The sequence below is a fragment of the Ixodes scapularis genome, unplaced genomic scaffold, assembly GCF_016920785.2.
Source record: "Ixodes scapularis isolate PalLabHiFi unplaced genomic scaffold, ASM1692078v2 PGA_scaffold11__112_contigs__length_91849675, whole genome shotgun sequence".
Taxonomy (NCBI): domain Eukaryota; kingdom Metazoa; phylum Arthropoda; class Arachnida; order Ixodida; family Ixodidae; genus Ixodes; species Ixodes scapularis.
Window position 1 is genome coordinate 41,307,657 of NW_024609837.1, and position 72,089 is coordinate 41,379,745.

General features: G+C 45.1%; 2 protein-coding genes and 1 pseudogene across 2 annotated transcripts; 2 read left to right on the forward strand and 1 right to left on the reverse strand.

Moving 5' to 3' along the window:
* The first annotated feature begins 5,584 nt into the window (after positions 1-5,584).
* Positions 5,585-40,389, forward strand: LOC8038457 (lachesin). Its single transcript, XM_040221432.1, has 4 exons — positions 5,585-5,782; positions 33,134-33,344; positions 36,494-36,796; positions 40,259-40,389. Exons 1-4 carry the CDS (start codon positions 5,585-5,587, stop codon positions 40,387-40,389), a joined length of 843 nt encoding a protein of 280 aa, XP_040077366.1.
* Positions 40,390-51,530: 11,141 nt separating this feature from the next.
* On the reverse strand, positions 51,531-52,172 carry LOC115319888 (annotated as a pseudogene).
* Positions 52,173-69,363: 17,191 nt separating this feature from the next.
* LOC120849251 lies at positions 69,364-71,356 on the forward strand. Its single transcript, XM_040221443.3, has 2 exons — positions 69,364-69,522; positions 70,634-71,356. Exons 1-2 carry the CDS (start codon positions 69,364-69,366, stop codon positions 71,354-71,356), a joined length of 882 nt encoding a protein of 293 aa, XP_040077377.1.
* The last annotated feature ends 733 nt before the right edge of the window (positions 71,357-72,089 follow it).

Genomic DNA, 72,089 nt, shown 5'->3' on the forward strand with positions numbered 1-72,089 from the left:
CAGGGTGTGGGTTTGGACGCCCATCCGTCGCCGCGGCCTCAGTGAGAAACTGCTGAAACGGTACTTTGGACCATACAAGGTACTCGTCGCCTCGGCGAGCTGAACTACGAGGTGATGCCCGACGGAACACGAACATCGTCACGCCGCCCACCACGACCTGAGGTCGTCCACGTCGTGCGCCTGAAGCCGTACTACGCTCGATAGGACTGTGGACCTTATGTGCATGCTCCAAAAGACTCTTGAGTTTATCGTTCTTTTTTATTTTGTTTTGTTTTACACTGCATCGGGGCGATGCACTTTTAAATGGGGGAGTAATGCCGCGCGCAGGGCTGAGAAAGCAACGCTCGGTCTCGGACCTCCAGAAAGTTCCCGTTTATTCATGTAGCGCACTCACGTAACTTCTATTATTTATATCCATGTATCTTCTGCTTTTGTTTTCTAGAAAGTGCGCGTTCATTCTCGCCCCGATCACGCGACGCTCGAGCCGCTTTCGCCGAATCTTCGAGATAGCGACGAACTCTAGATAAGAGGCCGCCCGCGACCTTGTTGAGTCAGTCTCGCCTCAGCGTTTGATCGTGCTGCTTCGCCGCCTTCGACGCCCGCGACGCTCTGTTGTTATCTTTTGTACCCTTTTATTTTTGGCACAAGTTCGCCACATTAAACGTTTATTTATTCCTGTTTATTTCTTGTTTATTAGTCACCACACGTGACAATATAATGCTGCCTCACCGTCAACTACAAGGTAACAACATCAAAAACACTAGTATGGTCCTTCAGGTTTTCGGCAACTGTATCGTCCGAAGAAGCTCCTGGATTTCATCAACGATTCTATCTTTGCTGGCGCCGGAACACGCGCCGACACTTCGAAGCTTCGGAAGCTTGCGGGCAACAGAGGTCGCAAGGCACTGCCGTACGCTATAATCACGTAGGTCACAAGAATGACACTTGAACAGATTGTTTGTGGTCCGGCAGTACTCAGCCATTTGGTATTAGCACTGAAGCACTGCACGGGCCCGGGTCAACGCAAAAGGCTGAGCCCGAGCCCGGCCCGGCCCGCGGGCCGGGCTTGGGCGGGCTCGGGCCGGGTAGAACGTATTTTCTCGGGTCCGGGCCGCGCTCGGGCTTGAGCTAAAACGTCTTCGGGCCGCGCCGGCCCGGGCCGGCCCGATACGTGCCTGGACAGTCCTGTGCCGTAAACTCTAAATTGTTGAGAACAAGAAGTTTGCTCATTTATCTTTTAGGTTCATTGGAAACAAAAAAGCCGAAGTCCAAAGTCACTACAGAATCGTTCAAAATAACAAAAAAGGCGTCTTGCAGTTAGAAATCCTTCAAGCGTATAAAAGAAAACGTATGGACAAACAAACAAACAAATAACCTGTCGCTTTATGATTATCTCATCCAGTTGATGTCTTTTAATCGCTTGATGAACGAACCACCGCATCCCTTAAGCAGTTGGCGCTTGGTATGGTTCGAGGTTGCATTCTCTTGAAGTATGCGAGTATTTCGGGGATCTATTTTCGCAGACTCGTCAGATTCGCCGGATGTCCTAATCTCCACAAAGCACGGCTCCACCGCATTGACCACTACTCTCGTCACGGTCGAATTTAACACCTATCTCAATATAGGCATGAAATTATGCCATCTCTGACGTCTCAAGCCGCAGATGCTGTCCCATTCAGCACCCATTATAAGCGGCATACTTGCCCTCTTCGATGTAACTCGACGGGGACGGTTCATTGTGCTCTCTTGGACCGCGCTCGTCGTCCGCCTCTTTCAGGGGTGGCTTCTCTAGGGGTCTTGACACAATCCCCTCATTGACATCGACAAAGCCGCCTTCATGGCGGCTTCTTCTGGGGTTTGCGTTCCGCGTGACAGACGCTGACGTTTCCGTGGACGTGGCCCTTTCCGACTTCAGTATTACGGCGAACTATTTTTTTTTTCGCGGTCAATCGGACAGCGCCTCTCCTTCCGTTTGCTGACTTTTAAAGTTCTCGAGGGAACGAAAGACAAAAAAAAAAAAATAGACCATCTTCAGTTGAAGTTTAGCTCGTGTAGCAAGCAACAAAACAAGACACGAAACACGGCATACATAGGTTGGAATGTGCTCAAGCGTTTCTTGTAATTTATTTTTTTTTACTAAATTTCACCTAAAGATGGCGTTGGTTGACACTGTAGCGAGTTATTTTTTATGAAAACTCACTATTGCCTGGCCTCGGTGACCTCCCCATTTTGCCCCCCTTCTCGTCGCAAAGATTTTTTTCATTCCTTTTTTTTATTAAACGCTTTCTGTTTTTTTTTTTTTTTTTACTTGTTGAAATTATTAGTTCTAGAACGAGCAAATCAAAACTCTCAGAGTTAACACCTACTCAAGGGAACAAAATCTCCTGAAACACGAATTATATTTCTCGCTTTAAACTTAGTGCAACTGTTTTCAATGCAATTGAAACAAAGAAGTGATTCAAACCGAGTACAAAGTAATACCAAATAAATAAATAAAAATCGTGAAGTTTTTTATTGGCAGGTGACGATTTCTTAAGATATTTAGATCTCTCAGGGCCAAGACACTTAGGGAAAAGTCGGCTCCAACAACGAGGGAAGAATCCGTCGTTGTTGGAGAAGACGTTATTGGAGCCGATATTGTTGGAGGCGACAACCACTAAAAAATACTCATAGGAGGATTCTGTTCTAGTGGTTCTTGTCGTGTAAAGCCTGGGTATCGGAGTCTTGGTGTCTTCCCACTGGAGCAGTACAAGACAACACTTCTCCCAGACGAGCCACGTATACTTTGTTGGCAAATCAGTGACGCTTAAGCATTACCCAGTGACCGCAAGGGAGAGGGCTTGTGAGCAAGCGCTTCTGCAAGATACTTGCGGTGGTATTTACCGGAAAGTTTATTTCGCTTTGTAAACAAAGATTGGTGTTTTCCGTGCTAGCACCATAAAACAGACGAACGGTAAAAAAGGAATTTGACCCTCCATATTATCGAATAATTATTATGATAGGTTTGAAGCGTTAAAAATTAAGATTTACACACTTGACAATCTTAGGAACTTTCCTACAAAACAAAAAACGGCGTCTGTACCGACCTAGTTCCACTTTTACTTTTTTTTCTTTACTAATTTAAGGAAAGTCCTGACTAGGCTCACATTTATGAACGGATTTACCTTAACGCCAATAGAAGTAGCAGCAAGAAACCTATGTGAGATAAAGACGCAAAAACGTAGAAGACAACTCTAGCTCATGATCAAAGTCGAGCATAATAAGCTCCATTTTGCGCGCCAAATTATATAATCCAAAAAGTTCCCAGTTGCGTCCCATGAGTTCTATATTCTCGCTTTCCATATACCTGACAAAAGTGGGAAACAGAAAAGAAACTTCGTCCCGATTCCTTTCGAACTTTTTGTTACTTCGTCCTAGATTCAGCTTCTGTTTCTTCTATCTCTATAATGTAGTTTCAAGTTCTTCCTTAACTTCAAGGAGGGGCAGCGTGATAACGGTATAAAGCAGTTGGGAAAAAAAAAGATCGTTCAATTTTACTTTTCTTTTTTACTCAAATATTTGCTGGCAGCCGAGATGGGCTGAGACAGAGTGTTTTTCTTATCCTTTTTATCTTCAAAATTGTCGAAACTTTCTATTGTCCGCTTTTAATAGTTTGTATGCTCCTATTTATTATAGGTTGAGTCAAAGTTATTACGAAGACGATCGTTTATATACAAGTCAGAGATAGGACCAACATATTCTAACGGTTGCAAGCAAAATTATGATGGTGTCAATCGACCCATTCTTTTTGTTTCTTGACGCTACAGACATACTTTGTTGCCTATAAGACGCAAAAATAGCCGCGGAAACAAATTAGAATAATATGAAATAAAGATGCGGATTTTACACTTGGGTGGAGTTGACTCATTTGATACATTAATTGTAAGATGCAAAACATTGGAACCGTATTTTTCTTTATTAAGCGCGTTTATTTACGACTGTAAAAAGGTCTATGATGACTGAAGTTTACCACGCAAAAGAAGCTGAGCTGAAATATTCAAGGCGTCGAACTCAAATTTTGTCTGCTAATAAGGGTGACAAAAATATAAAATAAAAATATAACGTGTTTTTGCAAACCGTTCGATGGACGAAAAATTCAGTCCTCCTAGGTCTGTGCAGTGTGGTCTTGTGTTTTTGCTGTCATCGACAGGTTTTTGTTCTTGCGTGTGAGAATGCAAGTTTCTATGTGCCTTTTTTGTTTTTGTGCACACGTTCGTATACCGCACTTTGCAATGTATAAGTCGCGTTTTTGTTTTCGTATTGTTTTTTTCTAGAAAATTTAATTTGGTGCGTTTTATGCACGTTGCACCTTATAAGTGTTTATGGAGGTTAAATACGCAAATTCTCCGTGGTCGTCACATTTCCCATTATATTCTTCGACTAGAATGTTGAAGCTGCCCCCGGCTTGAGCATAACATGGCTACCAGAACACACATATGCGAACTTCCGAATGCAGTTTTGCCGCGCAGATTGTACACATATATAAGAGCGACTGATAAGACTGTGCGACTATACATTAGATTTCTTTTTAAACACAAGTCTGTGGTGGCAGCGACCTATACAACAGTGTGACTCAAATAGACCAAAAAATACGGCACCTCTGTGTTTCTGTGCATGCAGGGGGTAGTGTCCAAGGGTGTACCTGTACAGGTTCATCTGTTCAAACGTTCTTCGCATAGAGACTATGGCCAAGTTCTTCATAACCAGGCAACGTTTCACTCACTTCCTGCTAAAAGGATCACACACAAAAAAATAATAAACTCTCTGTACGAACTGTACCTCAATAGTTCACCATAAACAATTACGATCTTTTCTGAAATTTCGGAAAGGTATGACTACCCCCGCTGACAGACTGAGGAGTTCAGGGAGGAGCTACCGTCGTCCCGTCTCTAGTGCGAACTTCGTACCTTCGACGACGCTCTGGTGTTTCGAGCTCGTCGAGTGGGAAAGCGCAGGCAAAGCACGACGGAAGGCACTGAGCTCGTGCTGGAGGACGCTGCAGTCGAAATAGACGCCAAGCCGTTTTCACTCTGTCAGTGTCTATAGGTGATACACAGTTCCAGAAATAATATGGGGACGAATGATGTATTTGAATATTTTTGGTCTGATGAAACATGTTCTCTAACCTGTGTCTATGATGCGCGAGTCCCACTAGGGCGACAAAACAGAAACAGCCGAAGTCGACAAGCATCATACATTTACCAGGACTGAAAGACTTAAAAGTCTGCCAAAAGTACCATCGCCTACATGCAACACGCGTTTGAGGCTTGTCGGTGTCGGGCATTTTTGTTTGCCAGCTTAGTGAGACTTGCGACTAAGCGTTTGGTAACTGCTTTCAAAAAAGTTTTCACCGTGCTTTTTTTGTATGTGTGTGCATTTTCCAGGTCCGGGCTCTGGTTCGCTGCCGGTGCAGGCAGAGGCTACTTTTTGGGAAGCGCCTCGCACGGAGCGAAACTTCAGAGAGAGCCTGGGCTCGGGTCTGGGCACGTCTTCAAGCTCGGGCCTGGTGCCGGGACCGGGACCGGCGACCCCCATTCACAAAGAAATGCCAGCAGAAGAAAGAGTCGTGTTCTGGTCGTCTTCGACAGGCGTGGGTGGCGAGCCCCCGTCGCGGCCCAGCGCCCACTGGGACGACCCCCACTTCAGGCCCCGCTTCGACAACAGCACCGAAAGGAACGTGACAGCCCAGTTGGGGAAGTCGGCCTTCCTGCGTTGCAGGATCACGCAGCTCGGAGACAGGACGGTGAGTTGGCTCCGGAGCTAAAGCTTCTTTGCGTGCTATGCGGGGAGAAAGTGAGGGAGAGGAGGTGATGAGAGCACGCGGGGACGTCAGAGAACCGAGCTCTGATTGGAAGGAGAATCGGTATATTTAAAGAGGTACTGCAAGAAAAAACCTGCTCTTTTTTCTAAATGGCACAGGATGGGACACGTCATTTTTGAGCGCTGCTCTTAGGCGTCCGTTTCCGCGTTTCGCGGTGTCGCAGTTGGTGTCGGCGTCAGAGCCGCCGTAGGCGTAAATGCCCCGCCAAATTTTGCGGGAAACTGAATTGGTGTTGAGGTCACGTGACGTTAATTTCCTCGCTAAATTTAGCGGCCCGATTCTCGTTAAATTTAGAGGAAAATTTAGCGAGGAAATTTAACGGGATAAGAATTGGAGGAGGAAAGGAGGAGGAGTAGGAGGAGGAAGAGGAGCAGGGTATAAGGACGAGGGAAGAGGAGGAGGGGAAAGCACGGAGGAGGAGATGGGGCATACCCTCTCCACCGTGCCCTCCCACCCTCCTCCTCAAGAACTGCACTCTAATTTCGCATTACAGAGAATCGTAAACCTCTAATATTTTTCAAAACATTTTTCTATGAAAAGATATTTTGTTTACGTAATATTTACGTTGTTAGGCGCTTTAGTTGGAAGTCACAATCCGCTCTAAGTGCCGTCCACAGTTCAGTGGTCCCGCTCATTACTACAGGACTGGCTTGGCTGCTCGACTGAAAAGGCCACAAGCGTGGAGTTGCCTTTCGCGTCATTTAGTGCGTCCAGTCGGGAGGTCTAACGCCGCCTGCTAGTCGTGCGAGCAGACGAGCCGCAGCCTCCGGCATCGTCTGGTATTTCATGGCCGCCTATCGTCATCTGGATTGCCGTAAACAGCCTCCGTCCGTCTGCTATTCGTCCGTCAAAAATTTTCTGCAACTCTTAGAAGGCGCGTCCATGAAAGCGGCATTCTAGCGTTTTATCGTGCACGAGCCACGATCCAATACAACCTACTTTCACCGCCTATCGATGTGCGTGAAAAGCGACCTAGAAAACTAAAAAGATCCAAAAATAAATATTCAGTCTTTCTAACTTTACTGTTCGCGTTCTTTTTTTTTTTTCTTTTTTTTTACGTAGCCTTTGCAAGCAAGGTAGGTGAGCGTCATGAAGGGCAAATAAAACGCGACATAAAAATCTTCGTTTTGGTAGGCTAGATGCACTTCGCAAAAATTGAAAGCTTGCCTTTGAAGGCGCGATGATGGAGAAATACCTAGACAAACTTGACGCGAACTGAACGCCCGATTCTTTCCGACCAAATTGCTCGCAAATTCTTATTTGTGCAGGTATCTTCTCGGTATTGAAACCACAGTGCAACCACGACGGTTGAACAATTCACAGAGCAGCGGGACCGCTTTTTTGGAAGCCAACAACTTTATTCAGCATCAAAACGGGCAAAGAAAAATATCAAGCGAGATCACTTAAAATAGTTGATCCGGGACGCTAGGCTATGGCACCTGGAGCGCGTCTACGATTGGTGTGTAGCGTCCTAAGCTGCCCATACATCAAAAGTGTTCCCGAATAAGCAACAAATGACGTCACAGAAGCCGAAGTGCCATGCTGTTGCATGTCGCGATTCTGCCGGTTGGTCGTAGAAATGCTAACGAGAAGCTGTGAGTAGCCCGAGTGAACGCGAGTAACGCTGTCGTCACAGCGTCCCAACCTCTGGCTTCCGGAGCTTCCGTGGAGAGCCACACTGGAGAGCGGCCTGCAGCAGAATAGACGTCTGCAATGCACACCACAGCTGTAGGGACGCCACTGGGATCGCGACAAACGACAGCATGGCACTTCTATGACGTCATCAGACGTAACTTAAGGCTACTTTTTCTTACGAGGTGAACACACCAGTCGGAGAAGCGTTCCAGGCGCCTTAGCTAGGCTTAGGCCAGTCCCGCTTCGAGAAAAAGCTTTTGAACAGAGATTCCGAAGGCACGTACTTCCGACACTTGTTTGCAGCAAACGTTGTCGGTTGATTCGGTCTTCCTCTAAACAGATACGTGAACGCAAAACCACTCGTACTCATCAAAGTTAACGAACTCGACGAGCTTCGGCCGTTCAGCACTCCACAAACGCCGGCAGTCATATTAGTTAACGCGTCAAACTAAAGCGCGTAAAGCAATCTCGTAATATCTTTGAAAATCATTATGATTCTATCTTGATTATTTGCTTCTCAAGCATAACATGATAGTGGATTGCAAGCACGGGGCTGGGCTTTGCGGTCTGTGACCCCCATCCACACACACTAATATATATTGTAGTAGGCTGAATCACATATCGCGAGCCCGCCGGCGGCATCACCGGCGCCACCACCGGCGGCCATTACTTGACAGCAGGCAATACACGAAAGTCTTTGGGAGGAACACACAAATGTAGGGGTATGGAAGCTTGTATGCTAAGCTTGAAGTCGAGTAAAGTATGATGTGATGCGGATCATTATATCGGTTATTTTGAGGTGAATCGGTATTTGTCAAGCGTTCGAATGCCAATTACAAAAATCAAACGTGCCGGAGAATCTACGGCTGAGTGGCAAGGTTGCTCTCTGAGTGAAATAAACAAAGAAACTTGCCGCCAATAAGACCGTCCTCGAGGAAGCCCAGAAGTTTATGAATGTAGAAAAAATTCCATATTTACAGCGGATTTTCGGGGGTGCGCGAATTCCGCGTAGCAATGCCCTGAAGCTTGTCATCTGCTAAACCCAACTTGTCGAAATCACCAGCGATTCCGCGGTAACTCTAGATAACTCTCGTCTTATTGAGCTACACTACATTTCTCACCCAGCCGAAGTCCCTCTCAACCACAAAACATTTATTTATAAGAACTCTGAGTGCTGCCAGTATTAATGTTTGTAGACATGCTGTTTGACAGGCTTCCCGAAAAGCAGCTAGAAACTTTCACTGATGACAAACACTTAGAAACGGGGGAGACGACACTTTTTCTCGTTTCTCCCATCGAGTCCCACGAATCTGGTGGTGTCAATCAATGGCCGCCGGTAGCGACAGTCGGCCCCAGCTGCAGAGGTCGCGGTCCACGGTCCAGCCTACTGCAACAGAAATCAGTGCCACCCCCCGCCCTTTCTGCGCCTCAATGGCGTCTAACAGCATAAATATTGCGCGGGAAAATGTTCCTTTCTTCGTGAAAACTTAATTTTATATTTTACGCGTCCCAATTAACTATCCCCTTTTAAAAAAGGCTTTATACCCTTGCGGTCTCGCTGCAAAGGCTAGCTGTCTCCATCTCTACTGATAGTTCGAAGGGATTCGAACACGTTTGAACGCGAGGAGCTGCGTAAGGAGTAGATGACGCTGTGATTCGCTCTGATTGGAGGGAGACTATGGGTAGAGATAAACCCGGCTAGTCTTTGACTCTAGCTTGTAAAGCCACAGTCCCTCTGCTCGTGCATCATGTAAAAAAAACACGCCGTTCACTGAATAGATGACGATAGACTTATTTGAGGACACGTCTCAACCATATATATTCCAGGCATAGTTGTAAGGTGAGAACATTTCCGCAGGCAGTTTCTGCACGGCCGATGCGGCAGGACTGTTCCGTCCCCAACTTTCTTGGATATCCTTTTCTCGGCGCTTCTCTGTTAAATGCACCAAAACGAGAATTTAAACTGAACAACAGAAGACATGAGAATCTGACTCGAAAATATTTTAGATGACAGTCGTGAAATATCAGTACTGTCATATACCGAGAGATAGCGCACCTAAAACCAAGAGAAATCTAAATGAAAATAAAGACTCGGCTCACTTCCCGCGTGCGATCGAGAAAAAGTTGGAAATAGGCTATTTTAAGGTCATGTCTCTTTTTCAAACTTGTCGCGGCGAGCTCTCAGCGTTTGCAAAACGCTGAGACCGCCTAGCTATACGACGGAGTCCCCAATAATCCCAAAAACTCCTCCAAAGCCTTTTTTGATGAGCCTTTACCGACGCCCCAGATCTGTGCCTGAACGGTGTTTCTGAAATTATATCGGCATACGCAGTGAGGAAGAAAGGAAACATATAACAAATATTATGGTCATTAGCAACCGCCAAATGCGTTTGGAATTATTTAGTATATTTGGCGCACTGCATTGGGGTTCACGGCGTTTACATGCTGTCCGCCAAAGTGTGCGACATTCTTCACGTAAGTGCTCGACTGTTGTTTTCTTCATAACGGTTTGTATGTGTGAATGTGCGTATATGATTGCAGGATAACTTCAAGCGACATTGAATTAGTTCAATCCAAACATGTAGTGACTTCACTTCGTACGGTGCTGCGGGTCAGTACAGCTGTAAAGGGATAAGAAGTGTTAGATTTTAGCTTTTCCACTGCGCCTCCCAGTTTTACCTTGCGTACTCGGGCGTAATAAAAAAACAAAAAAAAAAAGAACAGTAATTGCAAAAACGTAAAATTGTCAATGGACGCATAAAACAAGTAACAAACTTGCTGACCAGCAACACTAATGTAAATTTGTGAGCTCGGTGTAGGCAAACCTTTTGGTTGTAACAGCGTGTTGACTCGTACATAATCAAGCTTCGCAGCGTTAAGATTCCTCATCACTGGTTCGTGCACGTACATCGAAACGCTAACAGGAAGGCTCTAGTACAAAAAGACACCAGGAATATGTCAAAACAAGCTTTACACGTGGATCGGGCTTGTGCTCAAACTTCGTGTTTTGGCCATTTAGGTTAGTTTGGAGACGCAAAACGTTGCACTCGGGACCAGCAAACATGAAATAACGGCTGGTTATAATCCACGCTCTGTGCATGATTTCTTTTCTACGTGTCGATCGAAACCGAAACCATGCCGTTCTCCTTTCTGGCCGACTAATTCTCAGAGTACAACGCGCGCAGTGTTGCTCGCAGGGATTTCTGGAAGTAGTCTATTGACCACGCGAGCGGCGCTTAGCAGCCGATAAAAGGCCGTCGTACCGTATATGCGCGGGAGCTCTCGGGATCGAGGCGCGAGCGATAGCGGTCAATAAATGACTTCGCGTTGTTGAAACAGTGCGTTGTGTCATTCCCCGAGACGGGTAGCAGCAAGAGAATTTCTACTAGTTCGAGCCATATACCGTTTACCCAACGAAGATAAGAAGAGCTCCCTAGAACGCAAAATCAACGTTTTCCGCCGCAGATCAAAGGAATTTTCCCTGGTTTGTAAGATTTAGGTAAAACTGAGTTCGCGAATAAATGCGATTTGGCAACTTGTTTGACGTTTCATAGAAGCTGTGAGACGAATGTTTCGTATTATTATTAACTATTCGAGGTTACAACTATCCGCTTCGGTGGTGAAGCAGTTTATATTGTGCGAAAGCGAGAATAGGACAAGTTAGACCAAAACAGTGCCCGAACCCTTAAAACTCCCGGAAATTATAAAGTTTATGTTTTCTTTTTTTAAATAAACTACACTGTTACCACAAGAATTCTAGAAGGTTTTCATTTTTTAAAGTTTTTTCTACCAGCTTCTTATCGTGGTTTACAGATTCATACATTAATTTAAGTCTACCATATTTCACGCATCTTGGCTATCTCTATACGAATATGCCAAGTTTAAGTGGTAAAAAGCAAGACTTTCGTTTGGTAAACCTGGCCTAACAAGAATATTGTTGCTCGGATTTCACAGGAGGATGTTAAGGGTAGTTAGGGCATTGCTCAGTTAAGTTGTACAGAAGAAAATATTAAAAAACAATTATGGAATTACGAAATATAAGGCGTGGGTCTAGACTTTCATGACAGAGCAGTTTATGCGAACAAAGTCGAGATCAGAAACTTTATTTCAAGCATAAGTATTATAAAACGCACAATCCGCTCTAAGCGAAATTCCCGAGTGCTTCTGACCGCTCCTCACCTTGCATATCCGCACGCCTTCTTCCAATTTCCTGCTGTATTTCTTTTGTTTCGACATATTCAAATGCTCTTCAACTCACATCCTATATCCCTACATAGTTTTTGAATACCAAAATAGCAATAGCATTCAAGTAAAGCTCATACAAAAACGCTCTTACTGTCCCGGCGCCATATTCCATGCCACATTCGTTACCAGCGTGCACTCGCGGTTGCATCACAGAGACTGATATCTCGATTTTACAGGTGCGGCTTTTTGAGCCAGAGTTTCTTAGCAGCAGCAGCTGAGAGCTATGGATCTCCGCAACCATCGTCTTTTCCTACTCCCGAGTTCTGACTGCAACGAGAGACGCACAGAAGATGCACTCCACATACTCTTAGCGAGAACGCGTACTTCCATAACGCTACTTCGAACGCTTTGAAAAGTTTCTTTGAGGGGCGGGCTTTTTCCTCCATTTCGTACGGGGAATAACGGAGTCAGAACTACTGCCTGATCCCGCTGCAGCGTTTTTTATAGGGTAAGTAAATCTTGATTCAAGAACACTCAATTCTCCGTTGGCTTTTCGGTGCTCAAGTCGCGGCTGGCGACTAGGGATAGCATACATTTCACGTCTAGTGCCCCGTAACAAAGAGGACCGAACGGGAATACATTTTTACGTATAGACTTCATCTACGTATCTACTTCCTTAATCGTGTAAAGCCTTTTTTTTTTTTTGCATTTTGAGATTTGTGCGAAGAAGAATTTTGGTGGCTGTTTCTGGATGACTTTTAGAGATTTTGGTTGTCTAGCTCTTAGGATTTAAAGCTTGTGGAGCCTCAAGAACTGACAACCGTGTCGCTGGTGTCCACACCCGTTTTAACCCGCGGTCGTCCTGACCGCGCGCTAGCTTCACCGGCCTCACAATCCATCTTTATTCTCTTATTTTCGATAAATCTCCACATCATTCCCCTTCTCGGGGGGGGGGGGGGGGGGGGGGGAGGGAAGGAAGTTCGTTTTCAGGTGGGTTTTGTTGGTCACCTCCCAGGGCAGACGCTGTGATCGTGGAGTTGTTGGCAGGAGGCGTAGTGATGCCGTGTGTCCGGTCACTGCACAGCCTCCGTCGACGATAGTGTTGCGTATGGAGTCGTGGCCGTTGCAAGTGATGCTAGGGTGGCCAAGACAAACGTGCTTCCTTGGTCACGACTCGTCGGTGGGGGGCGGTCGGTGAGGCTTTGGTGATGGGCGGTGGCCGCCCGTTCTCTTCAGAATGAACTATTGTGACGCCGGAATTTCAAAGCTTCTATTTGGACGTTGCGGAACGGTTTAATTTTTTTTCTTGTGAGGGTAAAGTGATTAGTGTGGTGCTTACCTCCGACGCCATGTGACCGCGCTTCCCATGAGGGCGATCGGTAGTACGCGTGAGAGAAGTTCAACCTCAGACATTTCAGACACCGCCTGGTACTTCACGCCATTCGTCAAGAAAATTGGCAACCGATTTCCTATCCGCGTAGCCTGAATATCTCGGCATCTGAACTCAATGTCCCCTTCCGAGGTGTTGGAACTGGGGGTGGTAGCGGAAGGCCTTCTTCCTGCAGAAGCCGCTACATCTCCGCGAGGAACAACGCCATTTGTTCGGGCAGTGGACCCAATGCGGTGAGAGGTGCAAGCGGCACCGGTGGGGAAGGGCCCTCCGCGTGCGACGGAACCTCCAAGTCTGCCTATGGTATATCACAGCCCAGTGGCGAGTCCTCTTCTCTATCACCAGTCGCGACAGCACGAGCTGTGTTTGCTGCATTGGGGCGGCTATGGGATTGCGTAAGCGGGGCGAAGAAGTTGATATTCGAACGGTCACAATAGCAACCTCGGCGATAAGGCAATCCAATGTCCGTATAGACTCGGAGAATGCGAAGGCCAGCCGAACGTACCTGACAGTACCGGAACCTGCGTTCGGATCCCACGTTCGGCGCCAATATGGAGACTCAAGAACTGAGAACAATTTCGCTGGTGTCCACATCCGTTCTGACCTGCGCTCGTCCTGAGAAAACAGTGAGTGCGCAGGCGAGCTGGTGGATGTTGATCATGATGTAGAAAACCCGAGACTGTGGTAAAAACAGGGAAACTTGGTTGAAGAAGAAAGACAGGAGAAAAGGACGTTTTAAACTTAGCGCGCGCGAGGGAACGCTAGCTTCACCGACCTCACAAGCCATCTTTATTCTCTTCCTTTCGATAAATGCCCGCAAGTTTTAGTATTGATTCAAAAAACTCCTAAATATACAACCAGCATATGTGAATAAATAGGTGGATGGACGTAAGTCGCGTGAAATTGAAGTGATGTTGCTCTTTTTTTATTAGTTTCGTAACTGTCAATTTGGGCGACAAATTGTTGAGCTGTTAATATTTATATGGCTAACTGGAAACTAATACTTCATTCACCAGACTCTTGCGATCAGATAGGTCATTGAGTAATTAAACGAAGGAGCGGATATTCCGTAAGCATTTTACACTTGCGAATTTTCTCTCTCATGTCCGACCCTTTTTGTTTACTGTGTGTTACTGCTTTACTGCTTTCGTATGTGAAGATTGTGCCTAATGAAATTGATACCGATAAAAGCAGGTGGTGTATTTTTACAGTACTGATTAGTTCCATCGCCTACTGGCAGGAATAAACACTGGAAGTTATTACCACATGTATCAGTTTGTTTTTATAACATGATTATGGTCCCATTATTTGATTATTCATAATAGCTCACCTTTGCTGGCTTTAGTTTGCGAGGTGTGTTACGCGCATGACTGGTTGTAAATAGACAGAAAGTTCTTTAGCAAACATTTTAAGATATTGTCAACAAATTCTAGGCAGGACGTGTTGTTTAATGACCCAACAGGGCTATGCGGGTGGCAGTATATTCGCGAAAAAATATAACCAGAAGGCAGTTGTCACGGAACGGGAATCATTTTGAGGTATGTATCAAGTCTCACTGACGACCTTACACACTCACAATGCAGTTCAGTCGATGGGACGTCACTGCGGAAAGTGGCGCTCAAAACGCGTCCCTTTCGTGAGTTCGGCCAGGAGACAGTAGGAAGCCTTCATGTGCGCTTTGCTAGGGTGATGCCACCCTTTGTAATACCACTCGCCGACAAACCAGCAGCCATTTTGTTTCTCGAAGATAATCCGTAAGGCTTATAACCCTCCCGGAAACAAGCACCTTATCTCTCAAGTTCGGAGCAGCGTTGTGGAACCCCTTGAATGGGAGGACCGATGGACACAAAGGCCACTTTCCGGCGCACGAGAAAACTTTGAGAGGAACAAAATGGCGGTGGAAGAGGGTGTTGAAGAGGGAAACAGGCAGTTGGCATCACTCTATGCGAAGCGCACATGAAGGCACCCTAGGGGACAGTACCATGCCCCGACATTACAGAAAAAGCGAGCGCGGGGTAGGGTGACGAGAGAGGAGGGAGTCTAGTTTCCTGACACAGCCGGTTAATTAGAGCCACTGCCGTGGGCCACACATCTTCCTAAGATCCCGCGCTAGGCCTTGGTGTCCGTTCTCTCGAAAACGTTGTCTCAGTGCCGCTTCCGGACGTCGCCTAAAACGACTCCCAGGTCGTCGCAGGGAACCGCTTCCTCTGTCAGGGCCACGCTGCCCGCGACTTGCCGGTCGGAACTTGCTCGTTGTATCGCTCCCGGTACATCGAGCGCCTCGGCGTCTTCATTGGCGACGCCGATGTAACTCGGGGTCTAGAAACACGACGGCAGTTTTCGAGAGTGAAGGGTACGCTCATAGACAGTCCAGCTAGACGACAAGGCCGGCCTATGACGTCATCGTTAGTTGCACTGCGCGTGCGCAGAAAACATGTTTGCGTGAAGTGCAGCGCCTGCGAATGCGCCATGTTGACAACAGCACCACAACAGCGGCGTGACGCCAGGGCCGTATTTTGGTGTATACTAGTAGGAACGTGACATATTAATCGACAATGCTACTGGAAATAGTGTGTTGATCGACATTGCATCATAGATCACAGCGTTCGCACCAGTCACTTGACTGCTCCGTCGACGCAGAATCATAAAATGCTCCACAGCCCCCTAGACAAAAATGGTGAAGCAAAGAAGGCGATTTTTGTGATGTTCTATACAGGTCAGTGCTTATCTCAACGCAATACGCGCCATAGCAGCCCGCCGTACACGCGTGCTTGGCACGAACAAAAGGAATAGTTTCGCTTCACCGCTACGGCTAGGGATGATAAAGTTTATGATAGTTTTAGACTTCTTAAAACCGAACGCCGAAAGTGTGTGCACCTAGTTTGACCTCTAAATCGAACGTTACGTTCCGCAAGAGAAGTTTTAGAAACCAATTCAAGGAAAATTTTCAATTTTATTCACTAATTCCGCAGAAGGAGCTAATTTTCCGCGTTGAGATATTTTGCTACAAGTTCATTGTTTACATTCCTGCTATATTGATATACTGAGAATTAAAAAAAAAAAACTCTGTGAGATAATGGTATGCTGCGGAGTCAAACCACCATTAAAAGAGCCCTGTTTTCTACCGGACGTTTTGTCTGACCGGTCGATGGAAGCAACTCCGAGGACCCACAGACGTAAGATGGAGAAGATTGAGTATCAAAACAAAATATATGCACAAAAGTAAAAAAGACAACAAAACAATTCTGCGAGGGCCAGAAAAAGAAGCGGCATGGGGTAAAAGGAAATGCTTCAGGAACGAAAAAGGCTTCCTTTCTCTCTACTCCACAACGTAGGAGCATTGCCGGCAACCGCAGTGACACAGTAGCTCCATCCATAACCACGTTATCGCGGCTAGGGACAGCGTGGCTGCACAGCAAAACGTAGCAAGTTTCGGCCTTCCCGCATCGAGCTTTCTTTTGTCTCGATCCCCTTCACAGTTTCTGGAACGTGGCCTTGTGCCACGCAGACCGCAGTCATGAATTCTCTTCGACAAGAATGAAACACAATGACACTTTTTTGTTTTCGCGCAAGGTACCTCGGTTTTTCTGAAGGGTCGGACACTGAAGCACCCGGAAAGACTGTTCTGGTCGTCTTGATGTTTTATTCGATATCTTATATTGTTGTTGCTTTTATTTTTGTTGCACTGAATTTAGACGGTCGACCATAAATTCTACATTATATCCGGGCAGAGTAATCCTTAAGGTGTTTGGAGCGCAGTTGGGGAGTCCCGGTACTTTTTTTCCCGCATTGTCTTAGTCTGCATTTATTTGCGTGAAGCTGATGTACGCAACACCTTGCATTTATTTTTATCGGGGATAGTGGCAGTATGGAAAGGGCGATACATTTAGAGGCCTTATTTTTAGAGTGTTTTGTTGCTTTTTCTTAATTATTGATTTAAAATTATTAATAAAAATACTTTTTTAAAGGGCAAATTTTTTTTAGAGAATCTAGGAAATATTTAACATTTTTAATTATGCCTAATTTATTTCTTAAGATTTCAGTGGTGAGGTGAATTCAACGTGGCTTCGATTATCACCTGACTTGGAGCGCTGGCACGAAAACTGACTGTGCATTTTACAGCAACTCATCTTGAAACACACTCACAGGTACCCTGCAAAAAAGTCTAACTTAAACCATCCGGTGGCCCTTTCGTACTGCAAAAAAAAAACGCAAAAGCGTCTCATTCGATTTCTAGCGCTCTGCTAGAACTAAAATGTGATGTGAGGTACTATGTACCTTCATGTGAAATGGCGTACAGTATCCACTGGTTCTCCTGCTCCACGAGAGCTCGTGGAGTTGTGGCGTGATTGAAAACAAGAAGCTAGGGCTTGAATTTGTACCATGCCCAAAGACCGCATGTATGTTGTCGGACAACAGAGGCGTAAATAGACGCCTCCAGCAGGATAGAAACTGTCCCTATTCTCTCTCTACTCCTTCAAAAAGTCTGCAGTCACTTAGCATCAACACAGACTGTTGGCCCTCTCACCACCGTGCATATATACAGACCACGAGACCCCCATTTTTTTCATACCGGATATTCATTAGGTTGCTTGTGTCGCATCGTCGTTGGTTCCGTAATTTTGGTAACCACTGGCGACACCTAGATCCCCTATGGTCCTGGTGTAGACGTCTTTATCCGTCTATCGGGTTTTCAAACATCTATCGCGGCCCTTTGGCCTTCTCTCGATAGGACTTCCAGCACGTACAAGAGAACATTAATCATGGCGTCTCGGGCCGCACCAGCTTGCTTCGCGAGCTTTGCTTTAGGCGTGGATGTTATGTCTGGCTGGTGTTCACGGAAGTTATGAGGCTCAGATTGGTAGCGTCTTGTGAACGAAGAGTGCGGGGTTCGACATGGCCATGTGATCAATATGGTTGCAATTAACAAAAGATTCATGACATATTTACACTGCTTTTCGGTGTCTGTGTCGATCGATACATTTCCGGGGAATCCGTGACTGAGCGTGTTACTGCAACGCAACACGGAGCACGTGGGGCGAAAGCTCCCGCTAATGAATCCATCGATCCTGGGTTCAATTCTTACCCCGCCCATTTCGAACTCGATGAGCGTTTTACCGCTTGTGGTCGTGTGTCCGTGTCTAAAGACATGTCCATTGAGGATGACTATCTTCCTGCTCTGTAAACCAAAACACAACAGTATCACTGAACATTTTCAGCAAAATGATTTCTAATATCAAAAAACAAATTAAAGTTTTTGAAAAATAAAATGAAAACGCTTATTATTCTGGAATTAAATTCAAAATGAAACCGCAATCATTTTGCGATTCAAATTACTTAACATTTTGAACCCGTTAGGTTAAACGTAGGACAAACATAAACACGCAAGCAGTACACAGGCAGCTTGCAGTTTGATTCGCGGTGTCTATACTCTGTTTCATACTTAGCGTGCAACGCTGTGAAAGCTACTGGCGCGAGCGCGTGGCTTCATCTATGGTTTTGTTTGAGCGAGAACGCGTGCAAATGATCAACGAGATCAAGCCCCACGCTCGCGCCAGTAGCTCTGACAGCGTTGCACGCTAAGTATGAAACAGAGTATACGAATCAGTAATTTACACAAAGTCGAGGTTTGATCAGGTGTTCATATCGAAGCTCAATAGCGAAGTTCTAATAAAATTAGCTATCCTGCGTTAATCCACGGTTCAATCACAGCGATAGCTGCAACAAGGCACGGAGAAGTCCTTGGGCATTGGCATCGCGTTCACACACCATGAAATGCGTAAACAAAGACTTTTGAAAAAAAAAAAAATACAGACATCTCATTATTTGGTTCCGAACCCTTTTGTTGTTGCTTTTATTTCGGAGCGCGTGTAGGTGCGTCTTCCTGCAGGAGTTCTTGGCACTGACGCTCCTACAATAGCATTTAACAATAAGCTAATTTTCTTTATTTCTGAGAGTCTGTGCAGTGGGCATCGGGTACTACAAGAACCCTAAGTATAGAGTAGGCTGTTAACGCCCTGGCGTAACTCTGTGGCAACGCCTTTGCTTCGCACGCAGCGAACCCTCGAAGCAAGGTTCGCGGATGTTACCAAATTATTTTTTAAGGATTTCGCAGTATCGACGTTGAGCGCTCTAAAACTACAACATAAACAACGACTCCAACTATTACATCAACATCTACATCAACAAAAACAAATGTCATTTCCACTGGTAGGAAAAGCTCATAAGAGCTATCGCTGCAAATTCTCGTCATTGGCTGTTACTTCACCGGGAACTCGAAGCTGGACACTCGGCGAGTATGTCGGCGACAGGTTTGACCACTGCGATTGGCCAGCGCAGGGTCAAGCACGGAACTGGCGAAGCCCAGCGGTCAAAAATCTAGCTGACACTCTCGATGAGTGTCCAGCTTAAGGCCTCGGCACAGTCTCCTGAAAAGAGACAGATGGCTGTGCTTTCGATCTACCGGTACGTGGACCGGAATGTCGCTCCGAAAACCGGATAGTTTGAAAAACTTCTCTTAACGTGCAGTAAACAGTGAGAATTTTTGAACACGACGCACGACTGTTCCCGGCAGTGGCTAGGCCTAGTAATTATCTGATAGGCATATTATTAGCAAAGACCTCTGATGTCAAGCGGATGTCGTTCAAGCAAACTCTGCTAGAGCTAGCCTGATTCTGAAGTACACGTTACTTGTATAGTTGGCTCGAAACCAGACTGTTGTTACAAAGATGATGTAAAACTCACTGCTACTGTGGTTAAAATTAAACGTAGCATTCTGGTTTTAACTGACCGTAGTAGAGCTCATTGTATTTGCTCGGCGGCTAGCGTTCACGACGGATCGCTCAGTGTGAATTAAAATATTTGAAGGTGGTTGGCGAGGCCAGCTTGTCGGCGACGGAAATGAGAACGCGCGGAAGTAAAAACCCTTGTGCGTTTTATTAGTCTTTGTTTCTGAAAAGTTATAGTTGGATGTTAGGTTACCTCCACCCCCTCTCTCCCCCACCCCCAATTTTAATTAGGCAGTTCCCTACAAGGGAATTGCCTAATTCCCTTGCATTCTGCAGAATTCGGACGACGGTACGATGTAAAAAAAAATAAAAACAAATAGCGGGGTGAACGATTTGAGATGAAGCCTATGCAGTATTGATTCTATATGCTGCATGCGAGAACTGGGTGCGGGGAAGTTTATTTCAGGGTCGATTTCGTAGGTAATCGACCGTTTATAGTGTTTGTCACACCACGTAGAAATACGGTGTCTCCTCAAGTTCACGTTACAACATCTACTGGAGGTCTTTTGGCATAACCCGATTTCTAAAAAGTTTCGATTTCCCATGCGCTTCCGCGCCGTCTATGTTCAGACAAATCCTCAAATATACCGCTTCTTTTGCTGAACCTCCAGAAAATCGAAGGAAGCTCGTCCGTCTTCACTTTCTATATTTATAAAAAAAATAAATGGAGAGAGACAGGGCAGGATGTAATCATTATGAAATTCGCTACGGGAGATTACATACAATCGTTGCTCGCTGCGCCGAAGCAATCGCTATAACTGCTCGCGCCAAACAATGGGAGATAGATGAGAACAAGACAGCATATAAAAGAACGCGGTGTAGCACAGAAAGCAATCGTGGCCACTGCAGATTTAGAAGCAAAGTACGTTCGACACAAGCGGGGATGTAGAAATAGCAAGAACATTCAGAAATAAAAAATTGGATGGCACTGACACACAAACAGCAGTAATAACAATCGCCAAAGTAGCGAAATATATAAGGGATTTAAAATAGGCTTAGTTGGGAAGAGATGGAGGTGCAGTGCAGAGTGAGCTTGAGCGAGATGGGGTAAAAGAGCATGAATAGAGACAAAGACTTTGAAATAAGATCAAAGAAGTAGAAATAAAAACAATAACAGGCAAAGAGAGAGTAAATTTGAAGAAAAATTGTAGGGTAACAATAGTTAAACTAAAAAGAGAGAGATAGAGGGCGATAGAGAATGTGAGAAATATATAGAATGCGTTCGAAGCCTCAACATAGATGCAATAAACACAAGTTTATTGCATCTATATAGCGAACAAGGCTTTCACGTTAAAAAAAAGAGCCTGTCTTTCTGTACAAAGCATATTGTCATGGGTAGTGACCAAAAATAACAAATAAACAGGAAGAAATAAACGTTTAATGTGGCGAACCTGTGCCAAAAATAAGAGTACAACAGATAATAATAGAGCGTCGCGGGCGTCGAAGTCGGCGTGGCAGCAGAGTCGAACGCTGGGGCGAGACTGAATCCTGCATGCCAGGCGGAGCCGCTTTTGTACACGCGTTGGCTTCTGGAGCGTTCGATGTAGAAGGTTTGACGCGGAGAACATTCTAACCTCGAATCAGCTAGACGGTTCTCAAATTCACGAGAACATCACATTACAGTGTAAACAAAAATGCGTAGCCGCGGCCAGGAATCGAACCCTGGCCCTTCGCGTGGGAGGTAAGCGCGATAACCGTTGTGCTACAGCCGCGGTGCCTACTTGGCGCGCGGCAATATCTCTTATATTTCACTAAGCAAGCATAATCGATAACATTCATGATCTCTTCAGGGAGCATATAAAAATCCCGCATAATTTGAACAAAAGGTGAAGAGGAAAAACACTCCCTATTATAACGATTTTTTTAGGGTTGGGCACTTAATCGATTAACCTACGTATTATTTATTTATTAATTTAATCGCGATTCATTTTACCCGAATTAATCAATAAGTATGACTAAAAAATTAAAGTGAAGTGCTTTTGCCACAGAGATGTGGACAAGTACACATGTATGAATGCGAACGATATGCAAAATGTTGACCTAAAATAAACTGTAGGGGCAAGATTTGTAACTTCAAATGAGCTGACAAGGTTTTAGGAGTTCCAGCCACTTATACGCCGTGCGAGCGTCCGTTTAGAGCGGACAGAGACTGATGCGAATACTCGAGAGAGTTCGTTCGCCCGGGAATATTAACGAACACCTCCCTGCGTCTGCAGCTGAAGTGGTAATTCGTGAGAGTAGGTGTCCTTTGACCGTTCTCAACTATAGGACGGCATGCTGTCTACAAAGAAGCACGCGCTTGCCCACACAAGGTGTGTGCAGTGCGCGTACGTAGAAACCTAATTCGCGTGAAGCGTCTGCGCATGCGTCAGAGCCCCGTGTTGGTCTATAGGCTGACTTTAAAAGCGAAATTGTACATCGCGCCGTTTATAACATATTCCAAAAAAAGCTGAATATTTATTTTAACTGTTTGAAATTAAGGCATAGAAAATGAAGGGAACAGATTAATTCATCAATTATTCAAATAAAGAGTAGCGATTCATCGGATTAAACTTTGTAATGGAAGCCCAGCACTAGTGTTTCCACATTTTACAGTGATCCAAAACTGAACACACATGATGTCGTGCAGGATGCAGATGCCTCTTTTAATGCCTGTATATCCGTACTATATCTTATGAAGAATGTTCAACCTGATGCACCCTCTTTTTTCTTAAGCCGGGGACAACTGCGCATACATTATACAAAAGACACTCTGCAAACACTGGTAACCGCAATATCCGCGGTACGAATGCCACGTGCTATGCTTCCTCCTTGAACTCATTGCCATGCGGCGTTCCAAGTACAGATCTCGCTGTGACTCGCGTTTATATCTGTTTCCAGACTGTCTTTTGTAAAATGTATAGTCAGTGTGACCCCGGCTTAATGAAAGTTGCCGCCTAATCTTTTTTTTATTATTTTAGTTCAACCTTTAGGGAGTATTCTCTGGACGCCACATTTGTGGGTGCTGTCTAGAGCGCATGCTCAGAACGAGCTCATATTAATAGGCTGCTAAGACCGGCAACCTTGATGGTGCTAAATGCACGCTCCAAAAGGACTGCTCAAGCTCGCCGTCAGCACGCGCTCAGCAGCAGCGCACACGGATATGGCCGCCAGTTAATACTCCCTATAGACCTTTCCAGGAAAGGGCATATACGGCTCTGGGAAAGGGCTGCTGGCCGGTTTCATTTTCAGTGTTCTTGCGTATCGCGCGTGATTTGCTCGCTTTCCGAAGCGACGCACACGCGCGTGCTGAGCTGTGGAGATCGCACGCTGAGCTGTGGATTTGTAAACATTGGAAAGGTCTTATAGACACGTATTACAAATCTTAGCGCTCCTTGTGAAACAGTGTGAAGTCAATGAAGTAATTAAAACTAAACCGGTATCTAGACAGTGAAACGGAGGTATAATGTCTAACCCATACAACGATGGCATGTATAACAAATATTAGAGCGAAACGGCACGGACGGCAAATGCTATCGAAATATTGTTTCACTCTGACTTTGACTAACCAACCATGCCTAGCCTGCTGTGCCATGACTTTCCACCATAATCCTGTTGTTTATGCACTACCCCATTAACTAGCCGGACGACTGCGCTGTACGCATATCGAATTCAGCGAGGCGATTACAGAACTTCCGGTATTGGCGACGTGCACGACCGAAAGCGTCGCTGTGGTCGGCCTTCCACGATTGGTCGAACGCTGACTATGACATCAGATCTTATCTTATCGACGGAAATAAGAGGAATGAAAGAACTTTAATTTTGACGGTGTTGGCAGTGTTCCTTTGAGAGCGCAATGATTTCAAGCTTCCATCATGCTATTTACAAACACCATCGAACTTGTTCGGAAGGTAATGACGTCACAAGGGGGAAGCGTCGAGGGCGCCACTAAAACATCTCGCCGCTAATAAAGCTGCGGTTTTCAGTTAAACGTATTGGACAACCACAGCCCGTACCTTATAACTGCTCCGGCATTCTGAGCATGAAAAAAAAAAACAAAAAAACGTGGGGGGGAGGGGGGGGGGAAGGGGTACCAGGATTAGACAACAATTTTGTGGGTCAAGCACCGCGTTTGAATTCTTGGACTAGCGTACATTAACGACCCAGACGATCAAGGGCCAGTGAAGAAACTCTCGCTCTCTACTTCACGGAGCTATGTAAAGCCCTAGATTAGCCAACGGTGGCCCGGTCTACATTTGTGAGGCCGGTCCAGTGATTTGAAAAGGAGGGCGCTTCTGAGCACACTTAATTTTAACTGAAAGTCAGTTTGCAGAGAACATATTAAGAAGAAAACGAAGGGGCGGCCATACTGTATAATATTTTTTTCTAAACGTTCCTCGCATTGGGAGATGTACTTTGTACCAAGTGATGTAAACCTAGCTATTGGTTGACATTATTAATGCTTGTAATAAGAACTGCTTTTTATGTACTGAAATCGATAAATGTATAACAAAATCTAGAGCCACTAAATATGCCTAAGCATACTTCACCTAACGGGAAATAGCCATGGCTTTTTTTTTTTATAATCTCTAGCACGCTTGCTGAACTTAAACGATGAATAAGCTCAGAAAAAAGCGCATCGCTGTGCTTTGACTTCTGCGTTATAAAGAAGTAAATTAATGTTTGCTGGCAGACGTTGACTGTAAATATACTGTATGCGTCTATGTTTCACGTCCACAGTGAGCGCATTGATCTAGAAACCAAACTCCTAACAATATAGTTCGCATTCTTTCTTTACTATTATCAATAAGAAGTTTTCGTCCACACATAACATTAGTTTATGTGCTCTACTGAATCGTTTGAGCTTTCTTACGCCCAAAACACACTAAAAGCTACGGAGTATGGGCAAACAAAAAGCGACGAAATAAAAAAGCGCCTGCTATACTTTACGTGCAAGTCACACAAAAGACGATCGGAGACTTTAGCTTATTGCAAGACGTCTGGATATATCGGGTGCTGGAGCTGCATGGCCCGATCCTCGGCTGAGACTCACTATTCTTGTGCCGCCATGAAGAAAAAAAAAGAGAGACGGCCAGATCACTGATTAAGTGAGCGTGAGTGGATGAAGACGCCGCCACTCCCTCCCGCACCGGAGGTTCGACGTACGGTACGTTTGTCGCCGACAATGAGGTCCCGATGATTAGTATACGAGAGGGGCGCTCCAATACGTATATATATATATATATATATATTGTGAGGGTGATAAAGAGTGATTTAATGGCGTAGATGATTCGCTGCCACACACTGAGCAATGCTCTTAGTAGCCACTGAACCGAGCCAAGTGCACGTGCTTGACAATCCTCTCTCGGCCCCTCGTCGTCTTCTATCCAACACTTCCCCCGGCGGTAGAAGGGCCGGCCACCGGCACTGGCGTCTTCAGAGGTGGGGTGGATGGTAACGTTTCATTCGTGATATATGAACAATATCGCGTGACTTGGTGCGATGATCTCGGGGAGGTGCGACGGGCTCTACTTCGTAGGATGTAGAAGAGATGCGGCGAAGTATACGAAATGGGCCGACGTATTTGTGGAGCAACTTTCCGCATTTTCCTTGCTTACGGATTGGTGTGGCGAGAATAACTTGATCGCCAACTTCGTATGTGGTGTCGTTGTGAGTCTCATCGTGTCGAAGCTGTTGTTGCTGCTGAGATTGAAGGGTGCTGAGACGCGCCAGTCGTCTAGCATCGTCGGCACGGCCGGCAACCTCCGAAGGATAAGATGACATCGGAGAATCAGGCACAAAGGGCAATACGGTGTCGAGAGTGGTGGCGGGTTGACGGGCAAATAGCAGATAATACGGCGAGAAGCCCGTCGTGGCCTGACGAGCGGTATTGTATGCAAAAGTAACGTATGGAACAATAACGTCCCATTGTGTTTGATTTTCTGCAACGTATATGGACATCATTTGCGACAGCGTGCGGTTGAATCGTTCTGTTAGTCCATTGGTTTGCGGGTGATAGGCGTTGGTTAGTTTGTGAACTGTGTTGCATAGGTGGAGAAGCTCGTCGAGAAGTTTAGCAATAAATGGGGTACCCCGATCACTTATTATTGCCTGAGGAGCTCCATGTCGTAGGAGGATGTGGTGCAGAAAAAAGTTCGCAGCCTCTTGAGCTGTGGCGGCTGGGACGCAAGCTGTCTCTGCGTACCGGGTTAAGTAATCCACGGCGACAATTATCCACCGGTTATTGCTTGCAGACACGGGGAAGGGACCCAAGAAGTCAATTCCAATTTTTTGGAATGGTCGATCGGGCGGTGTAATGGACTGAAGATGGCCGGATGACTGCGTGGTACGTGTCTTGTGCATCTGACAGGGGTGGCATGTCCGAATGTACTTATTGATGGTGCGAAACATGCCTTGCCAAAAGTAGCTTGCACGTACCCGGAAGTAGGTTTTTGCAAAGCCGAGGTGTCCTGCAATAGGGTCGTCGTGGTGAGCTCGCACAATGTCTTGTTGGAGGTTTCGAGGAACAACGAGCAGCCAGGTCCGTCCATGTGGTTCGTAGTTTCTTCTGTAAAGGATCCCATCGCGAAGAGTGAAAAGTCGAGCTCGGTGTTGTGTACGCTTTGTGGCGGAACCAGGGATCCCCATCAAGCACTCAATTATAGGTTTCAAAGTGGTATCGGATGCTTGGGCAGATGCGATGTCGATAGTATCCAATACAGTGATGGGAGATACGGGGCCAGTAGGGGCTTCAGGTGAAGTGTCGCGGGGCAACGGACAACGTGAAAGGCCATCTGCATCAAGGTGCCGCTTTCCGGATTTGTATAAAACAGTGAAACTGTAATCCTGAAGCTTCAGGGACCAGCGTCCAAGGCGGCCAGTCGGATTTTTAAGGCTCGCAAGCCAGCATAGGGCGTGATGGTCAGTAACAATTTTAAAGTGTGTACCATATAGGTATGGTCTAAATTTTAAGATCGCCCAAATGAGCGCTAGGCATTCACGTTCGGTGATACTGTAATTTCGCTCACACTTGCTGAGAGTTCGGCTGGCGTACGCAATAACGCGAGAACTGCCATTTACATTCTGGGCGAGGACAGCTCCGATTCCATATCCACTAGCGTCCGTTCGGATTTCTGTCTCTGCCCCCTGTACAAAATGACCGAGAATTGGGACCGATATCAAGGCATGTTTGAGAGACTGGAATGCTGCTGCTTGTGTTGAGCCCCATTGGAATGTGACGCCGTTCTTTAGCAGCAGGTTAAGTGGTTCGGCGAGATCGGAGAAACGGGGTATAAATTTGCGGAAGTAGGTGCAAAGTCCTAGAAAAGCGCGGATATCTGTCTGGTTTTTGGGTATGGGGAAGTCGGAGACAGCTTGAACTTTGCCTGGGTCTGGGCGGATCCCTTCGGAACTGACAAGGTGGCCCAACACTTTGAGTTCCTGAACTGCAAACTTGCATTTTTTCGAGTTCAATTGCACATTAGCGGCGCGAAAGCAGTTTAAAACCTGGCGGAGACGGCATAGGTGGTCTGAGAACGTTGCGGAAAAAACGATGACGTCGTCGAGATAGCAGAGGCAGGTGTTCCAGGTTAGGCCGCGGAGTATGGTGTCCATCATTCTTTCGAACGTCGCCGGAGCATTACACAGCCCGAAAGGCATCACGTTAAATTGGAAAAGACCGTCTGGGGTGACAAATGCAGTCTTCGGCTTATCCGTTTCAGCTACCGGGATTTGCCAATAACCGCTACGTAGGTCTAAGGAAGAAAAGAAGGACGAGCCTTGAAGTGCATCCAGCATATCATCGATGCGAGGGAGGGGATAAACGTCCTTTTTGGTGACCTTGTTCAGGCGCCGGTAGTCAATACAGAAACGCCACGAGCCGTCTTTTTTTTTCACCAGAACCACGGGAGACGACCAAGGGCTTGTTGAGGGTTGTATAATGTCGCTCTTTAGCATATCGGTCACGTGGTCTTGGATCACTTTCCGTTCTGCAAGGGATATACGATATGGACGGCTTTTTATAGGAGATGCCTGGCCTGTGTCGATCTGATGGTGCACTTCCGATGTCTTTGAAAGCGGTGATCGGTTGAAGTCAAATAAGTCACTATATGTCTGCAGGAGATCGACCAGAGCGTTCCGTTGGTCTGTATGCAAATTGGTGTCAATCATCTGCGTTGTTAGGGCGGAGGAGCACACATTCTTTGAAATTGATGGCGGTAGAGGAATGGAATTGTCATTTAACAAAGTACTGTAGATTTCGTGCTGGTAAGTTCGAATGATCGCGATTGCAGTTCCTCTAGGTAAAATAATTGGAATGGGTGAGGCGTTTGTGAGGTACAAATTAACACGGTTTCCAATGACGATTACGGTGGAGTAGGGTACAAGCAAGCCCTTCTGCGTGAAGCTGTTAGGCAGCGGCTCAACAAGTCCGTAAGTGTCTTGGAAATGCATATTGGACGTGAGTGTTACGGCACAAGCAGTCAATGGAGGCAGGTTTATATCAGTTGTAGTTCGGAGGAGAACGGGATGCAAGTCAGGATTATCTTCGATATCTGAACAGTTCAAATGGAGCTGGCGCTCGCCGCAGTCGATTACGGCATCCGTTGATGCCAAGAAGTCCCAGCCTAGTATTACGTCGGCAACGCAGCTGGAGAGAACTGTAAAGATGACAATGTACCGATTTGCACCAATGATCACGGAGAAGGTTGAACATCCGAGAGGTTGAACCAAGTCTCCATTCCCCATTCGTAAATAGCGTCCAGGTGCTGGCGTCATAACTTTCCGCAAACGTCGGCGAAAACTCTCAGAAATGCATGATTTGGCGGCACCAGTGTCGACGAGGGCAATGAGGTTTTGTCCGTTAATTTCAACAGCAACAGTAGTGGGGCCATCAGTCGGAGGATTTATATAGTAATTTGTTACTGCAGCCTGACCTCCTGGGGCGACGCAGGCTGCTGGCTTCAGTTTGACGTCTGGTGAGTTGGAGCGGCGACGTTGAGGGGCGACACCGAACGCGGTCGTCGAGGGTAGGGAGACGGAGATCGGCTTCGGCGGCTGTCGCGATGTGAGAAGGGGGCTTGACTTTGAGGCTGGTTGTCAAAAGGGCGAGCGTCGTCATCAGTAAAATAGCGTGGGCGAGGTTCAGGGTAGCGCCTATACTCGTTGGCATTCGATTGTCGGCGGCAATATCGGGCGACATGACCGGGTGTGCGACAGTATAAAACAAATGGGTCTGTGGTCTTCAGTCCTCCAAATGTCGCACTTTCGGCGAGGGATGTGTGGTCTCGACGTGAGTGGGGATTGATGCGGTAGGTAGAAGGGTTGCGGGTCGTGTGGCATTGAGCATACCAGTGCAGGTGCGGGCGGCGCAGCGGTGCATGTCGGGGTCGCTGGTGTAAATGAACCCAACGCAGCCCGGAGCTCGTCCTGCACAACTTTCTGCACGCTGTGCGCTTGGGGACGAGGTTGGGGAGTGTCGGCAGACGCACGGAACTGATCTAAAAATGATCGCAATTCTTCGCGAATAATATTGCGAATCAGCGTCGGTAGATCAAGATTAGAAACAGAGGCAATAGAGACCTCTGGTAGGCGATCAAAAGGAGGCTTTGAGATGCGAGCGCTCTGTAGTTCCTCATATGTCTTGCACTCGGTGATGAGCTGTTGAACCGTCGTAGGCGATTTGGGAGCGACGATGGCGAAGAGGTCTTGTGAGAGCCCCTTGAACAAGTGCCGGATGCGATCTTCCTCTGTCATTTGAGGATCGACTCTGCCGCAGAGACGGAGAACGTCCTCGATGTAGCAGGTGGAAGACTCTGCAGTGGACTGAAATCGGTGAGCGAGTTTATCTTTCGCCTGCTGCTTGCGGTGTTCAGGTTTTCCAAATGCGTCTGAGAAGGCGGCTGTGAAAGCGTCCCACGAGTTCATTTGATCTTCATGATTGTCGAACCACTGCAATGCAGTGCCCGTCAAATAAAACACTGCATTGGCCAGTTTGAAGCTGTCATCCCAGTGATTGTGATGACTTGCCCTTTCGTAACTCTTGAGCCAATCAGTTACGTCCATGTCGGGTGAGCCACTGAAAAGAGGAGAGTCCCTTTGTCGGTTCTTGATGCGCGGTGCTGACGGTGTTGAACCAGCAGATAGTTGCCCGTTGGAACCACCGGCAGATGGTTGGCCGTTGGAATTGCCTCTCTCTTGGGACATGGCCGGAAGAAGGCGTCTATTTCGCAACTCCAGAATCGGGTTATGGAGCGGAGAGGTCGAGGAACTTAAAGCACCTCCACCACCTGTGAGGGTGATAAAGAGTGATTTAATGGCGTAGATGATTCGCTGCCACACACTGAGCAATGCTCTTAGTAGCCACTGAACCGAGCCAAGTGCACGTGCTTGACAATCCTCTCTCGGCCCCTCGTCGTCTTCTATCCAACAATATATATAAAGAGTGACGAATGTTGACAAATGCTTCCGTTGATATATGGGCAAAAGTAATGTGCGCAGACACAGCAGCCGTAGGATGATAAAAATAAAATTCTAATTTAATGGCGAAAAAAATCACGCAACAAAAAAGGGTGAAGTGCCGAAAAAAAGTTGCATTAGTTTACGGGAATAATGAAGACTACGCACAAGAACGCTAGTTACACGGGAAAGAAACTTTTAAACAGGACGGAGTAAAATTCAAAGTTAAAACACAAGAACTTACAAAAATAAATTGTTAAATGAAAAATACAATAAAGAATTAAAAATAAAAAAATTAATAAAAATAAGAAAGGGGCCTGACGTCCGTCGAAGTTTCGGCAGTGGCACTGCCTTCTTCAGGACGGGAGCCCATATGGCGTGGTGGGTTAGTTTTATAAAATATCTAGGGAGAGGGTTTGTTAACGCGAAAGTTCGAAGAGTTCGAACTTTTGCGTTAACAAACCCTCTCCCTAGATATTAGTAAATACATTGATCAAAATATTTTAGCTGCATGCCAACCTTAATTGTCATTACATAGCGTTTTTCAGGCCTTTATTTGAGTAAGCTCTTAATAAGTCACGTTATTTACAAAAAAACTCTGCAATCGAAGCTGTATCTGTTGTGTTGAAGGCATGAAATTCGCTCCTCCATTAATCTGGGCAACACTCGTCTTCCGACACAATCTGCAGCTGCTTCCGAAAGCTGCCATGCCGAGGCAACATTGCTGCTGTTTCCTTTATTGTGCCGATGATTCAGCGGTGTGGCAGTTTGTCGGGCAACAGGGCAACCGAGAACAATGTTGACCAATTATTGATAGACATATATTTTGTTGAGGTCGCCACTGCGTTTCCTCATTGAGACAGGGCCTTCACGCTATTGTGAAGAATGCTATTGGCATTAAGATGTTCAGAGACAAAAACCCCAACAAGATCTTTCAGGGGGAACAGACCGGACGATCACTTGTGCTGTATGGCTTTTTCAATTGTGCATGTCGCGTTTAAAAAAAAAAAAAAAAAATATGCTGTATCGGGACTTAGACGTAGTAAATTTAGTCAATTCGAAAATTGCAGATGGATCTCTTTAAGAAAGCAGTTGGCTCGCTCTTTAAGGAATGTTTCTTAGAGAGCGAGCCAACTGCACGTGCGCCTTTCCACAGCTGGCGTCACCGGTTTGACATGGCGTAAGAAACGTGTGTTGTCAAAACGCCTCAACTTAAAGCCGCGTTCAGACTGATAATAATGCATTATGTGTACGACTGTCTGCAGACACTGGCTGAGGCTTGCTAATGTATGGAGCTAACGTGCTTCGAAGATGGGTTTGCCCGCAAAGAGTTGTGTCATCATGTCTGCATCGAACGCCGTGTCTTTCGTATGGTGTATGAGCAGTGCGAGGGCGACTTTAAGGATGTACAAAGCGGTTACTTCTTGATACAGAGATGCAATCTGCGAAATGAAATGTATGGAGCCATTCAATCACAGGGTGCAGTGTTATGGCGTTAAAGAAAAATAGGTAACGAAATACGTTGCTTGTTTCTTGGAAAATTAAGGGAACGCGTTACCGACTTACTTTGCGTTAAAATTAAGAGGAACGCGTTACGTTCACCGATAAACATTAACGCGTGTTACTTTTGCGTTACATTGTAATCATAAATTAGAGCGTTTAACTTTTTTTATGTTAGAGGTACGCATTAACGCCATATTTTAAGAAGCATAATGCCCGTGCAGAAACGTAACTTAAGTTCCTTATATTTTGTTCTGTTCCATCTAGATCCTGGCGAGAAACAATACTAAAACACAAAAAAGCGAGGGTTTATACGACCTGGTGCCAAGAATATAAAAAAAAATGGAAGTGTAATATTTTTAAGTTCTGGGAAGAGGAGGTAAAAAACAAGGCAACTACGTTATACGTTACTCGAAATGAGTAAAGCAAGTATATGTTATTTGTTATTGCCTTGAATAAATGTAACGACTATGTTACTACGGTATAAGAAAAATGCTGCTTTATCTACGTTCATTTCGGACAATATGCATTACCATATAGTGGAGTGTTTCGTTGTCTTCTGAGAGCCAGTTTGCTCTCCCGGGCGTCGGCGGTACCAAATGCAGCCACCCCAGCTTCCATTGATCGCCGTCTACGGTCCGCATGCTGTTGCCTTCGAAGAACCAATCTTTCCTCCCGGGCCGCTTGCGCGATATCTTTCCCGGTTTCCAATTTTCCCGCTACATTTAGCGCGGGAAATCGACGCCATGTGACCTATACAACTATTCAGTCTCCCCTCTAAAGTTAAAAAGATAATATACGTCACGTGACAGACCATATTTTCTCTCCCCACACCTCTTGTTCCTTTCCCTCTTTTTTCCCCTCTCCGCCCATTTCACCTCGTCGAAAACTCTAGATGATGTTGCTCCCATTGTGCTTCACAGCATTTTATGCAGTATAGCATTTTGAAGATAAACGTTACTGCGAATGAAGTAATCCCTCTTATCTTATTTTTATACAAACTAATAAATAAAAAATATATAGGCATCAATGCATAAAAATATCCACTCACGGACTGTATCTAAAGTGACGACAGTCGGAAGACACTAGACAACGGCCTTACTCTAAACGTTCTAAAAACAAAAGAGGTCACAGACCGCCCGGGCTACAATGAAGACGATGTTTTCTTGTAGTAGTTTACATTCATCAATCGTAACTGAAGAAAACGTGTTATAAAAGGCGTTAGTGGACACAGAACTGCGTTTATACCTTCATTTTGTCCTCCGTATTTCCTCTGTGTTCTATAAAAAAGGCGCTATCCGTGCAACTTCAGCTTCCATCCTTTTCGCCCCCTGTTTGCAGGTCTCGTGGGTGCGCCAGCGCGACCTGCACATCTTGACGGTGGGGACGTACGCGTACACGTCGGACCAACGGTTTCACTCGATCCACCTGGAGGGCTCTGACGACTGGACCCTGGAGGTGCGCTACACCCAGAAGGGGGACGCCGGCGTCTATGAGTGCCAGATTTCCACCGAGCCCAAGATGAGCCTCAACGTCTCGCTCGCCCTCGTCGGTGAGTCTCCGCCCCTTGATGTCCCCATGGCCTCGGTCATTCACGGCATCCAAGACGTGCTCGCAGCCTTTGGTCGTACTTCGGCTATGCGTGCACGCTCGAGGATTGCGAAAAGACAAAGTGTTACCGAAGGTAGAAGTGCTCGTGCTGGAGGCATATTGTAGCGGATAGATAAGGCTCGACGAGCGTAAACTGGTTTCATGGTGAAATTGTGCCAGAAACAAAGGAAAGGACGAGCATCGAGAAAGCAGCAGCGAACGTCGACGCTGGCAGCAGTGAGCGACGATGCGTCGGCGTGAAAGCTGGATAGCACGAGAGTGAATGAGTCGGCAAGACTGCGCTCGGCTCCTTATCTGCTGCACTCGATATCTCGAACAGGCTACATAGAAATTTCGGGAGTGGACTAAGGCGAGACTTACTAGGTAAGTTCGTTCTGGACTCCGTATCTTTCACACTTCGGGAAAGAATAAAGATAAATCTTCTAGACGTATGGATAAACGTTCGTTGTCGGTTGTTCACGTTGTAATATAACAATTGAAAGGCACCCTTCTTGTTTTATTACTGTGAGCGGCTACAGTAAATTGCTGAGCACGTTAATTTACGCTGACGTCCTCATCCCATAAAAAGAAAAGAAACTTATACAAATAAAACTAACTGAAAACCGCAAATAAAATTTCACCTAATATTAGATATAATTTTACAACCAATAAGACACGCCAGCTCTTATGCCATCTCAAAATATTTTGAGTGCGCTAGGAAACTAGACAGTTCCTTAAGATTATTTTGCGTGTCTGCTCATTTCTTTTCCCCACTAGTGCTTGAGTTATTATTATTTCTTTTTTTTTGCTTGCAAGTTAACAATGTTCATTTTAGATTTTATCGATGCGTGCTCCTTTTTTATATTTATTAAAGTATCCAGACCTCATACTATTCCCGATCGATTTTGTTCAGGAGACTAAACATCACACTACCAAACCAAAACAAAATGAAGCGATAAGAGACAAGGTCAAATAATTAAAACGTTTCCCTTCCCTTGCTACCTTCCTTCGGCTAAAACTAAATTCTTTTTAACACATCAGTTTTGGGTAGTTTGAGACATGAGAAAATAGTGTTATTAACCCCATCTTGAAGCCGCTAAACGAAAGTTCTGCATTATATTAATAATAAAAAAAAAGGTCGGATAACATCCGACATAGATTACCGCCTATATAATTTCCTAGAGCCGTGCACTCACTCCGCGCGTGAACTTCTAATCGAGGTTCTAAAAATATCAAAACCGATATGGTTCCGAATGTCCGCTTCACCCGATCAACTCAGTAGGCCAACCGCTGCACCAACCGGATTCCGAGATGGGGGAAACTAGGTGCCGCACTTCCTTCGACACCTAGCCGCTCTCCGCTCTTTTCGGTGTTATCCAGGCATTAAAAAAACTGAAAGGGAAGCCTCGTTAAAACTGATTTAAGGCGTTTCCCGTCAGAGCGCTCTCAAGTGGCGCGAAACACACGAAGACAAAAATTAGCACACACACGCACACACACAAAAAAAAGAAGACACACGGGGATGAGATTTATGCACGCACCTCACTTTTTGCTCTTGATGACTTTTTTTCTTTGATCTATATTTTGGTTTCATATATTTAGTTTGTCTAGCTTATGCTGCCCCGCATTTGCGCCTTCTTCCAGAGCCCATTGGAAGTGTCGAAAGGTAAAGCTTTTGCTAGCATCAAATTTATGGCGTTCATTGTTGAAAGCACACTGGTTTCTCCACACCATGTGATCGTTTATGCAGTTCTAACAACAACCCCCCCCCCTTTTCCCCTCGTTTTAGTGAACGCGAATAGTGTGTTAGCAGCACAACTTAAATTTAATTTATTTCTTTTGTATACATTTTATTGCGGAGAACGTATATTTCAGTATGTTTGGCTCAATCTGCTCCGACTAGCAAGATCAGGGCCTCTCCTTTCGCTCCTCTCATCCGGCCTGTGGTTAAGCAGTATTTTTTCCGCGCGCTTCTTATCATCCGAAATAATTAAATCTACTGACGTCTTGGCATAGTTAGCGACGTAAACCTTTGCAATCTCGGTATTACATTTCATCTGGATTACTGCTTTCGTAGAGGGACCTCATGGAGCTGTCGCCTGCACGTTTGTCGACTAGAACGCAGCATTGTAAAACCCGTCTTCACATATTTGTGCTGAGGCCATCAGCAGCTGTGGATTTCCGTCAGATTCAGGGATAAACGACCCCACCTCTCGTGACATTTTGAAGCTCTTACACGAAACCTTAGGTTAATTTAATCACCAAAACATGAAGCTGGATACTGTATTTACTTAAGTCCGCAAAAATCATCCACCTTACTTAGACGTCAAACGTAGTGAAAGCTGGCTTAACTCATGTCCCCTATTGATGCTACCGAATTGAGTCTACAATGGCTTAACGTTGTTTATAGGTTGAGCGCGTTTAAAAGGATCGAAAGGGAGGCGCTGTTGCCGATTTGTGTCCCCGCGAACATCAGGTCAAATGAGAGGACGCAACGATATCCACCATAGCACCGCTTCTTGTAACGTTCATAAAATATGTTATGACCAGTTCTTCAAGTGGTTAGTTAAACAACAGGTCAGCCAGATGTATGTTAGAATTTTTTTTTTATTTTTGCTGTAAGACGACAGATTGCCTCTTTTTTCAACAGCACAGCATTAGAGCCTCGATAAATGCCCAAATTGGCGTTTTGTGAAAACCTTTGTCGTTCCAAATATTTTTACATTCAGAAAACCTTTGTCGTTCCAAATATTTTTACATTGACAGCTTGAAAGGTCTGCCGAAACAGAGCGACTGGAAGTCTCTTGGAAGCCCAAGAGAAGGCTTTTGTTTTTAAGCAGAAAAGTGGTCTATAGCTAGTGAGGCATAATTAACCCAGTGGATGCTTAGCCTCGAGCACGGGCCTTCTGCCTTTGATCACGCTCCGTGCCACACGCAGCCAGATCCCGGTGGAACTAAAAGAGCGCGTGCCGGAGGCGGATCCTCTACTCTGGTTGTAACCTATCACTGATTAGGCATATAAACGAAAAATACGAATCATAGCCCTACAGTCAGATGCGTCCGCTAATTGCTTCTTTTCTATTCTTCCCGCCCCGTATCCAAACTTACCAGTGGCCAAGGCTCGCATCCGGGAGGGCTCGAACCTCTACATCCAGAGCGGCAACACCATCAACCTGACGTGCGTGGTGACGGACAGCCGGGCGCCCCCGGTCTACGTGTTCTGGTACCACGACGACCGCATGATCAACTACGACTCGGCGAGGAGAGCTGGCATCCGGATGGCGACGGAGAGGGGGCAGTCGACCACTCTGTCCAGACTCCAGGTGCCGGACGCCGCCACGGAGGACTCTGGCAACTACTCGTGCATCCCGTCGTACGCGGACCCGGCCAACATCACCGTGCACGTGCTCAGCGGTACGGTATATGGGACCCATATAGCGTAAACCATCAAAGCTATAGGGTGCCTTTGAGCACTATTTCGGCTTAAAAAGAGCCGTATAGATAAATCAATCAACAATGACCTAAGAAATACTCAGGTGGTGCACTTATTATACAAAATGTTTGTGAATGTGGATTTCAGATAAAATATTTAAGCCTGAAAAATTCCGTTATTTATTTCCTATGCGCAGGTGTGAAAACGGTAAGGATTATTATGGTAACACACACGCTCGGATCAGCTAAATCTTCTTTCAACTTAAAAGAAGCTTTCACTTCTTTGTTTTACTATAATGACTGTGACATAGACAAAGGAAGAAACTTTCAGGTCGAAAGAAAGGACAACAGTACCAAATCGTCTCTCATGTTGTGCGATGTGTGAGTGGCAGCGTCAACCTGAAATGTTTTACCGTTTCCTTCCTTGTGCATAGGAGAAATCAGAAGTTTTAGGCGCAACTATTTGCCAAAAACCTGCACTAACAAAACTCGAGTAAGGTCAATTCATCACTTAAAGACACATTTGTGAAATGTTCATTTGCACTCAATCCGTTCATTTACTCGTACATTTTGTTTTACGATTGAATGTTTTGAGCATTTTTTGTATACTAGTATAAGGACAGCGGCCAAGACTAGTCAGATCATAGCATCTGTGTTAGCTTCAGCTCGTGTTGGAGACGCGCCTACATTTCGCCCCCTTCGTTTCTAGTTGGTGAAATCACTACTGTGTGTTCCGCAACTCGTCGCGACTCTGGCTGTGGTGCAGCGGTGACGATGTACACCTCAGTCCCCTGTCCTGCTATTTGCTACACTCTGCAATCGACATAAACTTCAGTCGCCACAGGCTGGGTGGCCCCGTGAACAGCGACGACTGAGTCCTCTCGTCTAAGTTATCGGCGCCTCTCTAAAGAACTGCTAGGGTCGCGAGCACGCATGTGTGCGTGTGTGTGTTTGTGTTTGTGTGTGCGTGTGCGTGTGTGTGTATGTGCGCGTGTGCGTGTCTGTGTGTGTGCGCGCGTGCATGCGTGCGTGTCTGTGTGTGTGTGTGTGCGTGCGTCCGTGCTTGTGTGTGTGTGTGTCTCTCTCTTTGTGTGTGTGTGTGTGTCCTGGAATTATACGACGGCTTCCTTGACCTTTTTATCTTCCACTTCGAAGCAACAACACATATTGTGAGGCTGAGATCCCCAGTCGGACAGAAGTCCCAGGCAAAATAGTTCAAAGACCAGCTCACTGAGTGGGCAATGATCTTTGTGAAATGTACCTTCAATGTTTCGCACTTGTATTGTTGATGACATCTTTTCTTTGTTCTTTAATTGCTAAGTAATAGACAAAGTGCCAACGCTCTTTATTTATTTTTGGTGTTTGAATGTCGGAATATTCAGTCAATATTAATGCTAAACAGAGTTTTTCCTTGCGACGAGGTGTTGGGCGCATGGTAAGAAGAAGAATGTACAGTGGAAGCGAAAAGAGAACCCATCAAATTTTTGGGAACACGCAGTCGACCTCAGTTAAGTCCGACCTTATAGACCGAGAGGCACTAATATTTTTGCTTGCTTTATTACGTCATTCTTTTATTGTGTTCTAGTCATACCTACGTAATCACGCGTTTATCTTAGCCGGCATCTCGTATGATAAGCCAGAGAAACTGTCAAGGCTTATCACCCACACACAAGTTTAAATTCCATTTGGGTGGACATTTTCTTCCCACCAGGGATGGGCAAAATACATGCAAATAGGTATCGAAATTCAAATACAAAATACTTCGTCAAAAATGTATTTAATTACAAATCTAATTACATTTCCAAAAAACATTTAAGAACAAGATACAAATACAATAAATGTATTTGGTCTCCTCCAAATACTTTTCCAAATACATTCCTCAAAATTTGCGTCAGCGACTTCAGGGCACCTGCAACGGGTTTCTGGGCATCTCATTTTAATTTCGCATCGCACACTTGGGAGTTAGTGTTCGAGGCTCTAGTAACGTAATAGAAATATAATCACAAAAATGTAATCAGCTTTGACCTAATAGGTGAAAAAAGTACAAAGCTTCAAGCACTTTTTGTTTTTGTGGATTACATTTTGGTATAGACCAGGGGTGGCCAGGCTGACCTGGCCTAAGAGCCACAGACAAAACCACGAAACATCCAAAAGCCGCAAGGGGAGGAGGGGGGGGGGGCGGCAAACCTTTGTCCAGAGTAATAAACGAAATTTTTACTACTTTCAATACATCCGAGTCAAAAGCAGTTCAATATCTACGTAAGGTAGTAGTAGCACAAGACTAGCGAACCACAACCTGTCTTTCGATTTAACACGCGTTCCATTTCTCTTTTTGGGCAGGGAGGCGGCGAAGTGTGTGTGTGTGTGTGGGGGGGGGGGGGGGGGGGTAGGTAGGGGAGGGAGCGGCGAGCCGCACTTTGACACGCAAAAAGCCGCATGCGGCTCGTGAGCCGCCGCTTGGCCACCCCTGGTATAGATCATCAAAGAACCGAGACGACCAAGAGGCGCAGCATTAGCTAGATCATTTTTTATGGTTGCAACTCGCACCAGTTACAAAAATCTGGACGACCCGCGCATTTAGAATGTTCCAGGCAAAAATATGGAGGGAAATCAGGCTGGAAAGTATCACAAGTTGTCACAGGCACTTATTTAGCCAGTCTGCCAGTGAACGTCGATTTCGTCACTATTTCTTGCCCTGGACTAGCACCGTAATCACAAAGTCACTAAACGCTTGTGCTTGATTGAGAGACACTGCATTCGGTGCAGAACGTAGTTTTCTTCCTTCTCTGGACAGTGACAATAAATTTGAGGGATGTATTTTCCCCCACAAAATTGTACTTAATTACCATTGTATTTGAAATACCCACGTTTTAGTATTTAAATACACTCGTCAAATACATTACCCAATTTGTAATTAAATACAAATTAAAAATACACAAAGTATTTAAAATACGTATTTCAAATACTTGCGTTTGAAATTCTGCCCATCCCTGCTTCCCACATATATTGTGACCGATTGATTTTGCGTCTAGCGGACTCATGGTGTCTGCTGTGTGCCGTCGAGTAAGAACCGCATCTGGCGGTTCGGTAACATTAATATTTATTTGTAAAATGTTTTTGTAGTTGGTTCAAATGTGAGTCGCGTGAATAACCTGTGAAGTGTCCACTAGTGTATTTAACAGAGAAAATATACAAAAAATTAGAATACAGTGGGGAGCAACTCTTGTTTTCATATCACCCCGAGGAGGCTATGACTGCCGCACGGGAAACGTCGGTTCCTCCGCGAGCATAGTGGACAAAGCTTTTGAGGGTAAACTGATCCGTCTAACACGCAGTTTCCTCGTGTATAACTTTAAAATGTATTCAACCACGAGTTTTTTTTTTTTCTTTATAATAAATAAACATGAAAGTAACTGTCACATTGTGTTGATTTCTTTTGTGCAGGGGAAAAACCCGCAGCGATGCAGCACGGCAGCCAGGGAAATCTCAGTGAGAGGTCGCAATCATCGCGGCATCTCGTCGCGGGAGCGCTGTTGTTATGCCGAGTTTTCATTCACGTCGGGGTGCAGAGATAGTGCAGTGCGTCTGGACGACGAAGGCACACTGATTTGCGCACCCGATGTTCCTAGACCCTCGTCCTCACACAAAGGGAGCTTAAGTATGTGACCAAAAGTTCTCTTAGGCACCGGCAGTGAGAATTCCTTATTATTCTTTACTTTATTAAAAATCATTTCTTAACTTTTTTTTTGTATTTTGCATTTGAGGTCGTCATCTTGTTCTTAGAACATAGAAAAAGAGGAGGTGGGTCTTTGTGCATAGAGAAGACAATACAAATCCATGAGTTGTGAGTCAGCGCCGAGTGAGTGTATATTTTTTAGTGTGTCTGTGTTTGTGAATGTTTCTCCTGTTGTGCGCTGTTATGCTATTCAACATGAACTACCAACTCGCCGAGTCAGCAGTCGTGTAACCTCGTCCGCCCTGTGTGCTCGCCAGTCACAGTGCTAGTGACATCACCGGCTCACTCAAACCGACGTGAGTGATAGCTGAAACAATGTCCGGTGGATGGTCGAAGCATCGCACTAGCGGTCAAAGTGTTAAGCTGTTCTCCAGAGACTCACACCCCAATTTTGTACTTTTTCTTCCTTACTACGTCTTGCAGACAGCGTTTTTTACTTTATCGGGGGAGGTCGGCAATGACATGTGCGCAGTTTGTTTATGAATTGGTGAGCACAGTGTTAGTGACTATGGAGAAGGTGTGCCCTGAAGGATACATAAAAATAACAAGGTAGTAGAGTGTGGCCATCATTTAAAACCTCCGGCTGCGGACTTGGATCATTCGCATGTTGTTGTTTTTTTTGTCCTTGAGTAACTGTTGAAGACCAAAACGTTAAATTTATTTAACCCTGTATAATATAATCATGACGTTTTGCTCTCTTGCAGTATTTTGTAGAACCTAATTCTTTCATAAGCATCTTTCTTTATTGCTAAACTTACGCTAAGGTCTGGATTGAGTCAAAAAAGGCCAAACCCCAAACCACTGCAATTGTAGCTGACCAAAAACCACTGCAATTGGAGTATTTATATGAATGTAATGTACAATATTTTCGATCCATTTATTCAAATACGTTTTTCGTTCTTTATAGGTATTTCGATAATCGCACTGGAAGTCTGAGATTTTACTAAGATGGTAATATATTCAGCGCACCATTCAAGACATCACTAGAGCTTATAAAAAATGACCGCCAAGCCACCTGTAACTCCACTCATTAATCTGTAAGACAGAGCATTCCAAGGGTGCGCCACAGCCAGTATAATTTTCTTGCGAATTTGATCATGTGGTGATGTAAAATTTGAGTGACTCCAGGACCCTGAAGCATCGATATTTCTACTGCAGCGGCCTGGTTCACTGTGACTGGTTCAACATATTCTACATCATTGTTTTTTTTTTAAACTCATGCCAGTAGAAGTAACCGAACGAGTTCAAAATAAACACAACTTCGAGAACAAGAAAGGGTTATTTTATTGAAGATAATCTCTCCTTCTCCAGAAAGAACAACAAAACAACTCCCAAATTTCACGCGCGCCCCCTTGAATACGTTTTGTTATGTGTTGTAAGTGTGCATTGTTTTTTTTTTCTAAATCTAACATTTACTTTTCTTCTCTTAAGTATAATAACGCAGCGTTAAATAATTTAATCTAGAGGGAGACTATGGACCATTCATTTTATCACAGACAGACGTGCGATTTATTTTTTCCCATACCGTTTAGAATAAGCGGTTCAGTGTTACGAGATAGAAGCCTCCCCTACAAGGCGGTAGGAGCCGACGTTTTCGCCGAGAAACACAAATTACCTTGTGGAGGGTCACCTAGTCTTGAAGAAGCGGGCCACTTCTAAAGGGAGTTTAAGCAGATCGCTCTGATAACTTCGACAACGATACCCGATACTCGATCAATGCCTCTGCGCCGGCCTCGTATCGTTATATGAGGTATAGGAACGAACTACTACGACTCCCCATTATGGTTCCATTGAAACATGGGATACAGTTCCGCATGAAAAAACGAAGAGAACTTTACTGTTTTAAAAGTTGACTTAAATTCTGTGACTACGCCAGCCAACGCTGGTCCTTCAGGGAGGATGGCACGTAGTCTTGTGAAAAGTATAAGTGACTTGAGCAAAAGGGATTAAGCATTTGGCGCTTAACTTATTGTTATGTTACAAAGACTCATGAATTAAACGCGTTAAAATTCAAGTTTTGCTTTCTGTCAAGGCACCACTTGAATATTTTCTTTGAATTAAACATAAAACATCAATAAAATTGTGGTGCGTCTTTTCTTTCGCAGTGCACTGGTGCGTGCAGGAAAATGTGAAGTTTTGAAAACTTTACGATCTAAATAACTAGGATTTGTCTACAGGAGTACAATCAGCTGCAATACGAGCCTGCTAGGTTTAGTGACAACTTAATGGGTAAACTGTCGCAGGCACTACCTTTGGCATGCTGTACTACAAACCCGGCAGTCACACTTAAACAATATAAACTGTGGTGCTTTATTTCAACATATTTTTAAAAAGATTAACGCACCCATAGCCCACCACATGCTTCCGTGCTGCCCCAGTTTGAACAGTTAATACTGCCGCACTCTTTGGGTTGAATTGAACATCCAAAACAGGTTGTGATTAGAGTAGGCAAGGACCTCAATGGCCATTGTAGTCAACGGCACCACAACGGTAAGTAATGAATGGACACTTCGCGACACATTTGGAGCAAACGCGACATCGACCAATTTTTATTTTTTTTTTAATTTTGCGCCGAAATAAAAGGAGTTTGAGTATATCTTTCCGACGGTTCTGATGTCTCCGATAACGATACCCAATACTCCAACGCCGCCTTTGCTTACGCATCGTATTGTTATCGAGGTATCGGAGCTTTCAGAACGATATAATAAAACTTTCTCTTCACGAACGCCATGTTTTACCACATCTGTGGGCAACCAGTGTTAGTACAGGCCTCCACACATTCAGGCTTGACGAAGTACGTTTTGTTAGAGAAAAAATTCAGCAATGCCTTTTTTACTTTAAATGTGTGACTAACTTAATCACTGGGTAAAGAAGAGATGGGCGTTATATCCTATATGGTTTTCACCACGCAAAGGAATTGAGTGAATTGTTATATTAAAGTTTGCACCGTACGAGCGGCGTTCTCCGTTAAAATCTTTGCCATTATCCCAAAACAACCTGTAAAGGTGAACAGGAAACATTCATTATTGAACTGGATTTCGCTACAGCGTCTGCTACAATGCTGTAGCACATGCCTGCACCTGTTTTATGGCAATGAGTTTCTATGCACGCGTTGCTTGAGTCTTGGGCTTTGGGCGTGGTCATAGACTCTACCTCGCTCAAACAGGGACAGTGTTCTATTCGCAAAACTATAACACGACAGGGACATTTTTGGTTTATTACAAGTCAAACTTGAAGTATCTTTGCACCTCATCAATTTTTGACGTGGCAGACAAAAAAATTAATACCTCCTGTGCAACAGATCGTCGCTGCCGCTAAGATGTTTGTCGAGAAAAGCGAAATTCAAATTCTTTACGTCTTACCAAAGCGACACAAAGCAAACAGTGCTTGCAGACACGGCAGTTCAACCTTGTTCGCCAGCTCATTCGCAATTGGGGTCCACCGACTGGCACAAAATATTACGTTGGTGAGCAAGCATCACCTCGAAAGATTCGTTGAGGCTCCAAAAATCGTTAGTATATGTTGGCGGGCAAATATCGGTGTTCTCGGCATTGGTGGGACGCTATTGTCGCTGTTGGCTGTTGTTTGTGTTGCATGCATATCTGAAGTTTTGACTCACCGATTGGGAGCATGTTTCACAGTCTCGCAATATTTCAGCATTAGTCGAGGGGAAGGAGGGTGTAACTTAGAATGAGGAGGAAAGATAGCGGTAAAAGTACACAAAAACGATCAATTGACCTTATGGAACACGGAGCTATAGGCACCGGCGTGTGTTCGCGACTCCAGAAACCTATAGGTGTCGAGTCTCAAAAAAATATGAAGACCGGAAAAAGGTCGGGCCGAACCATGTGCAAACTCAAAGCACAAGGCTAGGGTTGAAGCAGGCAAGCATTGGCTTCAAATTGGTTTGCCACGATATTTACCAACTGCGTAGCAAACCTGCGGCGGTGTGTTGGCGTAAGAGTGTTTCCAGAAGCTTAGCCTTCTACAGGTAAGCGGTGAAAGGACTGACCACTGTCCTTCTACCGCGCTGATTAACATTGACAAGCGCAGGATGTCCGGGTCACGTGGTTGCCTAGGTTGTGTTCAAAGGAGCTTGTGCAACACGCTCACACAAAAAGAGCAACAAAGTCACCGGATAACTGTTTCATGGCACCAACTGGCCGAAAACATGCAATCACGGAACCCGCTAGAGACGAACATATATCACAAAAGGACCTGCTCTAGGAAGTACAACGTTTTCCTTCTAGGTGCCGACCACTTTGTCTGAGTCTTAAATAGTCTCTGACAGCGGTGCCATCGGTGATTGGTTAGCGCCGCACCGCTGACCAATCGCAGTTGGCGCCGCTGTCCGAGACCATTGCTCCAACTTTGACCCTCTTAGTAGCTTAGAACCCCTTAACACACACACGCAAACTCAGCCAGTGCGTCAAGAAAGCCGGCTTTATACTACGACGAAGTATTTATACTCAAATACGATTATCACAACGTAAAAATGTCGAAAGAATGTTACCTGAGGAATACTTACAATCCACAGTCAGTCACAACTCAAGAAAAGCAGGGTGTACTCTTATATGTTTACGATTTCTGCTTCGTGATTTCTGCTTCAATCTTCTTATCGTCAAATGCCGCAATTTTACTGGCTGCGGACCAGTGACAAGATCCTGGGACTTGCCATGCCCTGCGTTTCTTAAAGGGGCACTGAACGGTCAAAATCTTACTTTTTATTATTCAACACAATCGAAAACGATGCCTGGATATCACCCTCAAAATTCGATGCTTGGAACTCAGTTTTGGTGAACTAAAAAGCAAAAAAAAAAATATATATATTTTCCAAAAGCCTAATTTGTAGTTCCAGCGTGATCGACGCCAGTGCAGTGACGTCAAAAATTGAGTCGTCCTGCAGCTTGAGTTTCTCTCCCACCTCCAAACCGCCCGAGCCGGAAGTGTCGTGTTCACCCGCAACGCGAGCAAACGCGTTTCTTCTTGAGTATCTCTGTAAGCAGACGACCGGATTCACTTTCAAGTTTGACGATTTTCTTAGGGTATTCCTTTTCAGCGATCTCAAATCTTTTTTTGAAACGGTGAGAGCTCGAAGATAACGCGCAGTGAGCTTTTGTGAGTGATGTAAGGGGCCATGTCCTGCCGGCGTCTCGTGAGAGGCTACCCAAAAGCGGAGTCACAAACTAAAGTACGTTGCACAGGTTTCCGGACGATGCGTCAGAAAAGGCGGTCTGGCGAGCTGCAGTCCCTGAAAGACTGCTGGAGGGTTTCAGATCGAAGTCCTATATTTGTTTTCGACACCTTGTCAACAAAAATATTGAAGTCAGCCCAAGCGTCTCTAGAGCGTTGGGGGTTCAAATGGTACCTAGGCTGAATCGTGGTGCGGTTCCGACGGCTCCGGCGGCACCACTATTGTTCATAACTAAGCTATGTTAATTTTAGTTTAGTTACATTTATGAACTGTTACTTCCAAAAGTCCATTGCCTACATGGGGTGGCAAGTAAACGATGACTTTGACACAAAACTAAACTTATAAAGATTCCCAGCTATACCTAATCGAGCGGGTCCATAAATATTCTTGCTTCTCGAATATGAGAAAATAAAAAGACGACCATGAATGATGAACGTAGGTGGTCAGGACGTCTCTGCCTTACATATACTCTTGCATAATAGACACAGTCTAATTTTAAAAAAAACTACTGTAGAGAAGATATCAACATTCACAAAGTTTCCGTTTCGTTTTACACACACCATGCACGCGCGTGCACCATACCGCCTTGAAAGTGGGTTTTTCTCTTAAAAACATGCCTCCTATATGTGTAGCTTTCGAAATATTCATCGCGTTGCGTTAGCCCCGTTGAGCGCGCTTTTTACCTAGAACCGGTACACTGCGGAGATGCAACACCCACTGAAACGAGCTCCGCGGGTATTGCTTCTTCCCAGTACAGCGGTGCTCAGTAAGAAGCGTGCTCAACGGGGCTAACTTGCCGCGGTCAACACTTCGATAAATACTAATATCAGAGTTCACCTCGAACTGAGGCTCGAAGCGAATATGCAATACTGTATAATTCAAACTACTTTTCGAAAATTCGAATATTCGCACAACGCAACGTTTTCTCGTTCTTATATCTTCTTTTGAAGCTAAAGCGCGTGTCGCGGCTCAATTTCTTTTTTTTTTTTTACGATTACTTATTTTTTGCGTTGGTAGCAGCGGTCCGTGGGGAGTGCGCCACTGGAGGCCGCGGCGGTCCCCGGTGTGAAGACCCCTGGTTTTGAGCTTTTCTCCAATTCACCAAACAGTGTCGTTCTATATTAAAATGACCTGGCCGCATTAGGGTTCAATATTATTTGTTGCCTGTTACTGGTTGTAGGTCAGACATGACCTCAAGCAATAATTGACTGAAAAGAGTAATGACCCGTTTTGTATAAACGACAAAACAAAAATATATTTTGTTGAGCAGCTCTGTTCGTAGTACCCGCAGCGAACGTCGGTGTGCACACTGTGACCTCTTGGGTTCACTGATATCTCGTTAAAGTTTTCGGACCTTTTTTTTTTTAAACTGGGGTACTGGTCTTCATAATTCTGAGGCAAAAGCGCCTGTGTTTATACAAGTAGACCCCGAAATGGCGTTCTATATTTTTGGCCGAGTGATTCCTCATTACCGAGGCAAAATTCAGCACAGCTTCATTCAGCACTACGGCTCTGTTGTGTTGGGAGGGTATCCAAACACGAGTACAGATATCGCATTAAACTTGGAACCGTGCTTGAACCTCAATCGCCGCTAACTAGCAAGCCGGCTGAGCTGTTTACTTAAATAACATAAGGCGGGTGCCACAAACTCCGCTGAGTGCTACATTGGGCGAAGGCGAGTATTGACGCGTGGATCAGTAACCTCAAAAGCCGGAGCAAAAAGAAGGGAACTCTAATGACTGCCCCACGCACTGGGAAGTAGATAACAGCAATGCTGGTCCTAACTTTCAGGGAAAAAAAGTTAAGAGAAATGTCAAATGTAGGGGAAAAGTACACGTACTAACGCGCCATCTACTTTCGGAGAAACGCTCAAGGAAAAGTTGAGGCGTCATTAGAACTGCACACAAGATCCGAGGCTATCGAGAAAACAATGTGCTTTCAACAATGGACGCCATAAATTTCACGCTTACAATAGTAATCAGCTCTGGGAGTGTGCGCGAAGAAAAGGCATCATCAAGAAGAGACGCAACAAAAAAGTATGAGATCCATAACAATAAAAAAAGAAAAAGCCTTGGCAGATAAAAGGTAAGGTGGGTGCATAAATCTCATGCTTAGGTGTCTTTTTGTTCTTAGTTTATGCGTTGCGTGTTACTCGTGTGCTTTTACAGTACTAGACGGCGCGGTGAAGCGACACGCTTTAAATCAGCCTTAACGAATCCTCTGTTTACTTTCTTACTTTCGCCCCTGGAAAACACCGTAGAAAGAGGAGAGAAGCTGGAAGGTCGAAGAGAGTGCGGCACCTCGATTCTCCTATCTCGGAATCGGGTTCGTGCCATGGTTGACTTTCTGGTGAGATTTGTTTGAGGAGGGCATTCGGAAAGATATAGGTTTCGATTTTTGACGCGTTCCAATGAGAAACCTTCGCGTGGAGAAGGTGTATCTCCCTCGCGCTTTGTTAGCGGTTGTAATTTATCTTGGTCGTTGGGAGCCGTCCATTTTTTATGAACTCGGGACGGAAGTTTGGTTTAGCGGCTTTCAGATCAGATAAAGTATACACCGCTGATACTTTCTGCAGTGGGCATGTGTTTCAAAAGATAGCGGCTAAGTGCAGGAACTTGGCTTCGGTTGTTCTTACTCATATCAGCAAGGTGTACTACAGTATACCACAAAACCGAAAGCAATTTACAAGATCTAAATCGGAATTTGATATTTCATTTGAAATGTCTACGAGTGTTATTTGAACACGTTTATTTACACCTTCATTGGAATAAACTTTACCTCTTGCCATCTTGAACCCTACTCTTTGGTTTGAAATATTCAAGTAGTTTGTTATGAATGGCTGAGACTTAGGAAATGTACTTAAAAAGCCAACAAATGCCGAGATTTCACAATTTAGACTAAGTTTCTGTGTATCGGGGGCTGATCGTGAATATACGCCGGCACGCCAGCCTTATTATACTTCAACTCACAGGCGCGTGTTCAGGAGCAATAATGTCATAGATTGCTGTTTTACAAAATAATGTTGAAATAAAAAAATACAGACAACTAGGATACAATAAGATTTTTCAGGTTTGCCGCCTTTTATTTCTTCCCCAGCGTACAATGTTAACTTTTTGGAAGCCATGTATACAGTTCGTTTTGTAAAACCTGCGATGACCAAAGGATCAAGGATGAGTGCATGTGTTTATTAAGTGTGCCTCGCCACTTTACAGAAAGCAACAAGGAAACAAAGGTTGGCAAAATTAGAAACGCACATGGACAACTTTTGTAAACACGCACAACCATTTTAAAAAGAACATTAACCCACTCGCAAGCCTAGCGACATTGCAAATTGCACCTCCAACCTTCACAACGACTTTGTTACGCGGCTTAGAATTAATTCAAACAGGTTATGCGATTATCTTCAAGGTTCAGGATTTTTGGTGCGTGTTTTTCAAACCGAATTTAGCATGCACCAATCATGAATGATTATGTTGATATTAAAATTAAACGTAAATTAGAAGTACTTCCCTCTATGCGATTTATACTCTTCTTTTACTTTTGACCAACATTCATAGCTTTACGGTCTCGACACCAAGATGGGCATTTGGGTGTTAAGGAATCTGCGCGGGGATCACTCTAGGCTAGCTGAGAACGGCCAGGCAGAAGCTTTAGTTTTCCAGTTTTGAGCGCGAGCCTTATACCTTCGATTATGTTTTGACGTCTCTCAAGCTTCAAGCATGCATGCTCAGCCGGAGCACTACGAAACGTAACGCCAGGCTGGGTGTCTGAGCAAGGCGCCCTGCCGTTTTAAATCAGTCAGTGACTATAGTTATAAGTAAAAGAAATAAAAGAAGGACAAGGGTTGTGCCCCGAAAATCATATTGCTCCGAATTCGCCGATGATCGAGGCCTTGGGGATCCAGGGGGTTGGCATGGACTCATTGACGACGGCGAGCGAGATGTTGAGGCTCATCGTGGGTTCGGTGGAGACCTGGCACTCCTAAACGCGTGCTCACGACCTATAGATATAGCGCATCTCCAGGGTCTAGTCCCCGGAACCCTCCAAGTTGATCGAGTAGAACTGCTGGCCCGACGTGTACGTATACGTGGCCACCGTCAGGATCTGCAGGTCGCGCTGGCGTGCTCACAACACCTGCACACAGCGGGATGGAAAGAATGGAAACTCGGGCTACGCCGACCACTTTTTAGGTCATAGACAGCGACAGCCAATCTTGCACAAAGCGAGCGAGACTATATTAAGATGCCATCGTCGCTATGGTCTGTTTCAATTTAAGTGAGACAGCAGCCGTAGCTTCACTCCGATGAAGACCAATCAAAGACCGCCAGAAGAAGTACACTATCTCGGTGATCATCCCCTTGGCGCTTTTAGTATCTCCTACTAAGCCGATTTCACACAGAGATCCTGTGCTTTTTTGCGGCATCTTTGTAACAAAACATTACGTCATTTACAAGTTAGTATGTAATAACATTTCCAAGTTCTCCCTCAGAGAAATGGGTCTAGACGGGCAGCGAACGTACTTCTCGGGAGGTTAAATAGTTTCACTAGTTGCTCACTTAGCTGTCAGGTAAACTATGTTTTTGCCAGAGGAACAGAAACAAAACCGCGACATAATCTTCTGCCATTTCCAAATAGCTTAAAATGGCCTACAACGACTTTATGACTGGTTTTTAATTTGCACTGAACCTGAGCGCACAGAACACAGCAACTTAATTACACAATTGTTTTCTCGAATTTCGCTTTATTTTGAAAGTTATAGGCGAATTAAAATTACAAAAACAAGCAAAAAATAACCTCCTTAATGACGTCCTTGTTTGTGGCTTAGGTGGCCGTGAACTAGAGGAGAAATAGTGAGTTCAGCGAGCGCTCACGGCTGCCGCACTCTGTGTCGACGGCTCGAGAGAGCGTCATTAAAGCATGTGCTGGATAGGCTGTATGAAGCAGGCGGCCATGGCGGCAAGCATTGCATTTGCAGCACAATTAAACACTGATTTGGAATGACACTTCATTGGCCACAAACGACAGCAAACAAGGGGCAAAGGGCAGTTCAGAACGAGAGCGACTTCGCGCTGCTATACCGCCAAACGGCAAAACCGCAAACCAACCCTGCACGCCAAAGGCTTTTAGAGCACTCGGAACCGGTCGGATCCTCAAGTCTGTGTACGACCGCAGCGCTGCCGTGTACATCCGAGACCTTTCTACGCTCGCCGTTTGTCCGTGCCTGATCCCCACTACCTTTTCCTAGTATACGCCGCTTTTTTCCACCACTTGGTGGCGGGTATGTCGACGGGCCATTTCTTGTTTCCCAACTTTATAAACTGCATTTGTTTCTTTTCTGATCTAAAATACTGAAGAAACATTACTTTCGTAAATTATTAAACGGTTCGCACCATTTATACTTTGTATTTCGACTAAAAGGAAGCTTTTATCGGCTCTGACCAGTAGTAAGGCCAGGACCCAACACTTCACATATCGCGCGCTTTCGGCACCGCGGGTCGCCTCCGTAGGTGGAGGAGGTTTCCGAGTCGTCCGGTTAAAATATGACGCACTGATATCTAGTTACTCTCGCCGTGCCGCTGGCTTGGCCGAACCCCAAAAGACGTGAAAACCGCAAAAAAAAAAAAAAAAAGTTAGGCTCTTATATATGATTACAGGACCCCATTAAATGCCGAAAGTACGTCGAGCGATATTCATTGTTTGTGGTTATCACAGAGCTGATATTCTTTTAAAAAAAATTGCAGTGGCTTAGCTCGGCTATGCCAGGATATACGTAGCGTGAGCTTAGATCATTTATCCAGTTCATTAGACGACGGAACTGAACGAAGGGAATCCGTGGCGAAAGTAAACGTTCGGCCACATCGTGTAGAACCGGTAGACCTTGTGGCATGGCGGGGGTAACGATACCTATTGGTAACGCTAAAGAGTGGAATCTTCTGCTTGACGAGAAAGTTCTTGCACGTTGTACAAACCCGCGCCACGGTTTCACCCCACTCAAGCGGCGCCGCTAAACTCAACGTTTCACGCATGGCACTACCGGCGTCTGGTCATTCATGTGCCAGTCTTTCACACACGTCGCACACATATCCAAACGGACTGTTCACGAAGTCCGTCTTGAAGGTCCGAGTCGCACTAGCGCTTTCGCTAAGTTTCGCCGTATAGTCAGTCAATCGGCGAGCCTTGACGTCATCGACGGAGTCTTATTGTTTCTGCTGCTGAGATGGTTGGGCACGTCGCTCAGCCTCCTGGCGACGCCGCTTTGCTAGACGATCCTCCCTTTGCTGCGGTGTCTCCACAGCACGTTTAGCCTTCTTCCGTTCGTTCTTCCTACGCTTAAGCGCTAATTGCCAGGCAACAGCTTCGGGATCCGTTGAGTCAAGCTTCTCCGCCCTTCTGCGCCGCTGAGCAGCAACTTCGCTCTCCTTTTCCATGGCTATACCACACTGGCAAACGCCCCGCTATATGTATACCCCCACTGACACCTCTGCACATGCGCACAAAATGAGAGGCGCTATCAAGGGGCTCCAGTACAGCGTCACACTGGGCTACTGCGCAAAGGAGGCGCACAACTAGGCACGCGGTGGCGCGTGCTCAGTTGTGCGCCTCCTATGACGTCACTCCTCTGGAATGCGCAGACCGACGAGGCGCGCGCGGCGGCGGCGGCTCCGGCGCGCCAGCTGGGCGCCGTGTGACGTTACTGCTCCTCGCGCATGCGTGGCACGTCTCTCCAGGAGCCACGCGAAACTGCTCAACCTCAGCCAGTGTAACTCACGCTACAAAATAAACTTACACCACGGTGTGATGGGCACATTAAAGGCCTCCAGAAAGAACGCCCTTAAAAGGTCGGCGAACCAGCGCACGCCGATAAGAGCAAGATGACTTGCTAATTCGCAGTATTGAAAGGAGTTCGTTATGAAGGCCTTTAAAGGGATACTACAACCGAATTTCGGAGCTTATTTCTTCATCTATTCGTGTTCAAGGGAGCAGTATCCCATCAGACACACCAATTTCTTGTTCAAAAAGCCATGAAAAGGAATTTTAGACCGAATTAAACGGTTAGCAAAGAGCACCTGGCGGATGTCGATAACGCCTTGTTTGTAATGCCCGTCTAGGAACCTTCACAGGTGACAATAACTGTCTTGCCTCCGGCCACCACGAGAGAAGAAAGGAAGGAGGAACCTCACTGAACTTGAGACTCTCTTTTGTGTGTCGCAGACATCGGTATTCTCCCTCTACAAGATTATAAAAGATTATCCCTTCACTCAAAATTTGTACAAAAGCCGCTTTAAGGTTAGCTGCGGTCGCCCGATCATTGGCCTGCTTCCGCCGCTTCGATAACTAGAATGGCTAGGTCATCCTCTCGGCGTCAGCCTCGCCGCAGCTCCTCTCGTTCCGAGACAATCTACGTCACTAATGCGGCAGATGTCACGTTTCTCCATTGGCTTCTCTCCGAACGCTTGCCAGACTGCACCATTTATAACAAAAATAGACATATATCAGACTTGGAAAACAACCGTGCGATTGTCATTTACAGATATTGTGGATTATAGTCAGCCTATTTGTTAACACCACGAGTGTTTTCAAATTTCGTTGAAGTGTACCCTTAATGTGCCCGTTTGACAGCGGTATTAGACATAAAACGCAAATGTAAAGCTGAGGAAAAAATGCTTTAATCCTTGCCGTACACTTCACTATTAGTATGTCCCTTAGATTGTCATAAAACCAACCTAACCTTTTGCGCATATTTGCTTCGTTGAATTTCCATATCACACACCTCAAACACGTCAAATCAAGAAAAAAAAGACGTTAAATGAAACCGCGTTAATGGCTCGCAAGTCTAATCACGTTAGCAACACGGAATCAACAAGCACAATTATTAAAGCTCGAGATTAACGTGCGAAAATTAAATTTGTCAATGTATATAATGAAGGTATAATTAACTTAAATGCAATCCATTGCATCCTGTCGAACGCAAATAAAAGGCACGGGTATATAATTAAACCCACAACAGGAACTTCGCAAGATAAATGGCCTCTGCAGTTCTTGTGGAGTGAAAATATGGCAAAAAATGAAAGTTAATATGTACGTTGGCTCTAAAAATATTTTTTGTAAGAGTCAAAAATATAAAACATTGAACGATATAATTACATCAAATAGGATTCTACCTAGTTCACCTCCTTCAGAAGACAGCGAACATGGCACTGCGAACTAGTACCGCGGCAACATGCACGCACGTGAACCATCGATTTTATTAAATTGCCAACGACGTCACAGGACGTCAGCGCCAATGCCGTCAGCGCGCAAAAGCGTTCGGCCATCGATTACACAAGCAATGCCTGCGCAGCCGGCGAGCAAGGACCGCTATAATATGACGCGATATTAAACGCTCCGTTTATAAGAACTCTGGTTAGCGTGATTTACTCTATCTTGAACCATTGGGTTGGTTTTAGCACAAATGTTATATTACTTATCGTTTTAACAAGAAAGAGACTAAAGCTAGTCGCCAGAAAACAAAAATCAAAATTACCAGTGATTAATAGATGTCTTCCTTGTTTCTTTTTTTTTTTTCCGGGAAAAATGTTTAAACGAAGTTATCTAAATATAAGCTAAACATCATCAAAGCGAGTCTTACTGCATACAATATCGTCCCCCTTTCGTGTTTAGTTCGGTCTGACAGTGTTTTTTTTTTATTTTTATGTGTGTAGAGATGATATTCCTTCCCAATCTTGCCAAACTGAACTTAAAAAAAACAAAAACAAAAAAAAGACCTATTCTTGCACAGTTTTATGATATAACCTTACATTTTGAATTATTGGTTCGTTAATTTATTCAACAAATAAGGTGGTATCTACTTAAATATTTCTGTAGAAGTATATTTATTTTTAATATTTTTGTATTATTTTCAGTTCAAGCCCCTTACTAGTAGGCCACTAAGTTCCGCAAGGAATTGTTAAATTGCGATGCACAATAGGCCAATAACCATAAGCCTGGTCAGTAAACAGCATGTTCCTTACACTCTCATCATCTTGTAAAAACTATCTCTGGTGAAACCTAATAATCTCGATTGTACTTGCTCGCGTGGGGTGTGGCTCGGGGAGACGACACCTCACACACCGGACTGTGGCAAAAACCAGCGTGATATTAACCGAACGGCTCTGCAGAGATAGAAATCAGACATCAAGGCTCAATCTTTGTCAGGCCGTGGATAAGTTCCCCGGAGGGGGCTGAGCGGGACATCAATGTCCACAACACTTCTCCTCCTTTGCACAGACGAGGCAACCCGACATGGTAGGGCCGATACTTTCCTTTTTCCGCCTTCCACGCTAGAACTGTCGCCGACTCATAATTTCAATCTATGACGAGCGCCGAGCAGAGACAGCACCTCTTTCCTTCTGCATGTCGTTTCAGTTGTTGTTGCACACTTGTTGGGCGACCGGCACCGTTCTATTACGTTACTGCATCCCCAGAAATCTGTGCCATCGCATGCTAGCGCCATCTCTTGGCGGATTATGGCAACGCTCCCATAGAAGCAATGTATTAAATATAGAAATACGGCAATATTTGCTCAACATCACATTTTTTCAGATTTGCCATGCTACCCGTCCAATCTCTGACACGATCCAATCCTTCCGCAAAAAAGTCAAGATTACAGCGCATAAACTGCAGGTTCCTCATTCGAGTAAATTATTTGATGCATAGCCACTATGGGTGGTATCAGGTTTGATCGGTTTTTAAAATATATTATTAGGTGAGTGAAATAAATTTTAATTTTATATTATAAATACAACCCTCCCCCAATCATATGACAAAGTTTCGTGATTTGTATCATATTTTGTAATGCGTAGAAAAAACATCCTTCTGGGGCACCTCTCCCAAACGTGCCACACAAAGTAATTTTCAAACCTCCCTAATTTAAAAATACAGAAAGATACGAGATTTGCCATATAACTGCGACAAGGCAAAAACATCCAGGAAGCGTAGTGTACGCTCTGTCTTCTCTCAAACTTATTTGGTCGGGTTCCTGAGACCAGTTTGTCGAATCAGGCGCATAATCGATCAGCCAGCTGTTCAGAATCGTTTCCTGCATTCTGCTGCTGGGATCACTAAACTACCAAACAAAGAAAGCAACTATTTGTTTTTTCATTTAGAAATTTTATCATGGCTAAGAAAAGGTATAGAAATATTGTTATTAATCATTAAGAAATTATTGATCTTGGCGAAGCTACATTTAAGGCAAATAAAGTGGGAATATTGAGTGATTATTTGGCAAGGAAGCTGACTGTACCTGATGGTCTCTTCATGACACGTCAAGCACATAAATTCAAAATATCAAGTAAAAAACATGTCGGTCGATCTAGCGAGGAGAACATTGGAAAATGAGAACTACGTAACGTCCTCGCCCGAACGCCATTCCCATCGAGGAGGTTTATTTTCAAGGATATGCAGTTGTACCATGATTGATTTGATGGACTTAAATTTTATAATTTTTCCCAGTTAAAGACCCGAATGTTCTAAACAAGTTCCTTGTGGATGAGCGGAGGCCCAAATTTGAAAAGTTGGACGAAGCCGTCAAAACGGAAAAACCAGGTCTAGTTTGAAGCGGTTTTTCTCAAGACAGATTTATTTCCAAGTATTTGCCATGGCACCAGCATGTAGTAGAGGGATGAAAATGATATATTTCGCCCAAAATGGGTGCATGAGCCGTGCTCCAAAAGTTCCCTGTGAAGGCGCGGGTGCTCAAACTTTAAAAATGGGACGAAACCGTCGAAACGGAAAAACCAGGTCCACTTCGGAGCGGTTTTTCTCAAGACAGATTTCTTTCCAAATATTTGCCATGGTACTAGCATGTAGTAGAGGGGAGAAAATTATATATTTCGCCCAGAATGGGTGCATGAGCCGTGCTCCAAAAGTTCCCTGTGAAGGCGCGTGTGCTCAAACTTTAAAAATGGGACGAAACCGTCGAAACGGAAAAACCAGGTCCACTTCGGAGCGGTTTTTCTCAAGACAGATTTCTTTCCAAATATTTGCCATGGTACTAGCATGTAGTAGAGGGGAGAAAATTATATATTTCGCCCAAAATGGGTGCATGAGCCGTGCTCCAAAAGTTCCCTGTGAAGGCGCGGGTGCTCAAACTTTAAAAATGGGACGAAACCGTCGAAACGGAAAAACCAGGTCCACTTCGGAGCGGTTTTTCTCAAGACAGATTTCTTTTTAAATATTTGCCATGGTACTAGCATGTAGTAGAGGGGAGAAAATTATATATTTCGCCCAAAATGGGTGCATGAGCCGTGCTCCAAAAGTTCCCTGTGAAGGCGCGGGTGCTCAAACTTTAAAAATGGGACGAAACCGTCGAAACGGAAAAACCAGGTCCACTTCGGAGCGGTTTTTCTCAAGACAGATTTCTTTCCGAATATTTGCCATGGTACTAGCATGTAGTAGAGGGGAGAAAATTATATATTTCGCCCAAAATGGGTGCATGAGCCGTGCTCCAAAAGTTCCCTGTGAAGGCGCGGGTGCTCAAACTTTAAAAATGGGACGAAACCGTCGAAACGGAAAAACCAGGTCCACTTCGGAGCGGTTTTTCTGAAGACAGATTTATTTCCAAGTATTTGCCATGGCACTAGCATGTAGTAGAGGGATGAAAATTATATATTTCGCCCAGAATGGGTGCATGAGCCGTGCTCCAAAAGTTCCCTGTGAAGGCGCGGGTGCTTAAACTTTAAAAATGGGACGAAACCGTCGAAACGGAAAAACCAGGTCCACTTCGGAGCGGTTTTTCTCAAGACAGATTTATTTCCAAGTATTTGCCATGGCACCAGCATGTAGTAGAGGGATGAAAATTATATATTTCGCCCAGAATGGGTGCATGAGCCGTGCTCCAAAAGTTCCCTGTGAAGGCGCGGGTGCTCAAACTTTAAAAATGGGACGAAACCGTCGAAACGGAAAAACCAGGTCCACTTCGGAGCGGTTTTTCTCAAGACAGATTTATTTCCAAATATTTGCCATGGCACTAGCATGTAGTAGAGGGATGAATATTATATACTTTGCCCAAAATGGGTGCATGAGCCGTGCTCCAAAAGTTCCCTGTGAAGGCGCGGGTGCTCAAACTTTAAAAATGGGACGAAACCGTCGAAACGGAAAAACCAGGTCCACTTCGGAGCGGTTTTTCTCAAGACAGATATATTTCCAAGTATTTGCCATGGCACTAGCATGTAGTAGAGGGATGAAAATTATATATTTCGCCCAGAATGGGTGCATGAGCCGTGCTCCAAAAGTTCCCTGTGAAGGCGCGGGTGCTTAAACTTTAAAAATGGGACGAAACCGTCGAAACGGAAAAACCAGGTCCACTTCGGAGCGGTTTTTCTCAAGACAGATTTCTTTCCAAATATTTGCCATGGCACTAGCATGTAGTAGAGGGATGAAAATTATATATTTCGCCCAGAATGGGTGCATGAGCCGTGCTCCAAAAGTTCCCTGTGAAGGCGCGGGTGCTTAAACTTTAAAAATGGGACGAAACCGTCGAAATGGAAAAACCAGGTCCACTTCGGAGCGGTTTTTCTCAAGACAGATTTATTTCCAAATATTTGCCATGGCACTAGCATGTAGTAGAGGGATGAAAATTATATACTTCGCCCAGAATGGGTGCATGAGCCGTGCTCCAAAAGTTCCCTGTGAAGGCGCGGGTGCTCAAGCTTTAAAAATGGGACGAAACCGTCGAAACGGAAAAACCAGGTCCACTTCGGAGCGGTTTTTCTCAAGACAGATTTATTTCCAAGTATTTTCCATGGCACTAGCATGTAGTAGAGGGATGAAAATTATATATTTCGCCCAGAATGATTGCATGAGCCGTGCTCCAAAAGTTCCCTGTGAAGGCGCGGGTGCTCAAACTTTAAAAATGGGACGAAACCGTCGAAACGGAAAAACCAGGTCCACTTCGGAGCGGTTTTTCTCAAGACAGATTTATTTCCAAGTATTTGCCATGGCACTAGCATGTAGTAGAGGGATGAAAATCATATATTTCGCCCAGAATGGGTGCATGAGCCGTGCTCCAAAAGTTCCCTGTGAAGGCGCGTGTGCTCAAATTTGAAAAGTAGGGCGAAACCGTCAGTACTGAAAAACCAGGTCCACTTTGAAGCGTTTTTTTTTTTTCAAAATATAGTTATTTTCACGTATTTGCCATGATACCAGCATGTAGTAGAGGGATGAAAATTATATATTTCGCGTCGTCCACCACTTGAGTATAGAGAGACCAAGGTTCGAGGAGATATCATAGAAACAACATCTGAGCGGATGAACACTGAAACCTTTCAGACTCGCCAAACTGCTTGGCCCATGGACAACACGACAACGCCCAACGAGCCTTCGAAGCAATTCTAAAAGCGCAACCTGCGCGCGTGCGTGCATCGTGTATGCGGACGCGAAGTGATAAGCCTAGCTATGTTTTTTCTTTAACACTAACTTTGATCTCCGCTTTCCTAACAAAGTAGCCAAACCCTCAGTCTTTGTTCAATAAAACGGTGGCCGGAAGCGTACTGCTGTAGAAAATTATGTTAGCCCTGGAATAAAGAGCATTGAGAAAGAAACGGGTATTACTCTGCCTCAGTCACAAATGTACAGAAAGGTACTTCACGAACCTCGGAACCAAACCAACACAGAGAGTGCGCCACGTGATCAGACGGTATTGCGCAGCAGTGCGAAAAATGTAAAGTCATGTGGCACGCTCACCGGGCTGGGTTGGCTGGGATGAATCGTAACGTTTGCTGCGGTTCATTGAAGAGAAAAATTAGATATAGCTATAAATAAGAAATTATAAACCAAATCGTGTAGGAGATTCTCATGGAACTCGCAGCATTTTGCACCGTCTTTTATGGCGTAAACGCTTCTTCGTTAAAGGGGTCTGGAACTGTTATGGAACTTCTATGAATCTTTGTCGACTTCCCTGAGGTCCTTTATATGGCTTCTTCCGTGAGTGCTTTTTTGGAATTCTGAAGATGCTCCGGAAGGGTACTGCGGGGGGATCACGTAGTGGTCGACGGTCACGCGTGACCCCACGGATCATGGGCACTTGACCGTGCGACCAGCAGGTTCGTTATTTCTAGTGTGGCTACGTGGTGGACGAAAACCGATGGGCCATGGTCACGTGACCCCCACCCACAAACAAACGACGCTTACGCATGAACATGTGGCCAGCAAAAGTGCGCTATTATCAGTATTGTCAGGTTGCTTCCGACTCAGTCACGCGACCATGTTTGGCCATCAAAGGTGCGCTATTTCTTATGTGGTCACGTGGTGGACGGGACCCCACGGACTATGGTCACGTGACCTCAGTGACGATGGACAGGTGATCCCTTATGATCATGATCACGTGTCCGTGCGACCACCGAAGGTGCGATATTATATGTGGTTGCAACCACCACCCCCTCGACAGACCGACCGACGTGAAAACTGAGAAAGGTTTTTTAACTTTATGATGTGTGAGGGCAGACATTAACATAAGCTCACGACGTTTTTGTTAGAGTATTTTAAGGCCTTCAGGAACACAGGCTCTAATCATTGTAGTGAGGTCATGCTATATGATCAAATTTTAACGACTGTGTCTGTTTAAAGCAATTAACGGAATAGGACCGAAGAATTGCATACTTCAGGAATATATCGCATATTTACTCGAATTAGTTTTTATACTAGACCTCGGCGTTTGGACAAAATCAAAGATTCGGGAGTTCCGCTCGTTTCAGCTGAATTTACTGTGGAGTTATAAAGTCGTTCCTAAATCCTCCGATTTCCTCTTCTTACTAGCAGGAACCAATCTCGCTCGATGGTCGCTGTGTCTGCGGAGTAGTACTCACACATTAGAATAAGAACGGCGTTGCATTGCACTTTTGGAACTACCTTTCTGATAGGAGTATCAGAAAGTTACGCTGGAATTATGCGGAAGTAAAAAAGGCAATATCATTCATGTTGTTGACAGAACAACATTTGTATTTTTCCACACGTACGTGTTTTTGATTATATACAATGCACATGCGCAGCAGCCTGTTTCTTGAAATGTGAATAATCTTCACAATCTCGGTGCAGCAGTCCTCACTACTGCTCTTATGTCATGCTCCAAAAACGTGGTGGCGTGTGCAAATTTCTGATAAGTACTAAGAACTCCTGATATGGTCATAACGCCGTACTGAGCTGAATTGTGGGAGCTTGTCACGTGGGCCTGAAAGCTCCTATATAAACGCATGCACCCCGAGATGGTTCCTTTGTTGAACTTGCACGTTGCCTGTTCGTCGATCACTACTCGCAACAGCCATCCTATTCTTCATGTCCTACTTCGCGGTGGAGAGAGTTATCGCCGAAACGGTGAGTAAGGTTTCATGTTATTTTATACTAGTGTATAATAGGACAGGACAAATTCTAATTTCTTTTTATATGCTATATTATAATGTACCGCAGATGTTGGTTTTAGGTTTTAAGGCCAGCTTTCGATTAATGCTCATATCCACCTATTTCCGGCTAGTAATTTCAACGTCGTTGAAATTTTAGTTTCATCGCATAGCCATGCTCTGTCTTTTGTGTTCGTAAAAACTTGGATGACGCTTAAGCTTCGCCTTTAAGAGTGGAACGCGATAGCGTTATCGGGTCCCGTTCGCATCGCCTTCTCATTCGCTTCTCATGCTCTTGAGTCACGCAACAACATAGTGCTCATGACACAACAGTCCTCGTTCCCAAGCCGTGCAAGCGTGCGTTGCGTGGCCTAGTCAGTACCAGTGTTGCGGAATGGGCACCCCCATTCCATTCAAATTCCATTCCTGGGAATTAGAGTTTTCGATAATTCCATTCCTTTCAACTCCTAGGAATGGGGACACTGAGCCCATTCCCACTCCTGGAATGGCTGAGTCGCTCCATTCCATTCCTCCAATTCCTAAACGTTAAAAGTGTCACTTGACAGCTGCATTATGTTGCTGGGTTGGGCAGAAATACTCAGAAATGTATTTGGAAATACAAATACTGGGATAGATGAAAATAGTTGCTAAGATACTGATACTCAAGTCTCAAATATATCTATAAAAATGTATCGTGATACCTATCGGAAATACATTTTAAAAAGAGGCAAAAAGTATTTGGAAATACAAATACAAGAATATATTTTAGGGAAGGCAGAAATATAAATACTGATAATACAATACATTTTTCAAATTTCTTTGAGACTCCAACTGAGGTGAGGCTTAAAGTTGAAAGTGGAAGTTTCTTTTTTTTTTTTTTGTCTTGAAATTACTTTTCCGCAGGCTTGGCATTTCGCCTTGAAGGTAGTGGTTCCGGACGAAGAGTCCTAAATGGGTTTATAAAACGTTCCACCAAGGATTGACCGCGGTCCCTTCCCTGGCTTCCTGTCTGACTGACCAGTGGTGCGAAAAGACTTCGACCTCTAAAATAAATTCCATCATAACATCACCACCTCCCCGTCCAATAAGGGCGCCCCTGTCAGCACTGACCACATGACGTCACGGTGGGATGAACTAGTATTCTTGAATCTGTAGGTGTTGCCTTGAACATGGAACTTTACCCACGCTGCTGTATGAAAGGACAATACATACTTTCGTTGTAGCTGACCTCCGTGAAGACCATGCAGGCAGTTGCATTTGGAATTTTCGAGAAAAGTGGACCACCTGAAGCATCCTGAAGCACATGTATTATCTTCTGTTACGGTTCAAAAATCGATACGGTGGCATCCCTGTTGTGACGCATACATGGGTAAATTACTTTCAAAATGTAATTTAATTACAATTACAATTACTTAGCTCCAAAAGTAGTTTAACTACAATTACAATTACTACTACGCGAAAGTAGTTCATTGCAATTACAAATTACTTTTCAAAAGTAATGCAATTACTTTACAATTACTTATTCCTGAGAGTTACCCCCCACATTGGGCCATATAACTGTAAACGACTTATATGGCCGCTGTATAAATGTCACGCATTGTACTTTCCTTTTATGAAATTTGTTAAATGGATTATAGAACTTAATAGTTTGGAGTAATGAACTCCTGCGTTCATATACTCTCAAAACATAAAAAATGGCGACAAAATTCACAGGTGCGAAGTGAATCTCCTTGGAGCTTATGCAAATGGTATCCAGGTCAAACCAAGAAAAAATAAACTTAAAAATAACACAAGGAAACAAATATGCAACAGTACTGGTATCATAAAACTCACGTAAAAATGGCTAATAAGAGAAACTTGTAAACGACGTCAAACATTTAAAGGATACGACAACTTACGAAAACATTTCAGCCACGATGATTCGCTTCCCCTCCCTGTCTGTGCACTCGAAACATGCCGGATTTGGGTAACCGTAGCACACGAACTGTGGTCGCTTTCACAAAACTAGTGTCACAATAGCAGCAACTCTATTGCCAGGGATTCTGGGTTAATTCAGTGCACGGTAACACCCAAAAAGCTCCTGAGATAAATAATAAATTTAGGATCGTCATGTAGCTAATCATTAGGATAGCAATGATTGTATCGATGTTATGCATCTCATAAAGAAGATCGATTTGAATTTAGCATGGCAAGAACAACCTCGAAAAATTCATGATACACTGCAAACGACTTTATTTTCGCGAATTTCGCGAATCGCCTACAATTCGCGAAAAAAAAAAGTAAACACATTGGAATCTATATCGCGACCGCCCCGCGTCGCGAAAATTAGAATCCGCGAATTATTCCAAAACTGCGGCCTCTTGGACGCCTCGATTTCACGATTTACTTGGGCGTGTTTCAGCTGGAAGATATAGACGAGCTACTATTATTATTTTTTTTTATAACCGTAAGTATTATTCAAAGTAACAAGAAAGTTGCCTACCTGCAAGTGTTTCCGCAAATTGGAGGTCGCCTTTCGGTTAATTGAATTTGTTTTCAGAAACGGTGCGGAGAGTTTGCTTCTCACGATTATAGTTTTTTACATTGGTGCTAATCTGTTTAGAGAATTTTTCGCAACAAGGCCCCGGCAGCCTTTCCTTTTCCATTGTAGATAAGACTGTTGCAGCTTCTCAATGCAAAGCAGCACTGCGCGCCTCGGGACGGTTCCACAGGCCAAGACTAGAGGACAACGCGTGGAGGGTAACGATAGAGGTGTAAAAACAAAGTGCAAGCCAAGCCCTCTATAAAAAAATAAGCCTTCAACGAACAACAAATGTAAAAACAAGCTCCCTACAGCTAAAGCCGCGGTTTGTAGGTTTTGGAATCTCGTCCAATCAGGCTGACAAACGGTTGAAAGGGTTAGGTAGAGCGAACACTAAATAATGAAGATTTATACAAAAAGTTAGACGAGGATTGGGAGAAGGAAGAGCAGTGTAGCTACAACAGTTGGAAGTAAGGCAGGGTGAGTCGTATTAATGAGACCTGCTGCTTCTTTGCTTCTTCGCCTCGATGTTAGAGTAGCACGACTTACTGTTAGTGGTATCAACATACGAGATAGAGGAGAAGGACGTGAAAAACTCATAAAGAGAATAATTTCATGAACAAAAAAGTTCCAAACTTGACTGAAATATGTAAGCGAATATGCTAGCGGCGAAGACGCGTAAGGAGATCCTCGAACCTCCCCGCCTCGACCGGATGATGTGATCGGAGCCAACCAGCTCGACTTCGACCTCCGATGCCCCCGTGTGGGAATGAGAAATAAGAAAGACCCCTAGAAGCAGGAGCAACAGGAAGCAAACAAGACGAAGAGTCAGATTCAACTACGACAGGAACAAAAACGGACGCGAGTGTAGCCCTCATTTATCAAATTATTTCTCAAATTCTTCATTAAATCGTTTTACAGTCTACAAAATCCTTCATTCCGTTCAATCACAGCCTCTCTTCCCCATCCCTCTTTTCCATATTTTTGAGCAGGTTGGGAGACACTCTCTCCCCTGTCGCTTTGGCTGTGCTGTCGTCTCCGTGGCCAGGGGGGAAAAGCGCCGCCGCCACAAAATCTTGCAAAAGTAATTGTAATTGTGCCTGAAATTTAGCAATTACTGACGCTAGAAAGTAATTAAATTACAATTACAATTCCTTTTAGCCAAAAGTAATTATTACAATTACAAATTACCAGGAAAAGTAATTAAATTACAGTAATTTAATTACTGTAATTGAATTACTACCCAAGTATGTTGTGACGGTCCTTTCTGCCGACTCTCCGCCTCCAACGCATGAATGGCATTCTTCAAGTTTCGCCTAGCATCATTCAAACAGAGACCTCGTGGATTGTGACCTGATATTGCCGGCACAGGTGCGAGCTCTTCGAGAAACAGCGCGCTCGGGACGAGTCGAAAGTGCACGAAGTCTGGGTCCGCTCAGCGAGGCCACGTCTGGCCTCCTTCCTCGGTATCGGATCACCAGAGCAGCAGGTCACGTTCATGTCGGCTGATAACGTACCAGCCGTGCAATATTACAGGCGCAGACAAATTCGGATATGTGTTGAACTTCACTGGTGAAAGGTGCCACCGCCGTCTCCCCCTCCTCCCCTCCCCCCTCTGTTCTTTGCTTTGACACTTGTTTTTTGTATTGCATTTTTTTCTTTTGCGCATAAGTCTGGTAGGGCCTTACGCGGGTTCGCAGTTTCTTGCTCATTTTATTTCTGAACAACCGACTCCCTGACTGGATCGGTATAGCTGAACGTAAAAAATAAATAAATAAATAAATAAAATATAAAAAACCTGGCCCATTCCATTCCCATTCCATTCCGGGCAAAAGGCATCTAATTCCATTCCCATTCCATTCCCCTCACCGTTGCCGCGCATTCCATTCCCATTCCATTCCGGGGTCGCGAATATGCGGAATCATTCCGGAATCATTCCGACTCCGGAGTGGCAACTCCGCAACACTGGTCAGTACCCTGCCTGGCTCGCCACCGGAACGGTCGTAGGTTTGAATCCCGCCCGGAATTCTTCAATTTTTTTCTTTAAGGCGAATGAAGGACTTTATAAAATGAAATTATTTGAGACACGCGGCGACCTTTAATTCGCATTGCATTTCATGTTTTAATCACTTTCATTCCACGCGTGACGTCACGTTTCACGTGAGCTTTGTGGGTTGTTTGAAATTCCCGCGCGAGGTCATGTGCTGTGACGTCATACCCTATCGAACAATCCTGGATTTTCCCGTCACGCCACCGACGCCGGCTTTTCTGCGACACGAGCTCGTTAACGCTCTCGCATTAAAAGCCCGTATTTCGCGTGCGTGTTCACCGTGGTTCGGCTCTTTGTAAGAGTGAAGAGGGTAACACAAATAAATGGAGCACAAATAAAACGAGCCAACTTTAATGGTACCACGTTCACTGGAAGATGAAGTGAAAAATATATCAGAAGTCTTAGGAGCATATCAGATAAAAAAAAAAAAAGATGTTCCTGATAATTTTGTTAGCCAGCTCTTGCGCTCTATCTCCGCAAGAAAAGATTGATTTTATCGACACGTGACGTGACCAACAATGACGCTTGCGTCGTTGTTGGTCACATTGCGAATATTTGTGGCATTTGCTGTCTCTGTCTTTCTTCAGTCAAGTTCCGTTGTTTGTTCAGCGCTTGCCCTATTCGCCTCTCTTCAGCTTTATTTCTTTTATGCGATGTTGTAATTTTTACAAATATGCACAACCAACTCGCCTGCATCGCTTCTTTAATTCTAGGGCAGTTTCAATGCCGGTCGCACAACCACTTTGTAATTGTCACTCTTAGTTACGTCATCGCGTGATCTGGTTACATGATCACATGACCTACAGAAAATAATTGCCATAAACACCTAGGCAGAAGTGCAGAGGTCTCTGGCGGCACCAGAAGACCAGGAAACCAAGCAATAGGCTCTCTACGACAAACAAATAGTTAAATTGAGTCAATTGCGATTTCATGGGGAAAGAGTAAATATACCGTGGTACTGTTCTAAAGTCGGTAAACGCAGAATGCGTTGAGTGTCTTAGCCTTTCATGGAAATTCCAGAAAAACGAAAGCCAAGCAAGTATCAAATCCCCAAAAGTAAAACAGCTCAGAAAGCCACAGAAATCCGACGGGAGAAACAGGCTGACAAACACAAAGCGTTCTGCATCTATCGACTGTATACGTAGTATTAAGGACCATAGAAATTTCCATCTTCTCCACGAGTACACAAGGAAAACACCAAACATCTGGCTTTATTCAGTGTTTGGACAAAGCCAAATGTAGGAACAGAGTGACAATAAAATATCACGAAAAGCCAACGTTTATTATACAATGCAATTCTGCATTTAACAGTTCGATCGACAGAATAAATTGGAGCCTCAGGATTTTATTCAAGGTCACTTTTTGTTACATTATGTGCTGTGATTATAACGAACTTTCCACTGACCTGCCCACATGAATCCAGTTTTATATATTATCTCATTAGACTGCAGAGAGTGTTAACGTTTGGCGTCCGGGTGATTGTACACTTTTATAATCAAGGTTGCACTTTATTTTGCAGAGAAAGGGGTACCTCCTCAAGTGGACAGCACCTTTGAACCAAGTGGAACTGCACCTTTGAACCACGTCGAAACCTGACTGCTCGCTGCTTGGCAAGCTTCGAGACGCCGTCGAGACCCACAGATGCTCGCCTCGAAGCAGCGCGGGACAGTTTCGTCCTCGCCATTCGCCAGAAACTGAGCAACACGAAGACATCCAGTGGTCTGGTTAAGGTTCCTTTTGAACTCGACGTATTTCGCTGGGTGTTTGCTAGCAAGGGTGAAAGCCTTGGGAAGGGCTGGTCTCTTTATAGTCACGAGTCTGACTTTGAACGGCTTAATTTGCCGGATGGATGGAGGGAAGTGTTCCGTAAGTCGGGTGAAGGTGCTCAGATTGCTTTACCTATAAGGATGAAGCCAGTATTGCGTTTTTCACGCAAACTTCAAGGAAGTGACGGCGAGGTTCTCTCGTACCCCCATGAAAAAGTGCATATTTACATTTCCACGCAGGCGCGAACTCGAAAGAGTCTTGATGTATGAACCGCTTAACATATTTCCTCGTGAAGAGAGCCAGTTATGGACATACTTCGAGAGAGTGTAGCGGTCACATTTGTGGGGGCGAGCGTATTGCTCAAGTGCAAACTTGAGGCAGTTGTTAGAGCATTAACCTGCGAGCCCAATCTCGGGATTAGTTCTATAATCCAAAGCTATGTAAGAGTCGCCAACGAAGGACAAATCAATGAGAAATTTCTCTCACAGTACCGAAGAACACTATCCACGGTCCGCAAGTTAAAGGGCAGAAAAAGGTATAGTTTTCTTTCAAGGGACACGACATTTCAAGTCGACCTTTCCGAATTAGTTGGTGAAGCATTCTTCGCAAGCTCTGGAGAGCTAGGTAGTGGCAGCCAAGGCAGCAGCACTCCCCATCACGACAGGTTCGAGCAAATTTCAACCATTCATCTGGACAATGAATCGGAGAGTACGACTCAAGTCGTTGGGAGTTCTCCGCCTGTTCAGACCTGTCTTGCTCTAAGCGGCCTTGAACGGAAAAACGTGGAACTACGTAGCACAGTTTCCAGTTTGGAAAGCGAGGTGGCCCAGCTAAAGGAAGCGCTGAGAAAACAAGACCAAAATACTGTTAATTTTGGTAACTATACACACAGTGGCGCTCTTATTGGCCAAGGCAGCCGTAGGAATGACTACCGGCTTCTTTCCAAACTTTCGTCACAGCTTTACGACCAGTCAGAAGCCTTGGTTTTACAGTACGGAGTACACCTGAGCTCTGTGCTTGTTCAAGACAACCATGAACAGTTGCATGAACTGAATTACGAGGACGACAGCGTTACAAAAAATGTGTGTAGAAGTCTACCACATTCCTCGTTCTTCGAGATGTCCAACGCAGAGAAAAAGCGTATTGAGGATTTAGTGTATGTTCTAGATGAACACACAGTAAGCAACACTGCGTGGAATGAACTGAAACGAGTTCTTCCTAGTCTTCCTACATTAAAAACAATCTCCGAGTGCAGAGACTATCTGGACGAAGAGTTTCAACTTTCCCGGACACCTGGAACTGCACCTGGGGCCCAAGTGTCCTTCAAGCGGGAGCTTTGTCGGTACATTAAGTCCGCTGCCGAGAAGTCCCATGCCAACTTAGAAGAATTCTGTAGATCTAATCCTTCGGTTATCGTTAAAATCGAAGGGGACGGATGCAACGTGACAAGAAAGGGCACGTGGACCACGCTAAGCTTTTCAACACCAGATGGCGATGACAGGCACAGCCCAAAGAATCACCGCCTTCTTGGTATTATTCAGACAAAAGAAAACTACTTCGCCCTTCGAGAAGGATTTGGAGAAATTATCAAAGAAGTCAATGATGTGTCCGCGCAGAGAGGTATTCTTGTAGACGACAAATTCGTGTCCGTGGATCTCTGCTTCGGTGCGGATCTGAAGTTTATTTTGCTTCTCCAAGGCATGCAGTCGGCGGCTTCATCCCATCCGTGTCCAATCTGCAAGGCCAGTAAGGAAGAACGCTCAAATCCCAGCATCCCATCAGGCTTTTTTAATTCATCTGCGATGACTCGTACCCTAGATGGAATGAAAAAAGACTGCGACAATATGACAAACTCTGTTCGTTATCCGCCGCTGCTCATGATAGAACCCTCCCGTGTGGTACCTGACATCATGCACATGGGAATGAGAATAGTTGATAGGCTTGTTGAGAACCTCATTCTTGAAATGCAAGACAAAGATTATTCAATGAAAGTATGCAACACATCAGCGAAAGAGGACCATGTGGCTAAGCTTATTGCGATTATCCACGATTGTGGCGTCAGCATCCATCTTTTTAGAGCGCAGCTCTTAGGGGCCCGTTTCCGGCTTGAGCGGCGTCGCCGTCGCCGTCGCCGTCGCCGTCGGCGTAACCGCGCGTTGCATCATGGGAAATATCCCATAATGCACCGCGCGAGCCCCCCACCCGGGTCACGTGACTTCGTGGGGAGGCACGTGACCCCCCCGAGGTCACGTGACCCCCCGAAGTCACGTGACTCCCCTGAGGTCACGTGACCCCCTCCTTGAGGTCACGTGACTCCCCTGAGGTCACGTGACCCCCTCCTCGAGGTCACGTGACCCCCCGAGGTCACGTGACCCCCGCCGATGTCGCGTGACCCCCCGATGACGTCATCGACACTGATGACGTCCCCGGCATCCACATCGTCATCGTCATCATCAGTGATGACGATGAAGATGCGGATGCCGGTGACGTCATAAGTGATGATGACGATGACGATGTGGATGCTGGTGACGTCATCAGTGATGATGACGATGACGATGTGGATGCCGGTGACGTCATCAGTGATGATGACATCAATGATGATGACGTCATCAGTGACGATGACGATGTGGATGCCGGTGACGTCATCAGTGATGATGACGATGTGGATGCCGGTGACGTCATCAGTGATGACGTCATCAGTGATGATGACGATGACGATGCGGATGCCGGTGACGTCATCAGTGATGATGACGATGTGGATGCCGGTGACGTCATCGGTGATGATGACGATGACGATGTGGATGCCGGTGACGTTACCGACATCCGCAGCGTCATCGTCATCATCACTGATGACGAAATCAGTGACGTCATTGATGTCGTCACCGGCATCCGCATCGTCATCGTCATCATCACTGATGACGTCGTCAGCGACGTCACTGATGACGTCACCGACATTCGCATCGTCATCGTCATCATCACTGGTGAAGTCATCAGTGACGTCACTAATGACGTCATCAGTGACGTCAGTGATGACATCATCGGCATTGGGGGTCAGGTGACCCCCCAAGGTCACGTAACCCCCCCCCCTGGTTAGTCTAACCCCCCCCCAGCGCCCTTCCCTCCTCCTCCTCAAGAGCTGCGCTCCAATTCGGCGTTACAGGGAGTTGTAAGCGGCTTTCACTTTTTTCTTCAAATGATTCGAAACATCAGGGGAGGAGCTTCAGTTCGCTGACAGGAACTGACGTTGACGTACTGCTAGAAAAGCTGCCTGGTCGTCTTCGAGATGTCCTTCATCACGACACAGCCGAAGATGTTGTTTTGCTCTGGAACATCTTAAGAGAAGTACTTAATGTTTACAAGAATGATACATCGGGCTCTGACGTCTCGGCGCGAACAAAACTTTTTCTCGACGTATTCGTGCGGCTGGGCGCAAACCGCAAAGGATATGGTCGAGACCGTGTGACTCCCTACATTCACATATTTTGTGCGCACTCGGCGCAAAAGCATGTACAACTGCACTGCCTGGGCCATTATTCCAGTCAGGGGCTTGAGAAGAAGAACGACACGCTGAAAAAACTGCACCACACTAAAACTAACAAGTGGGACGCCGCATGGGACGTCTTAAAAATAGTGAAGCGGGGAGAATTGCAGACTCAAAGGCCGCCAGTAAGAAACTACACAAAAAGATCTCGCGAGTACTGGTCTCTGGGCGGTATTCAAGAAAGTCGAAAGAAAAGACCACGTAGGAGCGTTGTTCCGCGAAATGACAATCCTAGTGGGACTTTGAATCTAGATGCGATGCGCCCCGGTGAAATTAGAACAGAGTTGGCACATCGTGGTATAAATACATCAACCAGGGACTTCCAGAAATTAAAACAAATGCTCAGGGACTCTGAGCGCTGATCAACCGCTATCTGTGATGCGGTTTTGTGACTGGAATGAGTAGTCTGTTGCCAAAATAACCTACTCGACTATTATTCCTACGTTCAGAAAACAAAGCCGGGCAATCCTCTTGTAGCGTAGGAACTCGCTTGTTGCAGAGATCTTAATTGTGTTTGCTATTTTTATCTTGCGTTCATAGTCTTGTGATTTCTACGAGCGGTCATACGTTCTCGTAGGTATCTTTGTTTCTAGTTCATCACTCGTTTCGTGACGTATAATGCAAGTGTTGATCAGTGAGAGTGTATCATCCTTTTCTTATTTTTAACACACGGACGGCCTTTTCACGATGCTGGGACTGTGCGTAGCACTGAAACTGACGCGTGATATTGTAGATTACAGTGTGTATATATATGACGCGACAAGCTAGATTTGAAACGTGGGTGACTGGCTTTTTTTTTTTATGAATTTATGAAAAAGTGCTAAATTTTATTTTGACTTCACTTGTCGCAATCTACATGTTTCTGTTGCGTCAGTGGGTTGTACAAACTTTAATAGCACGTAACGACAAAAAATTCGAGCCTGTGTTCCTTTGCAGCAGACAGAACAGTCTGTTTCTTTTTTTTTTTTTTGCTATTGTAGTAGAACACACCTGAACGCTATACCTGAATGCGTTAATGTATACATGCACGCGTCTTCATAAGCTTCGCAGCATGGAACTTTTTTGTGATACTGCTATTTTTCCTTGTTCTGCAGT

Bases quoted from the DNA above. Each gene is read 5' to 3' on its own strand.
- LOC8038457 (XM_040221432.1), top strand. From the start codon at position 5,585: ATGCCAGCAGAAGAAAGAGTCGTGTTCTGGTCGTCTTCGACAGGCGTG. The intron at 5,783-33,133 runs GTGAGTTGGCTC...CCCTGTTTGCAG, and splicing joins CGCAGCTCGGAGACAGGACG to GTCTCGTGGGTGCGCCAGCG. The intron at 36,797-40,258 runs GTACGGTATATG...TCTTTTGTGCAG, and splicing joins CACCGTGCACGTGCTCAGCG to GGGAAAAACCCGCAGCGATG.
- LOC120849251 (XM_040221443.3), top strand. From the start codon at position 69,364: ATGCACATGGGAATGAGAATAGTTGATAGGCTTGTTGAGAACCTCATT. The intron at 69,523-70,633 runs CTTTTTAGAGCG...AAGCGGCTTTCA, and splicing joins ATTGTGGCGTCAGCATCCAT to CTTTTTTCTTCAAATGATTC.